We start from the raw sequence: 67,323 nt of genomic DNA, 5'->3' as shown, positions 1-67,323 counted from the left end.
CTGGACCACAAGTCCCTTGAGCCAACAGCTTGTGCCTACCTGGCCAAAGGGCCCATGAGATGGGGCAGTTTGTGGACCTGAAGAAGAGGTGCTGGTCCCAACCTGCTGCTACTCTGCAGGCAAAGTCATCATCATGGAGACCTTTGATAGATATCCATGTGTGTGCTGACTGCCTTGGTTCCTCATGGGCATCATGACCCATTTTTGGGACCCCAGCCTCTACACCCTTCCTCTTTTCTCACTCATGCTCCCCCATCCACAGTGGTCTCTTTTTGTCTCACCACTTCCCAGTGTGGAGGCTGCAGCAGTGTGGCCAGGGCTGTGCAAGCACCCTGCCCCACTGGGGGAAGGACAGACAATGACAAGCAGGCTGAACGTTCTTCACCCGCTGGACTGCAGCAGCGTGTCAGCTCCTGAAGAGATGTGAGGGTGAAACAGTGTTAAGTGACAATGTAGTGAGCTTGGAGGAGCACCTAGAGGCCTTACCACAGCAGGGCACAACAGAAAGTTTTCTCGCCTGTAGTCGATAGAAAAGGGGTGTTGCTCCCACACCTGGCTCTTGCCCAGCTGCTGGATGATATGTTACTGGAAAAGTAGAGGGCAGCTGCTTCTTTGTCCCTCCCACCCCCACCTGCTGCCTTACTCTTCTGTGTGGCTTAATATAAATTATAAAATATTAAATCAGAAAAATACCTTTGACCTTTCTGGATGATAAGAAAAGGCATTGTTCTGCCTTCTAAAATGCCGTTATTTTCACTGGAAATGCTAATGGGATTATGTAAAGGTTATTTCAGCCTCCTCTCAAGTCTGGAGATGTGGCAAAATAATCATGGTGTCCCTTGTTTATGCTTTTTTAATGTCTGCTCTTATCTCAAGGTATCTGAGGCCTCTGCATTTTCTCAGGTCCTCACTTGTGGAATCCTTGGGCTGCTTCTGGGGGGAAACTTCCCGGGGAATATAAATGTGTCTGTGCTGTCATATTTGAAGTCTGGAAGTGAACCAATGTGGTGAAGAGATCTGGGACTCTGGCAAGGGTTGGATGTGTATGTCTTGATACTTGTAGGGTTGCACCCTTGTTCATTCTGCAGTATGAGCACTGGGGAGCTCACAGGGATTCAACATGTTCCTGTGGTGGGTCTGCACAGCAGTGCCTGCACTGGTGTGCTCCAGTGCACCTCTGAGGTTCTGTCTTCTGGTTTCCTTTCTTCAAGGCACCTGTGTGTGAGCCAGTGCAGGATGCATGCATGAACGCGTGCTGCTCTCATGATGAGCAGGTGATGTGGTGCGGTCCCTGTTTGCAGCCTCTGGTCTAGACAGACCTTCACTGCACGTGCAGAAGTGAGGGGCTAAGGAAGAAGCATAGTTCATGAGCCAGAGAAAACTACAGAAATAATCATGATGGTCCACATGCTCTGTCCTCTGGGAAGGTGATTCCAAAAACATGTTTTCCTCTAATTTTTGGTTGTTATTGGGTTTTTGCCCAGGCCTTTCATTTTTACTAAGTCGTTCCCTTGTGTCCCAAAACAGACTCAGTGTTTTGCAGAGGGTTTGTAATGGCCTGATAACCTTTTTGCTTTCCAGAAAAAAAGCAGAGCAACAGGATAGAATTCTATCTTCTAACATCAGAAACACCAGTAAAGAACTGGTTCTCAGTGGGGGACCCCTCCACGTCCCCACCTCCCCGTGGACTGATAAATACAAGTTTTTCAATTGTGAGCATTGGGGTCACAGATATCCTATGCATCAGAATCACAGAGTCACAGGATGGTTTGGGTTGGGAGGGACCTTAAAGCTCATCCAGCTCCAACCCCTGCCACGGGCAGAGACACCTTCCACTAGAGCAGCTTGCTCCAAGCCCCATCCAGCCTGGCCTTGAACACTGCCAGGGATGGGGCAGCCATAGCTTCTTTGGGAAACCGCTTCCCATGTCTCACCACTCACACTGTAAAAAGTTTCTTCTTTATATCCAATCTCAATCTCCCCTACTTCAGTTTAAAACCATTGCCCCTTGTCTAGTCACTACAAGTCCAGGTAAAAAAGTCTTTCTCCATCTTCCTTATAAGCTCCATTTATATATTGGAAAGACATATTAGAAGTGGTCTGAACAAGTGAGGAGTCTTGCTTTGACCAGGAGGTTGGCCTACAGACCTCTGGAGGGGGCCCTTTCACCCTAAGTCCTTCTAGGAGTCTATGACAATTGCTGTGAAATTCTGCTTAGTTTCAGTCTTCTGCCTTTTCATGCTCTCCTAAAGTCTGTTTTTCATGAGGAAAAGATAAAATCAGAAATGTGGCCAACACAAGGACACTCCTTCCTGCTGAAGCTTCAGGTTGTCTTTAGTCATTCACCCAGTTGGTGGCACAGGAGGTGGGTGTGTGCAGATACCCTGGGGCTGCACGAAGAGTAGGATGGGTATTCACGTTTTTTCTTAAAAAAGTCTTTTATGAACCTGGGAGAGGGAAATGGTATCTGGGAATGATTATTTTAAGCACAGCTTGATTGTGTGAACAGATTGAGTAATTTGAGAGGAACAAGAGGTAGTTCCTGGAGGGCCGAGGGGCAAATTCGCTAGTGCAGCAGGTATTACATCTTTCACAGCTAATAGAGAGAGAAAAAGAGAAGGCAGTTGTCACTGCCTGTTGAATGCAAAAACTTTTAGCAAAGAGGATGGGCAGAGAAAGGTGGTGCATCCCTGGTTTAGTGGACATGTGAATTACAAATCCTGTTACTGAAAGCTGTAATTCTCTTTTCCAAAGTTACTTTGTAGGTCTCCCTGGAGGATCATGCCTAAGAGGTCAGAGACAGTGCAGAGCAGCTGCTTTAGGACGACAATATCTTAACACTGATGGGGGCTTTCTCATGCACATTGGCTACGTAAATTCATACAGTAGCTTTGGTTTTCACATCTAGTTTCAGTGAGACCATTTGAATCCTCCCAGACAGAAGGATTTCATAGTGTAAGATGCACACAATGTAGTTTGATCACAGTGACAGGATGTGTCTGCAGGACAGGATTCTTGTGTGGTGCTCTAGCTTGGCATGCTTCCTGCAAGTTTGTTTTGATGATCATTTCGGTAGCATTTGAAGGGTGAAGAGGAAAAAGACTTCAGGGGATGGTTGCTTTTCCTATGTAAATGGCATTTGTGTAAAGTTTTTCTGGTGAGCTCCCAGACAAAGGTGGTATGGAATGAGCAGTGGAAGTTCAACAGGGAGCTTGTCTTTCCCCCCTTGCAACGGTATCTGCTGGTCTAATGAGATTTATGCTCTCTATCTACAGCCCTTGCCAAATTATATCATAGAATCATACAATGGTTAGAGTTGGAAGGGCAAGGACACCTTCCACAATGGCCTTGTACACTGCCAGGGATGGGGCAGCCACAGCTTCTCTGGGCACCCTGTGCCAGCGCCTCAGCACCCTCCCAGGGAAGAGCTTCTGCCTAAGAGCTCAGCTCAGTCTCCCCTCTGGCAGGTTCAAGCCATTCCCCTTGGCCTGTCCTTACAGGCCCTTGTCCCAGGTTTCCTGCAGCCCCTTCAGGCACTGGAGCTGCTCTAAGGTCTCCCCTTCAGGAGCCTTCTCTTCTCCAGGCTGACCCACCCCAGCTCTCTCAGCCTGGCTCCAAAGCAGAGCTGCTCCAGCCCTCAGAATCATCTTTGTGGCCTCCTCTGGACTCAGTGAAGCAGGTCCATATCCCTTTTGTGTTGAGGGCTCCAGAGCCCCTGTGTCTATCAGGCTTTGAAGTTCCTCAGGTGATGGATGCTTATCACTCAGTGAGACAAAAGCAAGAGCCTATTTAATGCTCTTCCCTTTGACATCAGCTCAACTCCCCCAGCAGGAAATTGAGAAACATGTCACAAACCCCCAACACATCAGCAAACTCCAGCAATTTCCTTCAGGCAATTCAAGTGGCTGGATCAAAGGAGTATCTCTGACACACGAGGTCCCTGCACGGTTGTCAGAAGTGCATCAGCTCTTCCTGAAGTACTTGTGTGATGCACATCCATCTCTGCTGGCCCTGACTCTGCAGGGCTGGCTCCAAAGTCAGGGTCTCAGCCTGTCTGTAGGGCAGTTCATCACTCCCTGCTTCTGCTAACTGTCCTGCGAAGGCTGGTGGCCACTGAAGAGAAATGCAGAAGCCTTGGTCTGAAAAAAGCCCACCATCCACTCCAGACTCACAGCACCATGCTTTGAGTGCAGATGTGTTTCAGGCTTGATGTGCAGGTGCTGATCCTGAACATGGGATCTACAAGATAAACCCCTCTCTTGGAAAAGTACCTTAAAGATGGGGGTTTGTAGGTGATGGCAATAGCAGTGGCATTTGAGAGCAGCATGCTGATGCTCTGAAAAGATTCTGTCCAGCTTGGGCAGCATTGCCCTAGGGAAAAGGAATACAGGGATAGAACAGAGGTTCACCAGAAACCTCTTCAGCCCAGTACATTACCTCTAGCAATGTGACATGGCAAGATGCTCTAGGAGAAGATGAGAAACCTGCTGCCTCCCACACAGGCCAATTCCTTTACTGCTCACTTCCTTCCTACCCTAAAGCTGTAGGTTATAATTTTACCCTGTCTACTCCATCATAATTTTATTCTTTGTCTTCATCAATGCTTTAACAAGCCCTACTCAGCCCTTTCATAGCAGGAGGTTTTTTAATCCCCAATGCAATAAGGCTGCTTATTCATTCCTGGCTCCCCTCCACTATTTTCTCTCACAGGAAATGCTTTTGCTTCCCTGTAGGTTGCAGTAAGAGCACTCAGCACATCTCTGCTGCACCGGGATGAGTCAATATGAGTTCAACCTTTGGAAAATTGTTTCTTGAAGGCCAGAGACATTTGTTTGTCCTTTACTTAAATGTCTTTCACTGACACATCAGAGCAACCACAAACCATCGTTTAGGATCCTGAGTGACAGCACAGCATAACTGAGGGCCCAGTGAACATCTAGCAGGATAAAAATACCCATGAAAATACTCTAATGGCCACAGTTAACAGGGTCAAAGGGGGCCTCCTATGAAAAACTTCATTTTCAGATGACTTTTGACTGCTAGTACAGTGCTTTTTTAACATCACAGTCCCTAGTGGCTTTAAGGCATAAAAAGATTTTTCTCCAAAACAAATCTTACAATTGTTTTTTTGTTTGGAGGTTTTCTTTTCTGAAAAGCCTGTTTGTCACAGTACCTTATAGTTTCCTCTCTTTCTTCACCTTTCTCCCAATGCTTATTTTGAACAAAAAAGTACTCAGCATCCTGCACCTCTTATGAGATGCTGTGCCTGATACATGGTGTTATTTTTTCCTTTCTTCACACCCCAGTCATCCTTATGGAAAAGTAGTCATCTGAGATAGCTTCTGCTGTTAAACAAACCTTAAAAAGCACCTTTTGGTGCCAGGACCCTGCCATATTTTGTTGACTTGTAGCCCAAATTTGCCAACAAGGTGTAGGCCTAAGAAACCTCTGCTGTGCATCCCCTTCCCAAGGAGACAGGACTTGGGAAGGAGACAGTTCCAAGGCCTGCTGGCAGCACTGCAGTTCCATGTCACTGTACTGGCTGCAATTCCTCGATTACAGCTTGACTCTGTGTTCAGGAGCTTGCTCTTTGTGCTCTTTGTTCCAGGGACATAGAAGTGTGAAGGCAACTTATCAAAGGCAGAGCAGAGACCAGTTCTGCCTGCTCAGTCTTATAATGCAGTGAAAGCCTCTGGGACACACATGACACACCACCAGTTGTCCCAGCTGAAGCCAGGTTTTAATTTAAGGACAAAGCAAGGTGAGAGAGGAAGGAGAGATATGGTGTGTAAATTCCCAAGGTACCTCTCCCTCCAGGGTAAAAACCCTGAAAGTCTGGAGGAGGAGGAAGAGAAAGTAATTGGCAAAGATCAATTTTTATGAAATAAAGAGATTTTGCATCTAAAACTGCTCCTCAGAAAGCACTAAGAGGTCTTGCTGAAGGCTGTGACCTCTCCAGGGAAGTAATTACTGCTGCTTTAATACCAGCCTTCACCTCCAACCTCTTACAGCAAGGTCTACAGAGGGGCACTGAACTATGTCCTATGTAGTACCAGTATTGGCTGCCCCAAGCTGAAATGGCTCTGCCCATGGCCCCTCCTGTGGGGCAGATGATGCAGAAACTAAATGTGTTACAGGAGCTAAAGGCAATGTAGAAATGAGAGACAATGCAGGAGCCAGAAGAGATTCAGGAGGGAGAAGGATGCAGGAGGCACAGGAGATGCAGGAGAGGTGATATAGGAGGCAGAGGTAATGCAGAAGGCAGAGGTAAAGCAACAGGCAAAAGAAATGCAAGAGAGGCTACGCAGGAGGCAGGAGCAATGCAGGAGGCAGGGCAATGCAGGAGGCAGAGCGATGCTGGAAGCAGAAGTGATGCAGGAGGCAGAGGCATACATGTGACAGGCAGCAGAAGCAGAGGAGTGAGGAAGAAAGCCAGGTATGTGGCAGCTGCAGTGATTTGTCTGCAATTATCCCACTGCTACATGAACATGGAGTAAGTGAGCAGGTGTGGGGGGCTCTTCCCTCATGTATGAAATAATGGACACAGAGATGAAGGCAAGACATTTACATTACTAAAATACAAACCAGAATGAAAATTCAGCAGTTTTGCTGAGACACAGATCTTTCCTTTGATTGAGAGCTTGGTGGAAGGACTAACCAGGGAGCGAGGGACAGCAGAGCACACCTCCAGACATGCTGGGGCACCACATAAGCGAAAATCAGCTCCTAATACAAGTGCATGAGCCAAACTGCATTCTGTGTTGCTGGGGGCTTGAACAGCCCTCCTGATGTTGTGAAAGGGTGACGTGGATGTGGCCCACTTCCCAGAAAGCAGAGTCAAGCTCCAAGCTGTGGCCTCGCAGTCCATCATGTTCTGGGTTTTCATGGGAGAAGCATGAAGTGCACTGAATGAGTTTCACGGCAACTTAGTATTTCCTGATATGGTGGAGACTACCCTGGCAAAGGGAACAGACTGGTTTAGTATGTGCTCTTAAATAACAGTGTGATAACAAATACTTGGAAACTAATGATGTGATGAAAAAAGGAGGCACAAAAGTACAAAATTAATCAGTTCTAAGTAATGTTAAGTTTGATGGCTTTGTAATGGAAAATAACTGCGGTGCTTGAAGGTAGTTGACATAGTTCCAGGCCCTCAGGACCTCAGTACAAAAGGTGTGAGAAAAGCAGAATAGAAGGACAGGACCTGGGAGTATCTGGGACTAGCAGATGTCCAGGGTAGGCACAGATAAACTAACTGATAAGTAAAAGGACAGGATGATTGCTACGCTTGAGGTGTTAATAAACCCATTAAGGTGGTGTAAGCATCTACTAGGGAGTATCCCGGACTAGCAGATGTCCAGGATGAGAGCAGTTAAACTAACCGATAAGTAGAGGCCAGGATGATTGCTATGTCTGTAATGTTAATTAAGCTTGTTGGGAAAAGTAAACGACCCTTAAAGACCACCACATTTTGTATGCATGCCGGAAACTTTTTGGAAAATGACGTAATATGCTCGGTGACCATATAAGGATGACCCGTATAGCAATTCGGGGACACACGTTAGGAGGAGCTATCCCCCGTGTCTCCCGGCGCCGCAATAAAGAATACTTGCTTGTCAACTTGAAACTCTGTTGGCGAGTTTGTTTCTGGAGTTTTCTCCAAATCAGCGATGAACAGAATTCGTACATAAACTTTTCCAGGTTCACCTCTGTTTTCCTACTATTGTGCTGAAAGAGAAAATAGTAACATACAATTCTGAAAACAAAAATGCACTGAGTTTTTACGTTTCAAATGAATTAAAATGTTTTGTTGATATTTTTCGGGGAAAAAGAAAAAGAAGAAACTATGACAGGGTGGAGATCAAGCATGAAGGGCTTTTGCCTCCTCATCTCTGGGATTCCTTGGAACCCACAATGTTTGGAAAGCAAGAAGAAAAATCTTTTGGTTGGTAGCTGTCCTCTTGTCCCTAGCTATGCAGAAAACCCTCTGCTCCAGATTGGGTAGAGTTTAAAATCTGGCCATGCTCCTCAATGCAAGCTGTGGGATAAAGCCTCAACATGTGCCACTCTGCCTCGGGCTGGAACCGTCGTCAATGCAGCCCAACTGCAGATTAAATTGTTCAGATGCCTCACAGGCCCTGGAGACCTTTCATTGTGCCCAGGGGAGGATCAGCAAGTCTCCTGTTTGCACCTGGGAACAGGTCTGAGATCACTGCAACATCAGGAATCACAAAGATGGGTGCTCACCTATGTATGGGCTATGGCACAGTCAGTGGGGCTGTGCACCAGAAGCCCTCATGTCTGAGCTATTTTATTCTTACTGATATGATGTTCTGTACATGATTTCAGTTTTAGCATTTTAAATATGAAAACTCTCTAGCCAGTGAATGGTGCCAGAAGTGTCAGATTCGCCTTAGGATTATCAGTGTATTTTCACAGAAAGCAAAAAGTCCTACGCTTCATTTTGGGGCTACATTGCACTTAATCCTTGTTTGACACCTGGAAACATATTCATACATTCTAAATCCTAAATGTCTCTCCTAGCTGTATGAGATCATTTGCATGCAGTGCAATTTTGTCTACTCATCTGTTCTTTCCTACCCTACCTTCAAACATGGTCATATTGACTGCTTGTTCCTCCTGTTGGAAGAAATAATAGTTAATTATAACCAAAGGCTATTGTAACATACAGAGTCAAGCTCTGCTTCCCCAACAGATCCATCTCAAGAGGGTAAGCATGGAGCTAAAGGGCAGACTGTTAGGGTTTCTGGGGAAGAAATCCTAACGGAAAACCCTTTTCATCTGTTTGATGTAAAGATTTTACTGTTAATGGAGAAACTGATTGAAGAAAAGGCTTTATGCAGAAAGCCCAGTCTTGGGACCGAGCCTGCTCATGCTTGACTGCCCTGTTATTGTTCAGTGTGTTGGCTAAACTGGGGGATTACGCAATGGCCGCAACATCCTGTGTACCCCTCAGCTATGCCTGCAACATGGACTGACCTTGCACTGGCATCTACATTACTATCTCTCTTTTCACAAACATGCAAAGGAATGTCTCAGCGATCTTGATGAGGCTTTCAAGATACAACTGCACTGAAATTGCTTGGAGGGTGCTACAGGCAGTTTAGGACAGAGAACTCTTACACAGTTATTCTTCTTGCAGCTTTCTCAAGCTTTGATTAAACTTTCTAGCAAAGTTCAGAAGAGTTTCCTGGAGTAACCTGGGCTGTGGCTTGGTGCCACTGGTCTTTCTGCTCCAGCAGCTTTCCATCTGGCTGCTTCCCACGTGGTAGCCAACCACCCCACACAACTGTTTATGGGGCTAAGTGCAAGCTAATGTGTGAACTCATAAGTTTAATTTCTTCCCCAAAGAGGTATATAAAGCCTGGATCAGTTCTCTCTGATTCTCAGAGCAGTCCCACTACCATTACACGGGGCAACTGGAGGCACAAAAGCAAGATCAGCTCAAGCTAGTCTTGTCACCCTGGGAAACATGGGGAAACCACAGTGTCCCCGTCCCCCCGCCAGTGAATCCAGCACTCACGTGCAGAGCACTGCCAGTGGTTGCATCAGCGCTACTCAGGCGAAGCAATGCGAAGCCCAGGGCTTTGCGCTGTCTCTACTGTCAGCACAGAGGATTTTGCAAAGGTTCCTTGCTTGCCCAGACCTTGGAGCATGTCCATACCACACCAGAGCCTGCAGTTTTCGTGGGTGAAGAACACTGGCTGTCTGGAAGTTTCTCTCCTGGCTTTCTAGTCCAGTTGTAAAACAGGTTCGCTATTGCACTAGCAGAATGCGATATGGGAAATACACATCCTTGCCATATCAGCAGGCTTTGATTGCAACCTCGCCATCAGAAATCAGTCCATCTCAGCATGTCTCCAACTCCATTAAATTCGAATCAGAAGCATGGTAGGGCATGAAGCGGTTCTTCTCTAACAGAATTTTGCCAAATTGGGTTCTTACTTCTATTCTCACCCTTGCTGGAATACTCGCTTTCTTCTCTTTGATTTGATGCAGGAATTTAAGGTCAGGTGTCCATCACTGCAAGCAAGTACCACAGCCACTGACTACAAACTGCCTTGAGCATGGATGTGGAGTAAAGGCAAGCCTTTTCCATGTTCATGGTGGATCAGTCGTTGTACAGAGGACTCTTTGTTGAAGAGATGTGTTGGCTCATCAGCATATGTGTCCAGAAGCAAAAAAGGAGGGGGGAAAATCTGTTCAAAGGCATGCCCTGAGCGTCAGGGACACCAGAAAGCCAGAGTGAAAGGAGTAAATGGTTTTAAATGTATACAGATGACATCTGTGTAATTAATTACCCTGATTTAAGTTATACTGATCTTTTCGTGTGTAGATAATGGATAATGCCAAAGGCTATGCTGTTATCTTAGAGGAATGTTTGTGTCTGGAGATTCATTCTCACTCTGCCAGTAATAAACTTTCCCCGGAGTTTCTGAAACATTAATTATAGTTTTCTAACACTCAAGTTTTGCAACCAGCTCACAGTAATTCTCTGTAACACCGAGCTCTGACAGAAACAAATTAATCACTGATTTGAAAGCTGACAGTTGCCTAGGCATGAATGCTCAGGACTTTATTATGTTTGTTATGTATAAATAAAAATAGGCCTCACTGTAGCTGCCAGCCTGCCTGCCTACATCCACTCTCCAACATAGCTAGCACCTGGGAAGAGGCAGTTTTCCCCCAGCTAAGAAGCGAGTACCAACAACCCCAAGCAGGAGGAGAAATGAAAAGTGAAGATCTTGGATGCAGCTGGACATCACTTGAGAGTATTTCATCCAGGGGCTTCCCTCACTGAGGTGTCACCAGGACACAGAGGTTCTACTGCTCCAGCCTTGACACGTCCCAAGCGCTTTGTACCATGTCTCCTTCAGATCCACAGCTTTTGTCTCTTCCACATCAAATCCTTTAGCTCAGATGATGAAACAAGCCTAAAGGGACAAATTTAAATCTCAGAAAAAAGGAGGACTATTTTTTTATTTCCAGATTTGTCAAGTTACCACATTGGACTAAAAATGTGCACGTGCAGGTAGCTCATACAGAAGAATATAGATTCTCCTTAGTCCTTTTTGTGTATCTGCTGTCTTGAGGAGGGGAATGTAGCTTCCTACATGGCCACTTTAGGGCTGCCTCTCCTCCTTGGCCATCTTGGATGGAGCTAAATTCCCATTGGCATTATTATTTCTTCATTAGCACAATCTTTCAAATTCCAGTGGCTTTCCTGCAAGCCACAACTTGTTCAGGACTGCAGCAGTTCTTTACAAATTGTGCAAGAAATGTCAGCTCTCTTAATAGATACAACTTACAGATCCCCAAACAGCTTTTCATAGAGGGGTGCTGAAAATACAAGTAGCAGTTATAATACTGGAAGTGTTTTCTCTTCTTTACTTCCTTTGCCTTTCTGTTGGTCTTGAGGCAGTCACCTCCAAAAGGAGAAAGGTGATGACACTGATGCTGAACTGAAGCTATGAGTGTCAATAAAAAAACCTAAGAAATGTTTTTCCCATGGGACTGATGACAAGGAAAAAAAGAATTATTTAACTCGATGAGAAACATTGAGTTTTGAACAATGCTGCATGTCCAGTGCCAGGTGTAGATAGTAAAAATGTCATGTTACAGGAAAAACAAACTCAGGAAATACTCATCTTTTCTTACAATGGGTGACATAGTCACACCTGAACACAAAATACTTCACATCATCACATGGTGACTGAGGTGGGAAGACACCTCCAGAGGTCAATTGATCCAACCTGAAGCAAGGCCACCAGGTTGCCCAGGAAATCTAGACGGCTTTTGAAAACCTCTGAGGATGGAGACTTGCAGCCTCCCTGGGCAATTTATGCCAGGGCTTGGTTACCCTCACAGTGAAAGAATGTTCCTGGTATTCAGAGGGAACCTGCTGTGTTTCGGTTTGCGCCCATTGTTTCTGGTCCTGGGTCTGGTCACCACTAAAGACAGCCTTCGGCTGTGTAGTCTTCCTTCAGCTATCTACGCACATTGGTAAGATTCCTGCCCACCTCGGCCTTCTCTTCCCAGGATGAGCTGTCCCAGTGCTCACAGCCTTGCCTCATCATGAGGTTCCTTCTTCACCTTAGGCACCCTTTGTTGGACTCTCTAGTCTCTCTCACAGAGGTGAGCCCAGCACAGGACATTATGCTCCAGGGGTGGCCTTGCCACTGCTTCCAGAGCCACCACTAATTGCGGAAGATGTGAAGCACAGACTGCTACAATTCTTTTTTATTCTTTTTTTTGTTTTTTTTTAACTGTGGGAAAGCATTTGACACAGTCTCCCACAGCATCCTCACAGCTCAATTGAGGAAGTATGGACTGGATGATCAGGTAGTGAGGTGGACTGCGAACTGGCTGAAGGAGAGAAGCCAGAGAGTTGTAGTCTATGGGGCTGAGTCTAGTTGGAGGCCTGTAACTAGTGGAGTGCCTCAAGGGTCAGTACTGGGACCGGTATTATTTAATATATTCATCAATGATTTAGATGAGGGAATCGAGTGTACTATCAGCAAGTTTGCTGATGACACTAAGCTGGGAGGAGTGGCTGACACGCCAGAAGGCTGTGCTGCCATCCAGCGAGACCTGGACAGGCTGGAGAGTTGGGCAGGGAATAACTGGATGAAATATAACAAGGGGAAGTGTAGAGTCCTGCATCTGGGCAGGAACAACCCCAGGTTCCAGTATAGGTTGGGAAATGACCTGTTAGAGAGCAGTGTAGGGGAGAGGGACCTGGGGGTCCCTAGTGGACGACAGGATGACCATGAGCCAACACTGTGCCCTTGTGGCTAAGAAGGCCAATGGCATCCTGGGGTGTATTAGAAGGGGGGTGGTTAGTAGGTCGAGAAAGGTCCTCCTTCCCCTCTACTCTGCCCTGGTGAGACCCCATCTGGAATATTGTGTCCAGTTCTGGGCCCCTCAGTTCAAGAAGGACAGGGAGCTGCTGGAGAGAGTCCAGCGAAGGGCAACAAAGATGATTAAGGGAGTGGAGCATCTCCCTTATGAGGAAAGACTGAGGGAGCTGGGTCTCTATAGTTTGGAGGAGACTGAGGGGTGACCTTATAAGTGTCTATAAATATATAAAGGGGGAGTGTCACGAGGATGGAGCCAGGCTCTACTCAGTGGCAAACAATGATAGGACAAGGGGTAATGGGTACAAACTGGAACACAAGAGGTTCCACTTAAACTTGAGAAGAAACTTCTTCTCAGTGAGGGTGATGGAACACTGGAACAGGCTGCCCAGGGAGGTTGTGGAGTCTCCTTCTCTGGAGACATTCAAACCTGCCTGGACACATTCCTGTGTAACATTATCTAGGTGTTCCTGCTCCAGCAGGGGGATTGGACTAGATGATCTTTCGAGGTCCCTTCCAATCTCTGGCATACTGTGATACTGTGATACTGTGATACTGTGACTTGCTAATGTGTGCTTGGGAATTTCATCCTCTGGAGGAAGATGCTGAGCAATTAGCATCGATGGTCAATACTAACAGCCTACACCAGGTTGTAAGGCAGGGGGCAAAACTCCAACCCTGTTGCACATCTGCGAACATGAAGTGATTAATCCAGGAGACCTTGTAACAGTCTTCCAATACCTAGATGGGGCTCCAAGAAACCTGGAGAGAGGCTTTGGACAAGGGCCTGTAGGGACAGGCCAAGGGGAATGGCTTTAACCTGCCAGAGGGGAGACTGAGCTGAGCTCTGAGGCAGAAGCTCTTCCCTGTGAGGGTGCTGAGGGGCTTGGAGCAAGCTGCTCTAGTGGAAGGGGTCCCTGCCTGTGTCAGGGGTTGAACTGGATGAGCTTTAAGGTCCCTTCCAATCCAAACCAGTGTGGGATTCTATGATGCTATGAATGCCACGTCATTTTGCCTAACTGTAAGCAAAATCACATCGGTGTTGATGCAGGGTACAGTGAGGAAGGAGATAAAAGACGAGGGGAGGTGACTGCAGTGGACGCCCTTCTACAAGATCGGTTTCGGTGAGAAAACGTTGAAGCGCGAACCCTCGGAGGCGTGAGGGGCCCCCGGGGCGCCCCCGGCCAGGCCTTCCTGAGAGAAGCGGGGCACCGGGACAGCGTCTGCTGGCGAGGCTGCCCCGCGCTCCCCCCCCGGCTGACAGAGGCCGCGGTCGGGCCCTGAAGGGCGGGGAGGCCGAGCCGGCGGCGCCGCGGGCCCGGCGCGGGGGGCGGTCCGCCGTGCCCCGGCCCGGCCCGGCCCCGCCCTGCTCCCGGCCCCGCCCGCTGCGCTCGCCGCCATGTTGCGGCCGTTGGTGCCGGGTGCGGGGTGAGGCCTGTGCGGGGCTCTGGCGGGGCCCTCAGAGGAGCCGTCAGCGTGGGTGAGTGCCGCCCGCTCGGGCTTGGCCGCGCCGGGGCCCGCCCCTCCCGCTCGCCCTCCGCCTTCCCTGCGCCCTCCCGCCGGCCGAGCGGGTGCTGCCGCCCCGCGGGCAGGGCGGGCGGCCCCGCCGCCGGCGGACCGAGCCCTGCGCTCCCGCCTGCCCGCCGCACTGGCTCTTCCGGTCCGCGGAGCGCCCGCCGCCTTCTCCTCACCTCCCGACCGTCAGCTCCTCCGGCAGCTCCGGTCACGGCTCCGAGTGCTGGCCCGGACCCCACGGCGGTGCGGTGCGGCGCGGCGCTGCGCGGCCCGGTCCGGCGGTGCTGGGACAAACTAACTTCGGCGGGGTTCGCCCACGTGCGGCCGGGGCCGCGGGGCCGCGCCGGGTGTCAGCGCCGGGGGGAGCGGGCGGCGGCCGGGGAGGCCCCAGGCCTTTGTCTTGGGTGGGTCGCGCGTGGAGACGGCGGCAGCGCTGCCACGGGCGGTGACCCCGAGCCCCCGGCCCCGCTCGTACCAGTGATTCCGAACCGCGCTCCTGCAACTTCAGTGGGTGTTGCAGCACCGGGGCCCGTTTGGAGCCTCCGGTTTAATTTCTTACCAGCTGCCGTTCCCCGTTCCTGTACTTTCCCCATGGCCCTGACAGCCCCTGGGTGGGCTCTGCCTTGGTCTGCTTTGGCTGCTGCCAGTTGGCATGTACTGCTTGCGCTTCCTTGGGCCCTGCTCCTGCTATCCGTGCCTTCCCAGATGACAAGCCCTCTTCACATCCCTTCTGCATCCCTCCAGGAGGTGCCATCCCTCCAGGAGGAAGCCCTCTTCTGGGCTGGTGAGAGGAGCCCTTGGCCGATGTTTTCCCATGTACCTCACTGCTATTTTACAGATTTACCAGTATTTACTGCTAACGTTATTTTCCTGTATTATTTAACCTTGGTGTAATTGCATTTTCATGCTTTCCTTTTAGGTGGCAATCTTGAACCTCCTTCTTGAGCAGCATGGTACACGCTGGTTTGAAAGCTCCAGAGGAGCTACTGCAGAGCTCTGAGAAGCCCCAGGAATAGCACCGCTAGCGAAAGGTTTGTATGGTGCATGTATGGAGTGCTTGTCCTGTGGTGCCTCTGCCTGGCTGCAATGTCTTGAAGCTTAGCCACAGCCCTGAGGTTGTACAGACAGCCTCGAGCAAGTTCACAGGGGTGTTTTTGATGGCTTGGAGGCTTCTAGGTTCCATGCTCCTTGGAGAAATGTGCTATAGCGAGGTTGGCTTTGCACATTGAAATACATGTGTTCTACTCTGTAACTCCTTCTTTGCTTGTTTTATTCACCTCTTCTGTTGCTTTGGAAATCTCAACCTCCATGTTTTCACAGGCAAGCAGAGAAAGAAAATTGGATTTCAAGCTTGGGTTTGAAGGCAAGTCCTTTGCACAAGAAAGATGGAGGTTTCGTCTTTCCTCACAAAATAGTTTGCAGGAAGCTTTGACATGATTTCCTTTAATATGCTTCTGTTTGTTATCTGAGAACAGAAATAAATGGTGTTTAGTCAAAATTTTAAATTTGTTTCACTTAAAAGTCACTTTTGTCAGCAAGGTACCTACTTGGTCTTCTCTAGAATCTGAGTCGAGTTTTGCTTTGAGAATTTTAGCTTCATGTATGACATGTTTAAGATGCAGTTTTGAGGAGAAATGCTTGAGTAGAGACTTGCGCTCTCATAATAGCAGAGTGTAAGCTAGTCTTTCATAGGACTCAAAGATGTACACGAAAGCTTCTGAAAATGCACCATTTCTTCCAAGAAAAGCATATTTTGTAATGTTGCAGATACCTCAGGTTTATTTTGTCTGGTATTTTAAAGTAGTGCTGTGTCCAAAGATGTGGATAGGTGGAAAAATCAAGAGTGATTGGCAAGCTCCTTTTTCTCTATATAAAACTTGAGCATTACAGGTTATGCTCAAGATGAAATATCTTCCTTGTGGAAGGGTTTATGTGCCAGAAATTTTGGGAGCTCAGTGGTGCCTTGTTCTCTCCCAGCTGGCACAAGTTTTCTCACCAAAGGAAGGAGAAGTTTTAGGTCAACATTCTTTGCCAACTGCAGTAATCTGGTGTTTCAGAAGTCTTTATCAAGTGCTAGTGATGTGAAGCATATGGATAATCATCTGAGCTTCCAGGGGTGTAGTGCACAGCCGAGCTACCTTGCTTAGGGATGCGATTGTAACGTACTGCACAGCTGTCTGTGGACATTCATATTTGTGGTTTAATTTAAGAATGAGAACAAGTTTAAGCTAAACCACAGTGAGCCACTCTTAAGCCAAGTAAGTCTCCACAGAATGTTTTGCAGTAGATTAACCAAAGCAACACCTATGGGGATTGTCTGGAGGCACAGCTAAAATAAAGCTCAAAGACAGTTATGTCCTCTTGTTCAAAGCTGAAGTGATTTTTCCTGGTCCAGCTCTGTAAAGTGTTCCCCATACCTGCAGTTTTAATGTGACACTTCACAAACATTTAAACCCAGTTGTAAATAATGAAAGCAGCCTTAAATCAGTGGCCTCTATCAGACAGCTCCTTCGTCTCCCTCCGCTTTCTCCCAGGGTCCTTCTTTCTATCTGTGCCTCTCCTCCCAGCTCTGCCCCCTTCTGGGCGCTGTCTCCCTCACTTGCCCCTGGCATTGGCAGCTCTGATGCAGCCCAGGTCAAGTGAGCGTGGCGGGACTTACCTTGCCTGTGGGTGCTCTTTGCCAAGGAACTGGTGCTCTGCTGGCTCAGTTGACACTCTTTGTTGGGTTTGGGGTTTTTTTTTTTAGCTCCCCTGCATACAGTATGCATCAGTTCACATAAATTTGGGGTTTAAGTAGAACATGTATTAAATATTTGGGAAGTCTATATATTGCCCTAACTTGAAAATATTTTGATTAAGCAGGGGAAAACCACTATCCCTGACAATAGCAAACACAAATGTTCAAGTAATTCTGTGCTGTCAGTTTTCATTATGCATCTCATCAGAGCTTCATTATTGCTGTCATAGGTCTCTGTGGTGAGCATCTAAGTCCCCACTATCCCTCTGGAGGGCTTATAAAGAGAGAGCTGGCTGGGAGCACCATTTCTTATGATTTGAATGTGATCCTTTATTCTGTCTTTGGGCAGTTTTGCCTCACATCCTTCTTTAATTAAGGATTGCCTGTGTTTCAGATAAATCCCGCTTCGTTTACCATGCTTTAAGCTGCTGTATTGAAATATTTACTGAAGACTTCTATTGTACAAATTGCTCTGGGTGGGAGTCATCTCACTTTTCTGGCCTGTTTCTCTTGGGCCACCTGTTTACTGCTGCCTTTGTTCAGCAGGACTGAATTCTTCAGAGAATCTGTTGAGAAATCCACAGTGATTGTTGTGTATTGGCTCTAAAAAAACCCGGACAAACAAAAAAGAAACCCGGCACTGATGTTCTTCTGGATCTTTTCTGCAGAGGCTCATGACAGTGGCCGTTTTGGAGTAGAGTTTCATCTGACAGGTTGCAAAGATGTCCCCTGCATGAGCTTGGTGTCATTTAAAAGGTCATGTTTGAACAAGCTCTGTTCTCGGGGACTCAGCATGTTGCTTGAAGCACCAGGAGCAGCTTTGCTCACAGTCCAGAGGGGCCAGGTTGTGGTGCAGGACAGGATTGAACAGCCCTGCCAGCTTGAGCAGGATGAGATCTGAACTTTTGCATATCTTCCATGTGCAGCAAGGGCAGGAGAGGTTCCTTCCCTGTAATGCCCTACAAATGGCACTTCTGTTTTGAAAGCTGTGTTGAAAAAGCTGGGCTAATATTTTTGTGTATAAACAGCTAATCTTGGAATAGTTAAAATGGAAACTGAAGTGTCTGCTGCAGATGTTTCTAGCCTTTGTACCTGCTGTGTTAGCGTTTTGGGCTGTTATGGGTTTTGTCACATAAGATATTTATGCAAATTAGTCTTACAAAGTCTGTCCTTGGGAAAGATGTACCTCACTAAGAATTTTTTTGTATTTTAATTATAGCTTTCATAATGGGGGACATGAAAACCCCAGACTTTGATGACCTCTTGGCTGCTTTTGACATCCCTGATCCGACAAGCCTTGATGCCAAGGAGACCATCCCACCAGCTGGGGAGGAGAATGAGAATCACCTGAAGTCATCAGGAATCTGCATCGATGAGAACGTGTCCTTATCCCACTCTTTGCCTCCCTCTGATACTCCTGTTGTGAGTGTGATAGTGAAGAACACGAGTCGGCAGGAGTCCTTTGAAGCAGAAAAGGAGGGGAATCACCTTGGTACTGGTCTGCTACACAATGGGTTTCGTGGGTCTGATCTGCCATCGGAGGCTCATGCTTTAGTCCATAATTATGGCAAGTTTGAGTCAACTTTTATTAATGGCGACAGCTCAAGAAGTTACTCTGATAAACTGGAGCAGTCCAAGTCAGAGCCTTTGCCAACATTTAGTCAGTTTAGCCCAATTTCCAGCCCTGAACCAGAGGATGCATTCAAAGAGAACAGCATTGGTGATAAACCCAAACATGCCCAAACACCATATTTTCCACCACCTTCAATGTATATACCAACAGGAGCTTCCGTACTAGATCATCTTAGAAAGGTACCAGAGCCTGAATTAAGCATGTTTGATCAATACTGTAAAAAGGAACAGAAGATGGAAATCCACTGCCAGCCGGCAAATAGGCCGGAAATGAGCAGGAGAGAACAAGACAAAGCAGCAGAGAGGTTTTTGGAGTCAAGCAAGGAGTTAGTAGATACCAATAGCTTTCTTGGAGAAGGCTTGGTGTTTGGAGACCTCCCTCACAATAATTTAGGAGAAAAGGGGTCTGTGCCCGAGGTGAGCATGTCTTCATCAATACCACCTCGCCAGAGGTTAAAGCCAGCTCATTCGAAGTTGTCATCCTGCGTGGCAGCGTTAGTAGCTCTTCAGGCCAAAAAGGTTGCATGTATTCCAAAAGGTGAGCAATCAAATCTTACCAAGGAACCTGGTCCTTTTAAAGACGGGATGAAGGGAAGTCCAAAAATGCCCAAGTCACCAAAGAGTCCCCGAAGCCCTTTAGAGGTGGTAAGAAAGGCCAGCAAGCAGCCTGAGAGTCCTCAAAGCGTGTGCAGTGACAGCAGTGGGAAAGGCTCTCCTTCCTTGGCAGCTGGCTCTCCACCAGCTATTCCCAAGGTTAGAATAAAGACTATCAAGACATCTTCTGGTGAAATTAAAAGAACTGTAACTAGAATTTTGCCAGAAAACGATGAGTTGGGCAAATCTTCAGAAGAGTCGCCTGTGGAAACCTCATCTGCTGAAGAGTTTATCAAATCTTTTCCATCCCCTGACACTAGTGTAGTTATGGAAAGCGAGGCCAGCAAGAATTCAACCAAAAATGGGGCTACTGTGGCTGTCCAGCTGTCAAGCATAACAAGTCCTTACGCAGATAGCATGAAAACAGATATTGCTGCAAACAGCACGTGTACTGTGTCTTTATCTCCACTGCCAAACTGTGGCAGTGGTGCCATAAAAGTAGGTGTTAAGAGGCAGCAACAGGGTATCGTGATGCAGCCATCCAGTGTCGCCACCTCTAGCCTTCTTCCCAAAGCCGTGCACTTGGCAAATCTCAACTTGGTCCCACATAGTGTTGCTGCTTCTGTTACGGCAAAGTCATCTGCACAGAGGCGAAGTCAGCCTCAGGTGACACAGATGTCTGTGCCCCTGGTGCATCAAGTCAAGAAAGCTGCTCCCGTCGTCGTGGAAGCTTTTAATAAAGTACTACACAGTGCCAATCCGGTGCCGATATATACTCCAAACCTTAGTCCTCCGCCTGACACCAGTATTAATTTACCTGCCTCTGGGTACTGTTGCCTGGAATGTGGGGACTCATTTGCCTTAGAGAAAAGCCTGACTCAACACTATAGTAGACGAAGTGTTCATATCGAAGTCATGTGCACTCAGTGTTCAACTATGCTACTTTTTTTTAATAAGTGTAGCTTGCTTAAACATGCCAGAGATCATAAGAGCAAAGGATTTATCATGCAGTGTTCTCAGCTGCTAATGAAACCGATTTCCTTAGACCAAATGTTTTCACCTTCTCCTGTGAGCTCTTCAGCCTCTCTGGCTCCTCAGACTTTGCACTCGCCCTCTCCTTCGCGTAAGCCCAGTGCTGCCTCAGGAGGTGGGGTAGGAATTTCTGCTAACACTCAGCCAGCCTTGCCTCTCTATACGGACCCATTGAGACTAATCCGTCACGGACTTAAGTGTTTAGAGTGTAACAAGCAGGCACAGGATTATGTTGCTTTAGCAGCTCATTACCAGAGAACCTCAGAAGATAATGAGAGACTGGTAAGTCATCATTTTAATGTTATTAGTTAAATCTCTGAGTTTAAAGAGATCGTCCTCTCTGCGAGAAATAGGCATCATAGTGGCTTTGTCTAAAAAAGTGCTTGTGGAGAGGATTTGGGATACACACAAGCCCAGGCATGTGCGCATGAAGAGCGTTCAGTGTTGCTTGCTTGTCCTCTTTTTACCCTTTATGTAGTGTGGAGGCAGTGGAGATCCTTGAGCATCAAAGGAAGGTGTTGATCGAGATCAAAGATCACTTGGATGAGGTGTGCAAGAGTGCTGTAGGGGAGGACCAGCAGAGAGTTACCTGAAACAGGTTTTTGTGCTCCAAGCGTGGCTGGAGGAGTTCTGACAAAATTTAATTTTACCTTTTTTAGAACTTGTGCCAGAATCTGTGTAACGCTTTGAACACTGGGAGCTGTTTCCCTTGTTAGTGTGGTAGAGTGTATATTGGGACAGAACTGGTTGAGAGGCAAGAGGGTGCAGTGTGTAGGGTAGATGGTTGGTTTTGGTTATTTTTGCAACTTTGAGTGAGAGAGGGACGAGTCATGTTTCTAAAGGAGGGCTCAAGAGCCTTGTGATGTTTTCCTGCCTTTCTCCAGTGCTGCCCTGCTTGGGTGTCCATCACCTTTGTGGACCTCCCTCATGGGTGCAAATGCAGGGTCTGAATCCTCTTTGAAACTCTTCAGTTTCTACTGATGAAGAGGAGGAGATGCTTTTTGTTCTGTACCAAGACCATACACATTGTTTACATTTTCTGCTTTGGAAGATGGGGTCAATCCTGTGTAAATATAAGCCAACCTCAAGTTGACCAGGAGGAGGAATCGTTTCTCCTTATCTCTTCAGATGAGGTGAAAGCTTTCCATGTTGCTGTGTCTGCCAGCAGAGCTGGCAGGCTCCCAGTGCAGTCTCCTCCACAGGCTTCACAGACAAGAACTCTGTGTCAACATGAGACATTTGAGGAGATGACCACCCATCCCTGCCATGACCATTGTAGGACTTGCATACTCCAGTGCATCCCTTTGCTTGTTAAATGGCTTGCAGGAGTGTTGAGGTTGCTGTGGTCACATTGAGATTTTCTGTTATCTTCTTCTTAAATTCAGCACCATCAAAAAAAAAATATGGCTGGATGGTTTTTATGTTGTAAAAGATAGTGAGGCCAGAAGGCACCGGTGTGGCCAGAGTCACACTCTGTGCCCAAGGCAGAGCAGCAACTGCTGTGCTCTGCCAACACCCAAACTTACTCTTCAACTTTAATGCAGTTTTAGGAAATGTCAGCAGTCTGGAATCTTCACCTTCAGGGGATGGGATATAATGAATGCTCCAAAGTGAGCTAAAATGTTAATCGGTCACATTAAAAATGTATTTCCTATTTTTGTTGTGGGATTATCAATTCAAGAGCATTTTAAAGAGAGGAGGAATGTCTGCTAGTAAGTATTTTTAGCTTGTAATCAAATAATTTATTCTGTAACTTAATAAAAGAGTTTAAGCCTCACTTCAAGTTAGCTCTGCTAGTTGGGAGATTGTTTTTGTAGTATTTTTCTGCATAGAAGCATTGACAAACTGGGAAAAGAGGCAATGTTAGATGTTGTAAAACCATCTCCTTCTCCCTGTTTGATATTTCCATGCTTATATTCAGTGGGATGCATGCATTGCACTGGGGGTCCTTCTCCACTGTATCTGCTGTCCTCCAGGCTCCCGGTGGTCTCCATGCTGTTCCCAGAACATCTGTTTCAGCAAAGCTGTTTCATTTCTAAAGGAAATATGAGTTTGTACCCATATGCCTGTAATTGCATGCCTCCAGATTTAGCAGTAGCTAATGGAAACCATCCCTCTGCCTTCTAGCAGTACCCAGGGTATTTGGTGTCACTGGACTAAGAGGTAAAAGGATGGGTAAAATTCAGTGGTCTGCAGTAGATGGGTGCCATGCTCAGCTTCTCTGAGCGGCTCAAGGGAGAGGGTGTGGATTGCCAAATGTCTTACTTGGGTAGCACACTGCATAACAAGACATGGGAAGCCAAAGGTGTTGCAGATCAGGGGTGTTAATGAACTTCAGTCTGATATTAGACATGGTTTTAGAAGGAGATAGACATATGGGCTGTTGGAGTATGCATCACAAACTCCTGAAACAGGAAAACATGAACTGGCTGAACCCATTCCAAGTAGGTGCTGTGGACATCTGTAACTCTGCATTAATGAAGCTGATTTTTTGCATTGCTGTGTTTAATTTGGTCAGAAAAAGGAGGAATATTGGTAGGAGCTGGAGGTTATCAGTGAGTGTTCACAGAACACTTTTTTTGTGGTGGAAGTGGTTGAAAACTCTGGTTTCCATCTCTAGAGTGGCAGTGAAACTGTGTTGCTGAGGAAGGCATTACTGTAACATCTGTATTCAACATAACTCATCCTTTGTGCCCCCTGTAGTGGATCAAACCATTATGTCTGCATGGCAGAAGGTCTTGATTGGTACTTCTAATTAAAAAATTGGTACTTCTAATTAAAAAGTAAGGTACAGCAGTGATTGTTGTATACCCAGGTGTGATCTGGAGCACACTGCTGTTGCAGGACAATCTGCAATGGTGTTAACAGTTGTGGTCAAGCTCAGATGTGAACTGCATCCCTAGATCTCAGGAGACTGTTTAGTATTTATCATGATTTTGCACATTTGAGCAAAAACTAGTTGTGTGTTTCTTCCTTCGCACCTGATGCTTTTCTCACTATATTCAAACACTGGTTTAGAAGCAGCTATGGGATTTGAGGGAGAGATTGCAATAATTTCTTAAAGCTAACAAAAAAACTGCACTGTAATTTTTTTTTTTTTTAATTTTAATTTCTTACTCAATCCCAGAATTTAGACACAAGCACTTTGCAATGCCTTCTTCTCCTTGAGAAAGTATGGAGTATCTTTATATTTTCTATACAAAGGTATGGCTTGATTAATGCCTTTTAAAGAGCTTCAAGAGGTAGCAGGGCAGGTCCCCACTGTATTATGGCCTAAAGCTTATCTGTGACTATTCAGATGCCTGGTACCAGACTATACTAAAAAAGAGGAGTCTTGGGAAGGCTAGGTGGATGCATAAGGGAAGGAGCATCTTTGGCTGAAGATGAAGGGTGAAATTGATTTATCTGCAGCACCTGGATTTGATTTAGAAGATGGAGGCCCCTGACCTATGGAAAATAAACTAGGTGGATTTTTTTATTGATGTTCTTAGAAGCTTTTCTGTTAAATGATCCCAAATCTAGATTATTAACCATGACGGGCATATCTAACATGACCGTAACTTGAGAAACTGAGCAGACTTTGAAGTGATCAGTTACAGTGCTTTTTAGCTCAAAAACCTTTATGAATGGGTATGTCACCTTGTTAACAAGGAAGGGTTGATCCAGTCAGCTTGATGAAGAAAAGCAATAGCAGCAAAAAGACTTATTTTTCAGTATGATGTCTTCAGTTATCCAGAAGCTGAAGGACAAGCAAGCTGCGGTCAGAGGCATCAGTGATTAGACTGGAGAGGGGGAGCAGCCTAAGCTGGCTCTGCTCCATGAGAAGCTTTATCCTGTGTTGATAATTAAGGCTTCTCACTTCAGCTGGCATTTCTTACCATGACTTTGTGAATTACTTTGACATCTTTACACTTTCCTGTAGCTGTTTTAAAGGTGATTGTTGGGTTTTGTGTCTGTTTGTTCCAGTTGATGGCTTGGGAAATACTTGGTATTACATTTTTGAAGGGCCTTGAGTAAAGCCCATATTAATAGGATAGATAAGGGGTAAATGACTTTTCCAGGTGTGTGCAAAATGAGAATGACGTGGCTGGTTATTTTGGAGGAAAGCACAGATATGTATGTGGTTTGGACAGCAGGGAAAGGAGGAGATTTGGAACAAGTGAATAGGAAGAGAGGGGGATGATGCTGTGGTTAAGAAGGTGGAGTAGAAAGACGTTCAGAAAAACGATTGAGAGCTTGGCCTTAATACTGCATTTTAGACTTGTGGTGGCTACATGATTGAAATTGTTCGAAGTACAGCAGGGGAATTCTACCTGGCTAATTATTATATTGAATATGTATAAGATTAAGGCAGTTCTTCTCAGCTGAATACCATAGTGGGATCTCTGTGGCTTAAACTGAGTATACAGGCTTTGAGAACTGTGAGTTAATCCACTTCAGAAATACAAAGAACTGGATTTAGTGGATGTATGTTTTGAGTGGATTGTCTCAAGGGCTCACAGTTACTTTGCCTTTTTTTGGAGACTGGTGAGGCCAATTTTGCAGTTTTTTGCAAGCTTGTGAATTGAGTTGCTCGATAGGTTTACTGTTTTTCAATCATAGAACAGCAAGAAGAAAGCAGTACGTGAATTCGAGTATCTGGTAGGTTGGATTTTGTTCAAACTGGAAGCTATGCTTTATGCAGACATTGTGCTTTCCCAGATGTTCAAAAGGTGGTAGCAGATGTTTGGTGTAATTTAAGGACTGTTTGGTCTGACTACAGCAGTATTAGATTCTAGAGCAAGATTATTTGGGGGGGGGGGGGGGGGAAGGATTATTAAATAGGTGTAGTTAATGCCAAATCAATCTGATACACATATTCTAATTTATTTTTGGAGTAGAGAAGTGAGTAGATACTAATCTTCTTGATGTTCAGTGAGCTAGTTGTTAGAGTGCCGTATGGGGAACAGCCATACTGAAGAAGTTGAATCATGAGGAGCCAGGAGGTGGCTGATCTCTTCTCCAAGGGATGAGTGATAGGACCAGAGGAAACGGCCTCAAGCTGCACCAGGCCAGGTTTAGATGGAGCTGAGGAGAATTTTGGTGCTTTTGTTGGGTCTGAAATAACTCTGACCTGGATGATACTGATGCAGGGGATTTATGTCAACCTGCAGTACTAGTCCAGGCTGCATTAATACTCCCTGTCACCACTAGAAATAATCTAGCTGAAGAAAAGTGTATTGTTTTGTTTGTTAGGGATAATCAGGAATAAGTGAGGGAAGAATGACCGGAGAGCTGGAAACAGGATCTCTGGAGAGGAAATTGAATCATAGAATCATAGAATCGTTAGGGTTGGAAAGGACCTTAAGATCGTCTAGTTCCAACCCCCTTGCCGTGGGCAGGGACACCTTACGCTAAATTATATCACCCAAGGCCTTGTCCAACCTGGCCTTGAACACTGCCAGGGATGGAGCATTCACAACCTCCCTGGGCAACCTATTCCAGTGCCTCACCACCCTAACAGGAAAGAATTTCCTTCTTATATCCAATCTAAACTTCCCCTATTTAAGTTTTAACCCATTACCCCTTGTCCTGTTACTGCAGTCTCTAATGAAGAGTCCCTCTCCAGCATCCCTATAGGCCCCCTTCAGATACTGGAAGGCTGCTATGAGGTCTCCACGCAGCCTTCTTTTCTCCAGGCTGAACAGCCCCAACTTTCTCAGCCTGTCTTCATACGGGAGGTGCTCCAGTCCACTGATCACCCTCGTGGCCCTTCTCTGGACTTGTTCCAACAGTTCCATATCCTTTTTATGTTGAGGACACCAGAACTGCACACAATACTCCAGGTGAGGTCTCACAAGAGCAGAGTAGAGGGGCAGGATCACCTCCTTCGACCTGCTGGTCACGCTCCTTTTGATGCAGCCCAGGATACAGTTGCTTTCTGGGCTGCAAGCACACACACTGAAGCTGGCTCATGTTCATTTTCTCATCAACCAACACCCCCAAGTCCTTCTCCGCAGGGCTGCTCTGAATCTCTTCTCTGCCGAACCTGTAGCTGTGCCTGGGATTGCTCCAACCCAGGTGTAGGACCCTGCACTTGGCATGGTTAAACCTCATGAGGTTGGCATCAGCCCACCTCACAAGCGTGTCGAGGTCCCTCTGGATGGCATTCCTTCCCTCCAGGGTATCAACCGAACCACACAGCTCGGTGTCATCGGCAAACTTGCTGAGGGCGCACTCAATCCCACTGTCCATGGCAGCGACAAAGATGTTAAACAAGACCGGTCCCAACACCGATCCCTGAGGGACACCACTCGTTACTGGTCTCCAGCCGGACATTGAGCCATTGACCACAACTCTTTGCATGCCGCCATCCAGCCAGTTCTTTATCCACCGAGTGGTCCACCTATCAAATTGATGTCTCCCCAATTTAGAGACAAGGGTGTCGTGGGACAGTGTCAAATGCTTTGCACAAGTCCAGGTAGATGACATCAACTGCTCTACCCCTGTCCATCAGTTCTTTTAGCCCCATTATAGAAGGCCACCAAATTGGTCAGGCAGGATTTCCCCTTAGTGAGGCCATGCTGGCTGTCACCAAGCACCTTGTTGATTTTCATGTGCCTTAGCATGCCTTCCAGGAGAATCTGCTCCAAGATTTTGCCAGGCACAGAGGTGAGACTGACTGCTCTGTAATTCCCCGGGTCATCCATTTTCCCCTTCTTGAAAATGGGGGTTATATTTCCCTTTTTCCAGTCATCAGGAACTTCACCTGACTGCCATGATTTCTCAAATGTGATGGCCAGCGGCTTCGCAACTTCATTCACCAGCTCCTTCAGGACCCGTGGATGGATTTCATCAGGTCCCATGGACTTGTGCATGTTCAGATTCTTAAGATGGTCTCGAACCAGATCCTCTCCTACAGTGGGCCCAAGGTCTTCATTCTCACAGTCCCTGCGTCTGCCTTCCAAGACTTGGGTGGTGCAGTCAGAGCCTTTGGCAGTGAAGAGGGAGGCAAAGAAGTCATTCAGAACCTCAGCCTTCTCCAAATCCAGGGTAGCCAGTTCTCCTGAGAGCTTCCTGAGGGGGCCTACATTCTTCCTTGTCTGGTTTTTATTTTCTATGTACCTGTAGAATCCCTTCCTGTTATCTTTAATACCTCTAGCTAAGTTTAATTCTAACTGAGCCTTAGCTTTCCTAACCTTGTCCCTAGCTTCTCGGACAACATCCCTGTACTCTTCCCAGGCCACCTGTCCTTGCTTCCACTTGCTTCCTCAGGAGCTCCTTATCCATCCAATGAGGTCTCCTGGCCCTCCTGCTGCACTTCCTTCTAGTTGGGATGCAACACTCCTGAGCTTGCAGCAGGTGATACTTGAATATCAACCAACAGTCTTGGGCCCCTCTGCCCTCTAGGGCTATATCCCATGGAACCTTCTGAAGCAGGTTCCTGAAGAGGCCAAAGTCTGCTCTTTTGAAGTCCAGGGCAGTGAGCTTGCTGCACGCTCTTCTCACTGTCCTGAGGATCACAAATTCGAGCGTCTCCTGATTGCTGCATCCAAGGCTGCCCTGGAGCATCACGTTTCCAACGAGCCCTTCCCTGTTGGTGAGCATGAGGTCAAGCATGGCACCTCTTCTTCTTGGCTCCTCTATTACTTGCAGAAGGAAGTTGTCTTCCATACAATCGAGGAACCTCCTGGATTGCTTGTGCTGGGCCGTACCGTCCTTCCAACAGATGTCAGGGTGGTTGACGTCACTCATGAGAACAAGGGCCTGTGAGCGTGAGGCTTTTCCTATCTGTCTATAGAGTGCTTCATCCGTAGGTTCTCCTTGATCAGGCGGTCTGTAACAGATCCCCACAGTAATGTCTCCCATAGCTATATTCCCTTTAACCCTGACCCACAAACTCTCTGTGGACTGCTCACCTGTCCCCAGACAGAGTTCCATACTCTCCAGCCTATCCCTAACATAAAGGGCAACTCCTCCTCCCCGCCTGCCAGGCCTGTCCTTCCTAAAGAGCCTGTAACCTTCCAATCCAACACTCCAGTCGTAGGAGCCATCCCACCATGTTTCTGTGATGCCTATTATATCATACCCCGGTAGATGTGCACACATCTCTAATTCCCCTTGTTTGTTCCCCATGCTCGGGGCGTTTGTATAGAGGCATCTGAGCCGAGCTCCAAATGAAGCCGGCTCATTGGCTGGAATATCTCTACATTGCTCCAAGCATTTATTATAGGTTCTGGGAACTGACTGGGTGTGTTGGAATGGAATGATGCCCCCTCCCCCAGCACATCTAGTTTAAAGCATCCTTGACCAGTCTGGCAAGCCTCCTACCAAAACTGCGCTCAGGGCAGCTCCACCAGCCCCCAGTAGACCTGGCCTACAAGCTTGGGTCCCATGTTCAAGACACCCAAACCCGACTACGACACCACCCTTTTAACCCGTTATTAACCTGGCCAATCCTCCTAGCTTTTTTTATGTCCTCCCCTGTACCCTGGAGAATTGATGAAAAGACCACCTGAGCTCCAGAGCCCCTAACCACCTCCCCCAGGGCTCTGTAGTCCTTGTTTATGTTCCCCAGGCTACTACTATCTATATCCCTAGCACCCACATGTATCACCAGGAGTGGGTAATAGTCCATGGGACTTACTAGAGCAGGCAGCCTCTCTGCCAACATCCCTGATCTGTGCCCCTGATAGGCAACACACCTCCCTTGAGACAGGGTCTGGACGGCAGACGAGTGCTTCTGTCCCTTTCAGTGTAGAATCCCCTACTACTACGACCCGCCACTTTTTCCTAGCAGCGCCAGTAGAGATCTTTAGCAGTGCATCAGCCGGCTGTTTCTGGCTCGAGTGCGCTTCCTCATTAGCCCCCTGCAGGACAGCAAAGCGGTTCTGCGTGGAGACAGGGGATTTAGGGGGAAGCCCCTTGCTTTTGGTTGTCCTTTTCCTTCTTTTTTTTTTGTTGTTGTTGTTTTTTTTTTGTCACTAATTCCCAGCTTCCCGGGTTAACGGCCTCTTTCTTTCCTTCATGTGGTAGAGGTGAAGCTCGAGGCCCCTGCACCGTTTGGGCCGGGAGCAAGCATTCCTGCTTCCTCTCAGCTTCCCTGACACCTCGCAGCCTATTAACAGCATCCCGCAGCTCAGCCCCTGCTGCAGGAGCACCTCCACCAGGGAGCACCGAGTGCAGCCCTGCCCACTGTGCACCCTCCCCTCAGGAGACCAGTGCAGGCACTCTCTACACTCAGAGCTCTGCACTGCAGCCTCCCCTCTCATCGGCTCTGTCCGGGTGCCTACGCTGGCCACGCCGGGGCAGCCAGAGCAGAGGTCCTAGATCGGGCTCTGGTCATACGACGAGTGCTCACCATCCCGCTCGCCTGCCCGCGCGGACTGCTGCGCAAACTGCCTCGACCCGCTCTGTTTGCCCGCTCTGTTCGCCGCGCTCCTGGTCTCCCTCGACCTGCTCTGTTCGCCGCGCTCCCTGGGGCAGGTTTTTAACCAGTCAGGGCTGGTGCCGCTGCTTCAGGCTCCCCCCCAGTGTGAGTCAGCTGCTCGCTCTCGTCAGCTGAGCTGCCGGCTCCCGGGCAGGTCCTGTCGAGGACTTGAGGCTCCCTCGGTGGCTCTTGTCGCTCTGAGGTGAGGCTCCTGGACGCTGATCTCCCCCTCGCTCCGGTGTTGAAGGCGTCCTCTCTCGAGCTGCTCACCTCAGCAATTGAATTGAATTGAAAAAACCTTTGAGTTTAGCTTGGCAAAGGCCTGGTAAGTTAGGGTGAGTTGCCTTCAGTACCGAAGTGGACACAGTCTTAAGGTGAGGGTTGTGTCGCTTTTCCTCCACCAGAAACTGTAAGTAAGAACTTCCTGCACTTGCAGGGATCTCCCTGGGTAGTTCCTTAGCATCCAGCAGGTTTTTGTAGCTTTCTCAGGGCTGGACTCAAATTACAGATGAACAAAACCACTGTAGCTCCTGGTGCCTTCATCTTAGATGTGGTTTTCCTGATGGAGTGAGAGTGGATACAGAGGACGCTGTATCTAGTGTGATGTTTATATAAAAGAGCTGTTTTAAACTTGGGGCAAGAATGATATAAGAACAGACTGAAATAGATTTACGCTGAAAATCAGAGGATGGTCGACAGTCATCAGAGGAGTGAATTCTGGAAGAGGTTTGCAGCAGAAGTAACGAACAAAAGCCACAAACTGGTATTGAGACAGAGCTTGCTTGTTTTTTTGGCAAGGACAAACCAGTGCACAATAACGTACAAGAATTCAAAGTACTTTCTGACCCTCTTGGGCATAATTGTCCATCTACTGGTAACCAGAGATGTTTCATACTTTTTTGTGTGTCTTTTTTGACTTCACCACCCAAAATCCACCAAACTAGGTAGGAACTTGAATAAAATACAAAACGCAAACCCCTGAAGGACCTCTGAATTTTCTTGCACTTTTGTGCTTTTGTTCTCCCTGCCTCCCTTTCTTCTTCTGTCACCCTTTATTTGTCTAATAAGAACAATTCGATGAGTCGTGACATATCCTGTTTATGTACTACCTACACTGGAGTTATTTAAAAGCAATTTTATTGCTGCCTTTTGTTTTTATTCTTCCTTCTCCCTCTTAAATCAATGTTTTATAATTTGTTGGCTAAAACTTGCCAGAAGCTAGTAGGACCACATGCTGCACTGGTAATTTCCCAGCAGCAAAGCAGAAGGAGAAAGACAGCAGCCATACCCTTCTCCACCTGTAACCCTCCCCTCCCCTGTTCATGTTTTAATTTAGAAAACTACAGAATTGAAAATCAGCCAAAGTTCCTTTGGCCCCATCAAGCACTGCTTTCTCCCTCTTCCAAAGCAAGGGTGTTCAATGCAGTCATTGGGTACAAGCGAGGACAGATTTTGTTTTATATGGAAATTTTCCCTCTGGATTTTGCAGAAGGAAAGGAATGGAGGGTGTTGTGATGAAAACACATTGAGGGAATGGAGCTCCAGACAGGGATCCCTGGGAGGACAGACAAAGAGATGAGTGGCAGGACAGGAGCCGGAGCTTGCACTGAGGCCAAAACAGAGCATCAGGATGAGGTGGAGGAGCGGACAGGGAGGAAGAAAACTTGTGTGCGGCTCAATGGTCTGCTTAAATCAGCGTGTGATCACTTTTACACAAGGCGACAGTCCCACCCTCTTCTTCCCCACCCAGGCTTGCTGGCCTGGCCCTGGTGGTCCTACAGCCTTTGGAGGAGTGAGACCAGCTTGGGGGAAGAAAATGAGCATAGGTGCAAACTGGGATCCAAGGCATGGCCAAGAGCAAGGAGGAGAGGAGAACTGGAGACAAAAACATAGTCTGTCTCGGGTAGGATGGAAGCTGATGTTGGAAGCTGGTGTCTTCTGGCACTGAGACAAAAGCTCCTGCTCCCTTATTCTTCTTCCATGTGAGCATCAATGATGCTGCCAAAAGCAACCTGGAGAATATCAAAGCTGATCATAGAGCTTTGGGAGAGATGGGCAGGGGATGAGAGCCCAGGTGCAGGTCTGCTCAATGCTGTGAGAGGGAAAAGGGTGCAAAGAGGAGATGGTCCTCTAAAGTCTCTAATGCGAATGCACACAGCGTGGGCAATAAATGTGAGGAACTCAAGATCTGTTTGCAGTTGCAGGGTTTTGATGTTGACAGCACAGACGTGGTGGGACAGCTTAGATGACTGAAGTGTTGTGATGGAGGCATCCAGGCTGTTCAGGATATAGGCCAGGAAGATGGGGAGGGGGAGTTGTCCTTCATGCAAGGCAGCATCTGGAGTATGTGGAGCTCTTGGCTGGGAATGGGTGAGGAATTTACGGGTTGGGATTAGAGCAGACCAGTATGGGTGACATTGTAGTGGCTCTCTGCTATAGATATATGCATATATATATATATATATATATACATACATATATATGTCACCTGACAGGTAAAAAAGTGGACATCTGGAAGCAGTCTCATGTTCACAGACCCTGGTCCTAATGGGGATCGTCAGCCACCCTGATCTGTGCTAGTGGGACAGCCCAGCAGGGCGTAAACAGTTTGGGAGGTTCCTGGACAGCATCGATAACAAATTCCTGAGCCATGTGATAGCGAAGCCGAGGAGGAGAGGTTCTTTGCTGGACCTCCTGCTCACCAGTGAAAAGGACCTACTGGGGATGTGAAGGTCAAAACCAGCCTTGGCTGCAGTGACCATGAGATGCTGGAGTTCAGGGTTCTGAGGACAAAAATCAAGGTCACAACAGTGGACTACAGATGATCAAACTTTGGCCTCTTTAGGCATCTGCTTGAAACAGTCCTATGTGATAAGGTCCTGGAGGGAATAGAAGTCCAGGAAAGGAGGTTGATATTAAAGGGCCACCTCTTTCAGGCTCTAGAGCAATCCATCCCAGCAAACAGCAAGTCATGCAAAAACGCCGTGATGTCTGCATGGATGAACAAGGAGCTTTTAGCAAAACATGCCCAGCCTGACCTCAAGCAGTGATTGGCATCTTGCAGCCAACTTCCCCCCAGTTTCTATACTAGGCATGATGTTCCATGGTATGGAATATGCCTTTGGCTTAGTTAGGGTCAGGTGTCCTGTCTCTGCTTCCTCACAGCTTCTTGTGCCCCTCCTCACTGGCAGAGCATGGGACACTGAAAGGTCCTTGACTTGGGTAAGCACTGCTCAGCAACAGCTAAACCATCATTGTGTTACCAGCATTGTTCTCAGACTGAAGCCAAACCACAGCACAGCACCAGCTACTGGGAAGAGAATTAACTCTATCCCAGCCCAAACCAGGACTCCATACAAGAGGCAGAGCAGTTCACTGTTGGGTGTGGTGGGTCAATGTTGGGTGGGTGCATGCTCAGTCACCCCCTTCTCAGTAGGCCTAGGGGAGAAAATGTGACCAAAGCCTTGTAGGTTGAGTAAAGGACAGGGGGATTGTTTATCAATCATCATCACAGTCAGAACAGGCTCGTGTTGGGGAAGTGAATTTATTTCCAATGAACTGTGGCAGGGTAGGATAGTGAGAAATAGAAAGCAAGCTATAAACACCTTCCCTGCCCGTGAGGAGTGAAGCAAGAATCAGGAGTGAAGCTGAGCTCCCTTCTTGCTGGGGCACTGCGTCCCCTGAGTGACGCAGGAAAATGGGGGTTGTGGTCAGTTTATAACACTTTATCTCTGCTACTCCATCCTCCTCACATTCTTCCCCTGTTCTAGTGTGGAGTCCCTCACACAGAGACAGTCCTTCACAGACTTCTCCAGTGCATGTCCTTCCCACAGGCTGGAGTTCATCACGAACTGCTCCAGTGTGGTTCCCTTCCATGGGTGCATCCCTCAGGAGCAGGCTGCTCCAGCATGGGTCCTTCCCATGAGGTCACAAGTCCTGTCAGCAAACCTACTCCAGTGTGGGCTCCTCTCTCCATGGGGCCACAAGTCCTGCCAAGACAAGAGCCTGCTCCAGTGCAGGCTTCCCATGGGGTCACAGCCTCCTTCAGGGCACTTCCACTGTGGTCCTTCATGGGTTACAGGGGGACAGCCTGCATCACCATGGTATTCATGATGGTCTGCAGGAGAATCTATCATCTAGTGCCTGGAGCACTTCCTCCTTCTTCACCCACCATGGTGTCTGCTGGCTGCTGGGCTGTGTGACATCTTCTCACTCGTCTCTCCCAGGAGTTGCACAGCATTTTTTACCCTTTCTTAAATGCTTTACCTCAGAGGCGCTGCCCTCATCGGTGGTGGGCCCAGCTTTGGCCAGTGACATGTCCTTCTTGGAGCTGGCACTGTCCAACATGGGGGCAGCTTCTAGTGTCTTCTGACCATGGACTGAGAAAATTCTGAATTAAGCTTATTTGATGTGAAATTGCCTAAGATCTGTGATGCTGGTGGCTTTTTTCCATTGCAGTTCTACTTTGTTTCCTAAAACTGTCAAGTTTCTAAGTCTACACTGACAGTTTAACCAGGGATTTTTTTACATACACAAAAAACATACTTTGTGTTTATTGAACAACCTTATTTTCCAGCAAATAAGGTTTTAATTGAATGCCTTATTTTACTAAGGCTTAAGCACCCTGTGTCCTGGGATGATTTAAATATGTGTTTGTAGGAGTCGGTCTTGGTGAAGGTCTGAGGAGGACACAAGTTTTGGGAGTGTGTTGGGCAGTGAGTGAGGTGCAGGAATACAAATAAGGGTGAACAAGGTTGACAAGAGGAGATGGGATGCACTGGTGAGGCAGAGAATGAACAGGTGAAAGGGGGAGTAAGCTGGAGGTAGCAAACGAGAGGACGGATGGCAGAAGTTTTGGATTGATTATCCTGTGGTCATGTCCTTCAGGCTGAAGGCCAGGCAGACTCCCTCAGTGGCACTAGCTCCACAGGCTGACGTCAATCTTAAAACAGGCAACTATAACCAAGGAAATAAACTATCTTTGCTGTGCTTGGGTATGACAGCATAAGAGTGTATAGGAGTTAAGGACAGGACTTGGCATGTATATTCTGTCACTGGAACTTGAACCCACTGGTTTTAGCTTGTCAGTTGGGTTCTGGATTTTTCTTCCTCAAATTAAGAATGTCGTGTTTCTGTTGCAGTTTTTTTTCAGCTGTTAATTCAACATGCTAATGCGGTGATGCCTGTTCATTTAAAGAGAACCTGGGGTGGGGTATGGTTTAGTCATTACAATGACAGCAAGAGAAATTCTCTGCTCACCACTTCTCACATTGGTAAAATTTTATGTAGCAGCATTGTAACCTGGATGTTTGAACTAAATCAAGTCAAAAACAATCTTCCAAGCATCTGGATCTTGGCTGTAGCGTGGCCCAGCAACAGTCATACTGGTGGAAGGTAGCAAAGGAGAGCACAGAGTTGTAGAGATGAAGGTGTTGAGACTAGCTGTGCTGCCAGAGCCAGCACATCACGCTGCTGCATGCTGGAGATTCTGGAGCATCTACAGTGAAGGATGCAGGTTCCTGGCATTTATTCCAGTGAGGCAGCAGGTGAAGGCTAATACGAAGTTAAAGGTTAACTTTAAGTAGTATTTCACTGCTGTTTTTTTAACAGCAGCAGCATCCTGCTAATCTCCAACTCCCTGCAACCTCTTGGTTGCAGAAGTATCAGCTGCTCCTGCAGCTCTGCCTACAGTAGAAAAATCAAAGCTCACAAAAAGCTGGATTTGGGAGGAGCTGGCACTGTGGGGCAGTGCTAGCAGGGGATTTTTGGTTTGAACATGTAAAGGGCAAGCATTCTTTAAAACATTTACATTCCAAAAATATAATTTCTGTTCCCCTCTGACTGTTTCACTTTGAGTCCTTAGCAATTTTTTTTTTCCTTTTAATTCAGAGATGGTTAGGCTTACGAACCTTTTTTGTCTTTCATAGCCTTGATCCCATGTCTTAGGGTTGGTGCAGCCCTGTGTTTTTAGCTGAAGCTGCACTGCATGATGATCATATCAAGGAGGATCTCTGTAGTCTGGAATAATCTCTTTAATAGGCATGACATTCGTTATCATTTGACTCTGTAACAGCAAAACCACTCCAAACCCAAAGTAAAGTTTCTGTGCTTGTGCTGAAGCCATTCCCTTTCCTCTTGTGCATTGCGTGTAAGTGAAAGCAAAGAGTTTCATGCCCTGAGTTAAGTTTTCAGTGGTGTGTTGATAGGGATCATGCTCTCGCTGCTCACAGGCTTTACCTGAGTGAGAAAAGTGGCCTCAGGAATTCTGTGGTGATCCCTGCATGTGAGAAGATGGGAGTTGCTCTGTCTCTCTGATCTAGTGGCGGTTAAAAGAAAACATGATCATGAATGGATCAAATTTGATGCCAAGTTGTGTGGTCAGTCCTGTCAATAAAACAGAAAGGTTAGTGGTGCCACCTCTACACAGCCACTTTGCAGAGCAAAACTTTGTTAACTATAAATGTCTTGATTTACAAACACGTCTGTGGCCACAGGGTTGGGTTTAACAGATGAACCTTTTTGGAGCCGTGGGGTTTTTCAACCTTCATTCTACTTCAGTGAGTATTTTAATTTTTTCCCCCTTCTGAAGAAGCTTGCAAGTAAAGATGGGACTAAAATCAAGTATTCTGCCTCAGCTGAACATCTGAGCATTCCTCTGTGTGTGGATGTGCCTTCTGGAAGAAAAGGCCAAATGAGATGTGGCGGGCAAACCGGAATTAAAGAAGACTTATAATAAATAACTCTTGATTAAAGTGTAGATTATGGGAGTATATGAAAAACACAGACATTACACAACTCAAAATCATATCCTGGTAACATGCTTTAGAAATAACTGGCTAATGGATGTCTCAAATTGCTGCCAGACTTCTTTGAGAAGTCATGGAAAACTAGGAGAGAGATAAAAATGTGACATCTGGAACCAAGTTACAGTTTCTCATAAAAAGCAGAAGAATTGCAAAAGAAAAAGCTCCTCCAGCTCCAAGATGAAGCCTTCAGTGATGGAGCCCACAGGCAGCTGCACATTTGCCCTGACAAATGCAGCAGCTCCTGGGGTGGAGAGGACGACTGGACCCCCCGTCATACCCGTGGGCAGGATTTCTGGCCTCGCATCTTCTGCAGATGTTAAGAAAATTATGAAAATTATGCACGAGCATAAAAATGTTGGTTATAATTTGTAACCACTACTGCACCTTCTCCAGCTCTTCTGTCTTCCTTGGTTGATTCAGTAAAAAAATTCAACCTGCCATTTCTTTACGCAGTCACTCAGTCCTCTATGGTCTTTTTGCAGTTCTTTGTGGTCAGCCCTTATCTGTAACCTCCTGAGTTATCATCATCAGTCTTTGCCATTTCACTTCTCATTTCCCTTTCCCAGATACTTTGAGACTCTTTCAAAGAGCCCAAATTCCAGCAGAACTTACTGGGGACCCTCCTCCATCAAAGAACTGGTTGGTTATTCCTTTCTTCTTGCCACTTCTTTATTTAAGCACAAGGCTTCCTCATACTGTGGCAGCTTAGTTTCCTTAAAATCCTTTCAGGAAGGGTGTTGCAAAACGATTTTGGAAATCCAGGTAACCTGACCCACCTGCAGGTCAGATCTTCCTTACCCACATGGTTGTTGACTCCTCTGGAGAGCTTGGATAGGTTTGTGAAGCAGGAGAGGAGAAGCTTGCATTGACTTTTCTGAAGTACAGAAGTAGTGCTTGTTAAAGATGACAGTTTTCCTTATTCTTACTAATGTGTCCTGTGACTCATCGCTCTTCATTTTGTCTGTTTACTCCCCAGCTTCTTGACATTTCCACAGGAAGATCTGAACTCGGAGGCTTGGGCTAGTTTTAGTTCCCCCTGCAGAGCGTGGGGTCAGCATAGGAATCCTTCCAGCTTCTTCCCCAGCATCTGCACATGCAAAAAAATCATTTCTTTATCCTCACAGTTTTGCTTTTTATTCCCATGTCATGTGTATGCACTCTCTGGCAGGCTTCCTGCTCTAATGGAGCCTTAAGAAGATAACCACTAGTTTTGAAGGCTCTTGCTAGCTGTCCCCCAAACTTTTCTGCCCTACGCTGACATGGGTTTGGTACCTGACAAGCCTTTCATGTAACAAGGGAGGAGTAGGGGGCTCCCTTTTGCTGGACCCGACCAGCAAAAGGCAGCTGAAGCTGCCTCCTTTGCTTCTGCACTTGCTGTGCAGGTGGCTGATGGCATGGACCGGTCTGTGCTGTGCCCCATGGGCCATGTATTCCTGCATCCTCCATTGTGGTTTTATTTGTTTTGTTATAAATGCCATTTGGAAGTAAATTCTAGTGGGTCTTTTCCACATCAGCCCTGGCTGCTGTGTTTAATTGTCCTGGGTCTACTGAGTGGTGCTGCTGAAATGCCGTGTTTCTAAGCATAGACACCAAACACAACTAAATGATCAGCTTTGTGCTCCATCAGCAGAGCTGGCATATTAAACCTTTAATTAAAAGTAGTTTATAGAAGAATTTTACCCATGACAGAGTGGTATTTGGAGTCTGTTGTCCGCTTGTACCTTTGTGTGTGGCAGGGTCAGCTGGTGTCTTAAGTTACCCTTTCACTTCGGTTGGGTGGGTGCAAAGTAATAGCAGGAGCACAAGCACAATGTAAAGGATATAGGATTCATCTTTTCCACCCCAGCAGCCCATAAGCCAAAGGGACCAAGCACTGTGAGATGATTTCGTTTCCCCAACTGAAGCTTGCTTTATGCTGACTCACACATGGCATTAGTTACTCTTCAGATGTAACGGTCTCACAGGGACACCTCAGAAAGTGAGGGAGTTGTTCACAATGTCAGGACCACCAGGTCTGCTGCATCCAGACACAAATCAGAGAGCAGTGCTGAAGCTCAGGTCTGTGAGCTTGCTGCTGCTCTGCACATCCCCAGGCAGCAGTGCCCAGGCCTGGAGCCCATTAAATATGGGGCGATTTTGGCATATTTCAGATCCAGCACAAGCATGCACGACAGTGAAAATTCAGGTCTTTACTGTGTGTTGTGTGCCAGGGTGCCTTTGGGGCCATGCTGGGGAGGAAGAGATGAGCCTCAGACTGTCTCTTTGCAGGCTTAAAATCAAAACTAAATTGGCTTTGACAAGGCAGGATCTGGAGAGGAAATGTATCTCACTAAGCTACAAGGGCAAAGGTGCTTTCAACTTGTGCTTGTGCTGAGTCTGCCTTGAATGCTAGGCAGGATCAAAGCAAGAGGAGTGCTGTTTTGATAAGGCCAAGAAGTTAAATTTCCCATTACAAATCAAAACTCGATTAGAAAAACCAATGCCATAAACCACAATAGAACTGCCCTGGATATTATTTTCTTCTTGTAGCTCTTATTTGGAGATTTGAGAGAGCTCTGGAAAATTTAAGGTCCCGTTCAGCAACTCCGAGATATATCCTGGGGGCTTTTCTATTTCCCATGTTCCCATTTCTGCTTATATTTCACAGCTCACACCATGGCTCAGTAGTGCCGGTTTTCTCTGCTGAAATTAAGGGGCTTCTCCAAGCATTTGGGGAAGGGCTGAAATACTCTTTAGTTTGTTTGAATTGCATTTGGGTGCAGGCATGGGGGTCCTATAATGTGGTTTCTTCTACCCATTTCTCTCTTTCTTGAGGGAGACGTTTTCTCTAAACTTCAGTTGCAGCATGTCTGGGATCACGTGTCTGAGGCTTCTGACATGTTTGGCAATTTCTGCAGTTTCCTCCTTCAAGAGCCTGTTTTTTAAGCCCTCCCCTCCCTCCCTCATTAACCTTTTTCAGGTTTGTCATAGCTTTTATTATAAATGATGCTTTCTGTTACCTGCAGTGTTTTTGACAGGTCACTGGTAGATGTTGTGTAGTGGAGCATCACAGAGATGCTGCATAGAACAGCAATGATACAGAAAATGGAGTTGGCTCTTAATCTTTTTTGTCAGATTTAGTTGCTTCTCTCCCAGGTTTCTGAGCCCTGGTTGCTGGCAGTGAAGCCTGCAGGACTTGGTTTGGTCCAGCTGTGTAGGCACATGCTACATTGAAAGTTTTGCTTGACCATGTAGGCACACACTCTGGTACAACTTGTCACCATATCTGAGCTAATGAGCCCTGTAACCTTCTTTAATGATAGCGGAAGAAATGATGTAGTTAAATTACCTGATGTGATAATCCATAATTAGCTGCTTGCTGTAGTTCATTCTTAAGCAGGAGTTAGGAGCAGAGGAATTGTGTGGGTTTTAATGACGGAATAGAGTTTGAGCTCCTAGAAGGCTCAAGGCTGGAGGTCTGGTGTCTGTTCCAGCTTTACTCCTGCTCCAGCTTTACTCCTGCTTAGGTATCAAGTAATACGCACCCTAGAGAGGACAAGTAGCTGCTCCTGGGCTTTGAATGAATACAGAGGAGTTGAGGCATGTGTGAAAGGGTGCAGAGGTTTGACAGCTGTTGAAACTGGAGTGATATGTCCACATAAAACACTTTACACATGAAGTAAATGATGCCTCTTCTGCAAAGTGGTATTGATAGTAAGTGTGGCTCTTGGAAGGGTAGGGGAAAAGGTGGATTTCATTAGGAGTGCAGAAATGGGGAGGGTAAGAGTCTTTGCATCATTTCTAGTTGTCATGTTTCTATAAAGATGTCATAGCACATGTAGTTTGTGGTCTTTGAAAGTTCAGATTTCAGTGGTCCAGAGAAATCTTTCAAGAGACACAAATGTGGTTTTGGTGGTAAAGGCTGCTGCATGTCAGGGCTGCATTGTGTTCAGCAGTGAGGATTTGGAGATGGGGTATAATGGAGTTTTCATGCTATTTTGGCGTGACCTTGGTGCAGGGTGGGGACTTGTTGAGAAATGTGCTTTTCTTCTCAAATGCGTTAATGCAGAAATGAAAGCAGTGACCAAGCAGAATATCAGTGGAGCTAAGAGTGAAAGATTTTGTTTTCCTTTTTTAAGAGAAAAAAAGGAAATAATCCGCAGAGAACATGGCTTAAGAATGGATACTGCCATTGGGAATGGCTACTGTGGAAGTTGTTAGGGTTGTTGTGGAAAAAGGTGCTGAGGAGGCTAGCCAAAGAGCTTCGCAGAGTTTATGTTTCTACTAGAGGAATGTGCTGGAGCTTCCTCTAAACCTGAAAGTTTTCTAGGGCGACTTGGGGGGACAAAGAAACAAATAGAGGATAACTAACTAATGTAACCTTCTTCTCATCAGACGTGTCAAGTGTGCCAGATGATGCTGCCCAACCAGTGCAGTTACTGCGCTCACCAGAGGATCCACGCTCACAAGTCTCCGTACTGCTGCCCAGAGTGCGGCGCCGTCTGCCGCTCCGCCTACTTCCAGACTCACGTCAAGGAGAACTGCCTGCATTACTCCCGCAAAGTGGGATTCAGGTTTGTGCAGGTCCAGAGGGTCTGTGCTGAGATGACAAGAGGGAATGAGAAACTGGGATTTAGATCTTTGGAAATGTGTTTTCCTTGCAGCAGAAACAAAAGAGGATGTAGCCAGGAGCTGGTGTGGTTTGCTGCATGATAAAACCTATTTCAAAATGGGAATTACTAAATGGATTTAAGAGAGGTTTCTGAGAGCAGAAATTATTTGGAGGCATCTTTAAGCTGAAGGAACTTTGTGTTGAATTGAAGTTGCAGACAAGTGTCTCAGGATTGATATTTCCAGCAAAAAGATTGCAGATCTTAATCCTCTAAGTCTCTTTAAGGTTTGAACTTATATTTATGTAAGTTATAATGGTCTGAGGGATGTGTGCCTGCACGAGAAGGGCATAGATTATTTTCTTATATGTGCCTACAATTCTCCAAACACTTCTCATGAACTGAGACAAATGGAGGAAGGCTCTGGATGTGGTTGTGTGTATGCCTGCATGTGTTGTCTCTTCTCCAACCAAATCGATTGCTTTAATAAAAGACATTTTAATAAAAGACTTTTCCCTACAAGGCTTTCCTCCTTGGCATGTTTAGATCACCTCAGCTGCAGCACAGCTCTTAAGACAGAGATGATTTACTTGGGAGATGAGACTAGCAACCTTTTAAGTTCTGTTTTTTCTCTTATTGCCATTGAATACTTTGAGATTTAAAATGAATAGGGCAATTTTTGCTCATGGAGCTGTTCTTTTAAGATGGCTGCAAATTCAGGAAGCCTGTGTGGTTTGTTCTGAAATCACACTTAGTTTTTCAAGGGCTTTTTCTTTCAACTGTGAAGACAAGACACATAACAAACTGATTCTGAATTTAATTATATACAGAGAAGTGTCTTTTTATGTGGGATCTGATTGGAGGGGGCAGAGCCCACAACAAAGGATTAATTCCGTAGCAAATTAAATGGCTGTGATACTCGGGCTGTTTGAAGATGAGTTAATCTGAGAGAGGGAGGAAAGCTGAAAAATAATGTTTTCCCTGAAATGGAAAAATTGGAATGGAGATGTCAGAAAACTAACCATGGCTTTGGTGCAGTTCTTTGGACTTCACTGGCACCTAAGAATCCCAAATGCAGGCACAACTTCAGCATGCTGAGCTGCTTGTGCAGCATCCTCATCCCTCTTGATGCCTGGATCAATAACATGTCACAGTTACGTAGGCCCAAGCTGCACTATATAGGAAACTCAGTCTTTTAGCAGTGATCCAGTGCAAGTCCTTTTGCCTCTAAGTGACGGGCTTGCAGTGTAGAGCAAAGCTTGATCCTGACTCTTAAGTGTATGACCTGGCATTTTTTAAAAACATTATTCATTCCAGATGTATTACAGTAATATCTTTATGATGCTGTCAGCAGCGAATGCCTTCTTTCTATGTCAAGGACATTAAAGAAAATTTAAACGAAGACAGAGCTCAAGAATGATGCTTGCAGGGTTTTTAGCTTTACTCAGCTTCTCTAGAAGCTAAATTTCTTTAACTTCTCTAGTTTGCATCTGCTCAAGCTCATCTGTGAAAACTGGGTTTACCAGACAGGTAAACTTCTGGCTGTGCCATCCTTGTTATCCTGCTCGTCTCTGCTATTTTGGAAAAGGAAGAAATAAACTCTGGTTGCAGAACCATATGTTGATAGTCCTTGGCATCTGCCCTGTGGTCATGTAGCCACTTCATTTCTTTCACTTTTGTTACTTGAAGGGCTGAAAAACTGAGAGGTTCTTTTAAATCCTTCCCAGGATCAGCTCTATTTTGCTGCTTCTCACTATATCCTTGTTTTCATTGATTTTCTGATGCATAAGTTTGGGGTTTGTTTGGTTTTTGTTTGTTTGTTTGTTTGTTTGTTTGTTTGTGTGTTCAGTCCTTATTCTGTCTCCTTTCCTCCTAATACCCCAATGTGTTCAGTGAAGTTTGGAGTAAGACTGTTTTATTTGGGTTTTAATCATGGCAAGTGATTGCATTGAAAATGAGAAAGGCCTTCTGCAGTTAAAAATTAAAATCCCCAAGTCTGTCCTAAATGCTTCTTCCACTTGGAGCCAAGTGTCACCTCCCCACCTTTTCCAAGCACCTGCTGGCCATCTCCACTGATCTGGGGCTCGTTTTCCTGCTTGGTGCCATCTGGAGAGTTGAGAGGCTGGAAGGTGACAGCACAGGAAATGTTCAGAGGGTTAAGACAACATCTTGTAGCTTTATCTTCTCTTGCAGGCTGCTTTCCAAGACTTTTACACCACCCCTCCTTGTCCTGGGGCTATCCAAGAGTCTTCGCTGGCGTATTATTCTCCCTCCCCTCCTTCCTGGGGAGATGATAGCAGAATTTGCAATTTGTAGAAATTACATGGCAAGCCTCTGACATCCTCCATCCACTTTGTTCTGCTAATTGCTTTATCAAACTTCGTCCTGCTGGCACTGGAATTCTTGATTACAAAGTGCCTGTTGTTTAAACTTCCATTTACTGTAAAATTAAATCAACTTGTAATCATTTGACCTTGAGCTGGTACTTATTTCATCCCTAATTCTAATTGAAGTACTTACCAAAACTAAGCAGAATGCAAAACCATCTATTGTTAGTTCAGGGAACGCTTGTGGAAGAAACCTGTTGGATATTCCTGGATGTACCAGCCAGACCTTACTGTCAGGATTAGCACTTGTTCTTCCATTTATACTTGGGGAATTTATTCTTCCATAATAACATGGTTCCTGAGGTTACTATCCTAGAAAGTCTCTCTCTGTGTCACATGAGGATCAGGCTTGAAGGCAGAGCTACCTGGGCAGGATGTTTTCATGCTTCCCCAAAGATGACACCAGCTGTTGTCATCGCTTCTCTCTCTAAACTTAAGAACACTACATCTGTGTGTAGATTTTTGGGAGAGAGGGTTCGGCTCCTTCGGGCTGGCTTCTGCCTAATGATCTTTTGAAGTATAACTTCAAAGCATGGGCTTGATTCCTAAACACTGTTGGGAGGCTCGTTTGGAGGGAAGGATAATCTAGTGGCTTGTTTGGTTTTGATACAGGCTTGGAGCCCTTCCAGTTGCTCAGTAGCTGGGGTCCATCTGCGATGGCAGCATCTGTGCTGTGGTACTGCCGAGCACACAAACAGCAGACCTCAGAACACGGCAAAAAAGATATTTCTGAGGCGACTTAGCTCCAGGTTTACTGGAGGAAGTTATCCCTTGGGTGCCTCTCACATCCTACAAGCACAAGCATTAGCCCCATGGATTGCCCAGCTGAGCTCCACTGTAATGGTCTTTATGTGCAGTGCTGGCTCAAGCGGAGGTCTGCCACTAGTCATTTTGAGTGACTATTCTTAGGAGAGGCTGTTCTAGTCCCTGATTAACATAGGTGCTCCTGTGGGCATGGTGAACTCCATGGCTGGTGTGGCCAAGGCAGGTGAGGACACTCTGCATCTTCATGAGCCCTTGCAGTGCTGTGTGGCTGCTCTCAAAGTACAGCAGGTGGGTGGGTTCTTGAGAGGAATATTAGTTAAATACAGTAAGGCTGCTGGTGGTTTCCATCCTGGGGGAGTACCAGGCAAGGTCTGTCATAGAGGAGAGGCAGGCTGGGACCAGTGGTGTGACCCTGGTGCTCTGCCTGGCCATGTTTTTAGCTGCCAAGAAGAATCCTTTGGCTCCACGTGCAACCTCTGCTCTTCCCGGAGCATCCACCCAGCTCCTAGGCAAGCACTTCCTAGGCAACACCTTTGTGTTAATGATTTTAATGAGTTTAATCAGTTCCTTCCATGTTTCTGTTGCCATTTTCAGTATCTTTGCTGTTGTCATTATTTTCTGGTGCTTAGTGGGGAATGAGAACCAATTGTACAGGGTTACTGAGGATTTTGTAGCTCAATATCCTTTTTGTTTTGTACTGGAGACTGACTGGTATTTATGCTGAGATCTTATCAGATACTTTTACTTTAGTTCTTCACTTTCATCTGTGGCAGAGTTGTCTTTCACAGATACAGGGCTGGCGTTTTGCTGAACCACATTTTCCTTTATTCTTTCTGGGTTGTTTTAGTTTCTGAAGGCTAATTTTATAGATCTTGTCACTAGCATCTGATAGTGACATCTGCCCAGCCTGTGAATTCCTGTGTTGTGGCTTAACCCCAGCCAGCAGCTCAGCCCTATGCAGCCTCTCACTCACCCCTGCCCAGTGAGATGGGGAAAAGAATCAGAAGGGTAAAAGTGAGGAAACTTATGGGTTGAAGTAAAGACAGGTTATTAGGTAAATAAAAGCTAACACAGAAGCAAAGCAAACCCAGGAACTTATTCTCTGCTTCCCATTGCAGGCAGGTGTTCAGCCATCTCCTGGAAATTTGGGCTTCGTCACACATAACACACATCCCTGAATTATCAACACTGTTTTCAGCACAAATCCAAAATATAGCCCCATGCTAGCTAGTACAAAGAAAATCACTCTATCCCAGACAAAACCAGCACACCTGTATTCTATTCCTCCGTGACTCTTCCATGTTGCTATTGAAGGTACTAAACAAGGACCCACTATAGCCTGGTGCTTGCCTCTACCTGTGCCACTTTGTGTGTATCTTGGAAGCAGCACTGTGGCTGTAACTTGGCTCTTTCTTTGTGTGTCCCCCAGGTGCATTCATTGTGGAGTTGTCTTCATGACCCTCGCCATGCTCAAAGTGCACATCCACGAGAAACACTGCGAAGTCTTCCACAAGTGTTCTTTTTGCCCGATGGCCTTCAAGTCGGCCGACAGCACCACGACTCACATGACCAGCCAGCACCCAGCAGAGCCTCACAAGACTACTCAGTAAATATTTCAGATTTATCATTTCCTCTTCTCCCTTGCTGGGTAGCTCCAGGATTCCTCCTTTACCTCCCTTTTTTTTTTTTCTGTTTCTGGTTTCTGTCTTCATATGAGAAGAACTGCTGCTTTGTCTGCTGGTGTGGGTCTGTTCCTAACCACAGTGTGCTCTTCTTCATACAAACGTGGTCCCCTGGGTAGGAGAAGAGGAACTTGGGCAAGAAAGAGCTGAATATCGTAGAATTACAGAATCATAGAATGTTTGTGTTGGAAGGGACCTTAAGATCATCCAGTTCCAACCCCCTTGCCATGGGCAGGGACACCTTCCACTAGACTATGTCACCCAAGGCTCTGCCCAGCCAGACTTTGAACACTGCCAGGCATGGGGCATTTACCACTTTTCTGGACAGCCTGTTCCACTGCCTCACCGTTCTCACAGGGAAGAACTTCTTCCTGAACTTGTAAACTGAACTTCCCCTGTTTCAGTTTGAACCCATCACCCCTTGTCCTATAGCTACAGTCCCTGATGAAGAGTCCCTCTCCAGCATCCTTGTAGTCCCCTTTAGATACTGGAAAGTGCTCTGAGGTAACCACACAGCTTCTCTTCTCCAGGCTGAACAGCCCCGATGTTCTCGGTCTGTCTCCATCGAGAAGGTGCTCCAGCCCCTGATCATCCTTGTGGCCTCCTCTGGACTTGCTCCAACAGCTCCATGTCCTCCTTATGTTGAGGACACCAGCACTGCATACAGTGCTGCAAGTGAGGTCTCATGATAGCAGAGTAGAGGGGCAGGACCACCTCCTTTGACCTGCCTGGGACACAGTTGATTTCTGGGCTCAAGTGCACACTGAAGCCAGCTCACATTCAGTTTCTAATCGACCAACACCCCCAAGCCCTTCTCTTCAGGGTTGCTCTGAATCTCTTCTCTGCCCAACCTGTAACTGTGCCTGGGATTGCCCCATTGCGCTTGGCTTGACTGAACTTCATGAAGTTGGCATTGGCCACCTCTCCAGGTCCCTCTGGATCCCATCCCTTCCCTCCAGCATATTCACTGAACCTCACAGCTTGGTGTCATCACAGACTTGCTGAGTGTGCATCAATCCCACTGTCCATGTCGCCAGCAAAGATGTTGAACATGATTGGTCCCAACACCGACCCTGAGGGAACCACTCACTACCCATCTCCAGTTGGGCCTTGAGCTGTTAACTGCGACTCTGTGTATGGCCATTCAGCCAATTCCTTATGCACCGTGTGGTCTATCCATCAAATTTATGTCTCTCCAGTTTAGAGACAAAGATATCTGTAAAAGGCACTTAACTGTCACCTCATTGTGCAGCAGGACCCACAATGGCATTTCTTGTTAGAGGGCTCCAGAGTAACTGCTGCATCTGGCACTCGAAAGAAAGAGGAGTGTTACACCATGCATCATTGACCCAAAAATCACTAGAGAGAAACCTCCTGTGTTTTCCACTCTGTAGCTCTCCCCTCCAAGGGTTGAGCTAGTTCCAAGATTGTATGCTTTAAGGGAGGAACTATGGAAAGGTGGGATTAAAAGTAATGTGTAGCTAGCTGGTATACTTTGAATTTGCTCCCATCTGTCTGCACTTACACGCACACACAGAGTTATGCATATGCATAGAAGTAAACCTATTTTTAGAAAGCTGTGGTATGTGCCTGAGGCATTTTGTTGTTCTTCCTAGTTGAGTTAATGGTTAGGTTGTCCACGTGGGTGTGTGTTGACAACCCATTGAGAGCACAGCCCTTCTCAGAAACCCATCCCTTTCTGAAGTTGCTGAGATAACTTTCTGCACTGTCTTCTTAAAATAACTAACAAAGAGAGACTGAGTTTACATTTTAATTGTTCCAGGGTGATCTACAAATGCTCTTGTGAGACGGTCTTTAACAAGAAGAAGCTGCTACAAGAGCACTTCCAGCAGAACACCAACAAGTTGTTAGTGGGAGTGTTCAAGTGCCCACAGTGTCAGCTGGTTTATATGCAGAAACAGCAGTTAATGCAGCACGTTAAGGTAGGTAATGCCCACCATTTGCTGATAGCAGATCCTCTTATTTGGCTCCACAGAGAGTTTATATATCCACTACTTGAGGAAATAGGTTAAGGAAGTGGAAGGTTCTTGAGGAATGTATTAGTGGAAAAATAGACTACAGTGATTTACAGTAGCATCTGGAAACATCAGTGGAGCATTTTGTGTTAGTTGGTAGTAATGCAGGCAGTTGCTTTCATCTATATGTAATTTAACCTTATGACAAAGGCTCATTTTCTGTGAATGCATTCATTCGATTTTTAACTGTTCTGTATTAAACCCAAGAAAGTGATTAAGCCAGAGTGGAAGCTTTATCACTGTTTGGGAGACAGGGAGAAGTATTGTCTGTCGACAGTGTTACTCAATTTATAGAATGAGAGCTGAATCTCCCTCTTCTGGGTGCTCACTAGAGAGTTTTGACCGCTTGCAGCTGCCTCAGGGAGGCTGCATGGCATTTAACATCCCGCTTCTCTGGCTGCTCCACTCACCTGAGAACTGCACCAGATTGCAAAAGGGGAGCGCGACAGAGGCAGAAGTGATTGCCTTGGAGGTGTACCAGCTCTGGGGAGGTGGGATCCCCACTTTGTCTGTGTTGGCACCAGTCAGGCTGCTCCAAGAAGATGGTCTGAAATGGATAGTTGTGTGCACCCCCAAAACCCAGGTGGAAGTGAGATGTTCTGGAGAGTGCTTTGGACCTGCTCTCCCTCAGTAATGGCTCATTTTGCAGTAAGCACAGCAATTGCCTCACTGTCATTCATCACTCTTTTACACATACGAAAAATCAGTTATTGTCCATTTAGTGGTGTTTCTAGCAGGATGCGTGGGAGGACTTGCAGATCTGCTTATCCCATGAATGTGCTATGCCACATTTTTCTGTTGTCTTGGTGAATGTGTTTCTATGGACAGTGTCTAACAACGCCGGTGTGGAAATCCTCTCAGATTTCTTGGTGTCATTCTGAAGCAAGAGCTCGCAAAGTCTTATTGCCCTTTGATTAGAAAAAAAAACCAAAAGTGACATTTTTTTTAATGAGTAACTTGACTTTGTTTATACTTGCATTTGAAAAGCCAGAAGATTTATTAGTTGCTGCTAAAAGCAAAAAACATTCAAAACTACTTCTTTGCTCTCTCCTCCATGCCTTTAACTTGCAAATCTGGAACTGCTTTGCATGCAGTAATGAATTAAATTTTGAAGCCCTCCTATGAAGCTGATGATACCTAATCTTCTTGTATTATAGCGAGGAAAATAGAGTTGAGATTAAGGCTGGGACCTTCAAAGAGGCATTCAACCCCAGTGCTAAAACGCAACTTGCTGTGGCTCATTTGCAAATCCCCCCAGGGACCTGTCTGCAGCAGTTTGTGCACCAGCAGCCTGACATCTCCATACAAAACTTTTGTCTTTTAACTGAGAGGCTGTATTTGGCCATCAACATGTTTGAGATGGTCATTGCAGACAGCTTTTTGGCTGTGTCAGGACAGTAACTGCACTAACCCATCTCTTCATCTCCTCTCCTATCAGATCCTGCTCCTTTATGCAATAGAGAGTTTATAGTCTAATGCGTGCCTACATGCAGAATAAAGAAGCCGTGTGCCTCCTCATCCCTCCTGGCTTTCCACTGTTAGCACGTAAGAGTAGGCGTTAGAAGGTCTGGTTCCTGTTATTGATTCTGCAGAGAAGACAGTTCATTTTTCTGTGCTCCTTTCCACCACCTCCCCGTGGTGTAATAACAGGAGAAATGGAGTAATGGGCACTCATGTACTCTGCTCTGAAATCACTCTTGAGATTTCCAGATGGGGGGAAAGGTGAACTGTTCCTGTTACCCCGGCAGTGCTGTGGAGCTGCTGTCATTGCCCTGCCATTGCATGACACAGCTTCTGTGAACATCAGCTGGATCAGGTGCAAAGCACATGGGCTTCTCAGATGAGACACTGTGTTTTGATGTTTGTTTGGTGTCTAACCCCCAGAAAGACTTCCAAAGGCCTGGGGCCTTCCTGTGTTGAAACTTTACCCGTTACTAATTACACTGCACAATTAAACCTCTAAATTATTCTTTTGTGTGAATGAACTGTTCTTGTTCCTAGGGGAGTGTCTTGAGGTTTCTTTGGTATGTTGCTATTTTACTTGCTTTTGCTTTCCCACAGCTCTTTGCTTCTGGATTATTTTCCTTATGTTCAGTTTTTTTTGTTGAAGTAACTTCTGGGGGGTTCCTGGCCTGTTGAACAACCAAAGAGCCTGGAGACATGTGCCTTGTAAGGCTGGTTTCTGGCTTTATGCTTGCTTTTATTTGTCAGGAACCACGATTTGAACCGTGAAAATGTAAATAGCAATAGATGGTGTGGAATTGAAGAAGGTGGGGTTAGAGAAACTGAGAGGTTGTCTCTTCCTGTCCCTTGAGCAAAGATGAAGCAGCTTCGGAGCCCCAAGATAAAAGCAGATGTTTCATTCAGAGCTTACCAAAGCTCAGTGGTTTTAGAGCTTAGGCTCTTGCAATAATGACAATTAACTTTTCTCTTCCGTTACATCTTCCCTGTTTAACCAGAGTTCCTAGAGCTCATCCAGAATATTAAACAGGCAGCACCAAGGAGTTGCTGTTGTCATGCAGGGAACATAAATAGAAGCTTCATGTTTCTCTGGAAAATCTCTTGCTGGAGAAAGCACTGTAGCCAGGTTCAAGGGGAAATGGGAAGATGGGTGGGAGCAAGGCACCAGGATATTGTTTTGGGGGACGGGTGGGGTTAAATTATTAATCTAAATAGTAAATGTTATTTATTTATAAATAAAGATGTATAATATGAATTGCATATAAATGTTACACATGATTCCATTATTATTGCATCTAGGGTGTTCATGGAGTCCCCCAAAACCCTGAGGAGCTCTCAAACTTCCGACAGAAATCTGAGAAGGCATCAAGGAACCAGGTTCATGCCCCAGCAAAGGAGCTGTCAGTGGCCAATGGGACTTCCCACTCCCCTCTGATGAGGAGGGGCATGAGGGTGGAAGGATACAATCCCAAATCCAAGTCCAGGCTGAGAAGAACTGGTTGGACTTGCAAGGAATGCTCACAGTGGATCCCCGATCGGGAAACCTATGTGTCCCACATGAAGAGAAGTCATGGAAGGGTAAGGACTCAGATGAAACACTTCAACTAGGGAACAAGATATTTTGAGCAAAGGAGTCTGGTAATTGTTACTATTTGGGGCAAAAAGAAACTGTGAAGTCTCTTTGCAACTCACTGAGGAGTAAGCTCAGGGTCAGAACAAAAAAAAACTATGTAGCCTGTTGTAAGTACATTTTCTGTCCTTGATGGTATACTCTACAACCTACATACCTCATCCTCTTTGCTGCTCCCCTTCCACTGCATTTCATGTCAGGCTTCCTCTTCATCTCATCTGGGTAAGTGGATAGAACGTCATATCTTCTCCATCTTCTCCATCGTTCTTCGTCGTATCTGCTGGTTCAACAGCCTGATCTAAACTGTCTATACTCAAAGTTACAGAAGGACACACAGTTTCCCCACGTGCTGTATTGTTTGGTAGGCATCACTACACCTAACTGGGGAAGAGTTACAGACTCATACAGTGTGCAGAGCCCTTTGTTACAAGAACTGTAAATCTCAATTTGTTGGTTTCATCCAGCTCAGGCCTTGTGTTGCCTTGACCTACATCTGTCAAGCTAATCTTCCTGGCAGAACATAGGTCAAGATGTTGTGTGCAGCCAGATTTCTTAGTACTGTGGCATCAGGACTTCTTGTTCTGTACACTGACTCACCCTTCTTGAGGCTGTCGAAATGTGGATCATGGACCTTGATTCCTTTTAGCTTTACTTGGGGAGTGGTAGATTGTTCCACTTGATAAGTATCAAGACTATGGGGACAGTGTGAGAATGCTGTATTTTCCTATTTGAATTCACTAGAAGTAGGAAATTTGCCAAATATGGAAGTTGAATACATATATGTATTTATTAAGTTTAAGTAGACATTAAATGGTATGCATGCAGATTATATGAAGGACTGGAGGGAAAGGAGGAGGCTAGTAATGGGGCAGAGTGATGTAGGGGGATGAGGGTAGCATACACAGTTAACAAGTGGGATTATATGATGCTATTTAACATCTTGCCCTTCTATTGTGCTGAATTACGAGGAGAGAGAAGGGTAAGTGAACTTGTACTTCACATTGGGGTTCTGCGTTCATCTGGGGCAGAAAGGTGTTTCCACTGAATTAATTCTGCAGAGGGTCCTGCAGTGAAATGAGGCCCAGGAGAAGCAGCTAATGCAATTCCTATTAAAAATAATAAATAAAAATCAAGCACGTGCTTTAACTAGTCCTGGTTTTCGTAAGATCAGTGCTAGCATTAGCCAGTGGTTGGGCTGAATATAAGTGGGACTCCAAAATCTCAGTGATGTTTATCAGCGGAAGAGGGATTTTTTTTGCACCCAAGAGGTAAGGTCAAGCTGAAGATCATGGAAATGTTAGAATCCAGCCAGTGCCTCCCTCTCCCTGTTATTAAAATATATTTCTGTTCTTCTGCTAGTCTGTGAAGAGATATCCCTGTCGACAGTGTGAACGCTCATTTAACGCCTCCAACAGTCTGCGTAGACACATCCGCAATAATCACGACACAGCAAAGAAAGTTTATACTTGCTGGTATGTATTGAATACCCCTTTTGACGTTTGTTTTCAAAACCAGGCTAAGCCTTCAGGTTTGGAAGCCCTTTGTAATAGATTGTGTCTGCTCCTCTCTGCTCCAGGCTATAAGTTACTGAGGGAGAGTGAGAAGAAGAGTATGTTAAACATGAGAGACTTGGCTAAAATAAGTCCTTGCTTTTGACTGCAAAATGCCCTTTGGAAACTTAGGATAAGGTTTGATTTGAGATCTACAAGTGCAAAATTCTAATTATATTGGACACCCTTGTGGAACAGCCAGTGTAATATTGGGCCACTCTTTTGCTACTTTGTGGTTGATGTGGTCGTTCATCACTCTTGTGCCTTTCCCATGAGAAAGTGGTACAAAAGGTATGTAAAGTCTTAATGAACATGGGCATGGGTGCTAGATCTTGCCACCACTGTATACAGGCAGAACTGACTGCACAAGCTGCAGGGCAATGGAGAATTAAGCCTGCTGGATTTGCTTGAGAAGATACACCTCAAAGTTGGATAATGGATTTGGAGACTTGAGAACGAGCTATGTGAATCAGCAGTGAATGAAAATCATTGCTGGGGAACATTTTTTAGCTGCGGATACAGTCTCAGTTCAGAACAAAGCCCAGTGCTTACAAAACTGCCTCTAAAACAGCTGCGTTCTCATCTGCTGTTGCAGAATAAGTCATATCTGAGTGACTGTGCAGACTTGCTTCCTGTCTCATTCTGACACATTCTTCTGTAAAAAAGGAATTAAACCCGCACATTTGTGTTGAAGGGAAGTTTGCAGAAATGGAGGTTGGGGGATTTTCTTTAACTAAGATTTTGGCTTAATGCAAATGTTTTTGCATGTCACTTTGCTGCACTTAAGTTACTAAAAGCCTGTCTTGAAGAGTACATCCTCAGGTATTTTATTTCTTTGGACTGCCTAGTGAGCCACAGTAGCTTCCAGTAAATGGATAAAGTATTGGCATCACCACTGGGGCCTGATAAGAATATATTCCTGATGCATTTTTCAGACAGGACTTCTAAACTTTCTTTTAACTGTGCTTTGACTTGGAACCTCTGGAGAAGGTGAAATGTTGGCTCCCAGTATGTTTGATGATGTGGCTGATGATCTTTGGAGTTATGTGCACCTGATTTGCATCTGTGTATTCTCTCTGGATCAGTTGTTTTCAAAGTGCAGTGTATCAGAACAAAAATGAACTTAAGGCCTAGCTGGGAAGAAGGATTTGTTTAATAGCCTCGGATGTGCCTGCCTGCTGTCCGTATTAGCTTGTACAGGCCCTGGAGTCCAGCTTCTCTATTATGTTTCAGAGCAACACACAGCTGTGGATGCACAGATTCACAGCAGAGAAGGCACAGCTAGAAACTCAAGTGAATTGTTGTTGTGTTTAATTATCAAGCTTGTAGTTGCTCCTTCTCAGAATCTGGTGATGAAGTCTTAACTGGAGAGTGGTTGTGCTCCTTAATCATTGTAGCAGGAGACTTAGTGAATTCACAGCACTCTTCAAATGAAACATCTTCCTTGAAATACTTGTCCTGGCATCTCCAACAGCTTCTCTTTGTCTCGATCTCAGGTGTTCTGTTCAGTCTCGCCTTTGTTCCCTCTTAGTTTGTCCAAAGTGCTGTTCTAAAAATCTCCTCTGTGACTGCAAATCCTCCCATTTCTTTGAATTCCTTCTCAGCTCCCTTGTGCTCTCTGTAAGGCATCACATCTTTGCTGCTCCTTTTCTTTTGCCTTGGTTGCTGGTGTCTGTTTTCGTTTTTTTCCACCAGGCAGTTTGTATCAGTCTCACCTGTTACTCCCTTCAGGACTTTTGATGCTTTAACTTCTTGGCACCCTTTTCTGCTCTTGTGGATTTCCATGAGTAAACGAGTAGAATTTGTCATTGATCCAGCAATTGAGTATTTTGGTGACTTCAGCGTGCTGTCTGGTAGGTCACCTCCCTCTGGCTTCTAAAATTTCATGCTGTGATTTCCCCTTCTCCCCCTGCCCTACTTAGGGCTCTGCCTTCTGTTAAATTTGTAGGGAGACACCAGTGATGGAGGACTTGCTTGAACACCCTCCTGCCAAGCTTGTCACTGGAGTAATTCAGGTTAGGAAAGTATCTTTCTCTGCTCACATAAAAGGAATTCTAAATTAGGACAAATTGCAGAACATTCTGATGTGTATTTTTTTTCATAATTCACTTGGTTATTGTTACGAGAACTTGCTCTCATTTTCCAAGGCTTAAGTACAGACTGTCTGGAACGCTTGATTTTCAACATGTTTATTTTTGATAAATATCACTTAATAACCTCTCATCTTCCCTCCATGAGGAAGAAAAAAATCCATCATTATTAAATATTGATCTATCATCTAAGCAGTTCCTGTTAAAAAAAAAAAGAAGTATTCAGGGAGCATGTCTGCATTTTCACATCATTACTGACTGTCATTTAATTACTGGAAGCTCAGGAGGAATCTTCTTCTCTCCTTTTAAAATATATCTTTGTTGCCCAGAGACACTCATCTCCTTGCTGATGCTTTTCATCCTTTGCTGCCTGCATTTCAGCTGCAATTTGTGTATTTCAGAGAAGTTCAGTGTAATTTGCCTCGTTGCTCAAGTCAGTGTGTAGCTGATGAACCTTCCCTGTGTCACACTGCAGGCAGCAGAAGAGTACAGTCAGTCTTGGGTTTCACAGAGACCTCTGTGTACTTCACTGTGCTGCAGGGGGTGGGTTACTGTGTCTGCAAGACATGGCACTTATTTCTAGTAGACCTTGGTCATCCGGGAGTCAAGGTGGCACATCCACATCTCCTTTTGAAACGGATGCTCTTGAAATGGCAGCTCTTAAGTCCTACCAAGTTTTAACATGAATAGTTACATACATGATGCATTCCTGAGTGCTCCTGCCTAGTTTATTATTAAAGTTGGAAGTTCAGCAGCTATGTAAGAATTTTCAGTGTGCCATGATACAGATAGTCTTGTGGATGGGATGCTGCCGTGGGCTCGGGAGCACTGGCTGCGGAACTTGGTTCTGCTGTCAGCCTCCTTGGTGCTACACAAGTCATGAGGTCCCTCTGTGCCTGTGTCTCTCATTTCAGAGTTGTTTCCCCCCCCTGCATTTTCCATCTTGATTATTTATCTTCTGTAGCATGTATCACAGTGAGCCTGATCTCCACTAGTTCCTGTATTTAGTACTGGACTGTACATAAGATGTGCCCTACTTTCATTCCCATTCATGCTTACTGTGGTAAATCCTAAACTGTTCTAGATTTCTCTCAGGGGTAATGTTTTATTATTAAACCAGCGATTTGCTGCATATTTTGGTAAACTAATTGTACATTACTGTCCAGCATCTCCACTCCAGTGACACCTATTGGTTTGGCACGTAACAAAGAACTGTTTGAATGGAAACAAAGAGCTGGGCATTTCCTCTAATAAATTTTCTTCCTTTTTGTATTTCCAAGGTACTGCACAGATGAAAATCAGACATTTCCTCAGCCGTTCATGCTGGAGAATCACATCAGCCTCATGCATGGCATCAAAAACCCAGACTTATCCCAGATGGCCAAAGCAAAAGCTCCAGAGAGAGACACAGCAGAAGTAATTGATACGTTTTCATTGAAAAATAAATGTACCTGGCGAGTAGCTATTCCCTTGAGGTGTTATATCAAGCCCTCTCATCCACATGGCAGATTTTCTTGTCCTCAACTCCTCCAGTTTGCTTCTCTCTGGCAGTGTCAGGATCAGCTGCACTTCAGCTGAAACTGCACAACATGTCTTGCATTTTTCAAGATATTCGTGAACATGTGGCCTTATGTTTTACTGGCCATTTTGCAGTCTGCTTTGTAACCAGATCTAATTTAGATTGTTATTACCCTTGTTTGCCCCTGCCGCTCTAGTCATGAGTCTGCTACGTTTTTCCTCTTTCTCCTTTTTTTTCTGATAGTTACACAAGGTTTTTTTTGTCTTTAAAATACTTACTACGTAGATCCACTCCCAACGTGAACTGCCTTCCTCCTGAGTAGGACTGTATAATTTGTTTTCAGCAAGTGTAACTGGTCAACTGATTTGATTTCGGGTCTTTTGGAGTGGAGGGTTGGCTGATGGGGCTTCTTTGCTCTGTTTACTTTAAAAATAGATGTACCTTTTCCATATCACTGTAATTTATCATTCACCTGATTTCTTGAGGGATCACAGCCAAGACTGACTCTCCTCTTTATTTATGCTGTAAGGAAACGTGGGATAGCCCAGGAATTCACTTCCGTGAGCTGGTGGCTGCTTCCCCAAACAGAGCCACATGGCTAACCAGGGACAGCCAGAGGCTTCCCATGGCTCCAGCAGGTCTGCAAATGCAAGCCTATAAGCTGTATTCTAAACAAAGACTGCTCAGTGCTGCTGGATAAGGAGATAAGAAAATCATGTGAAGGGATGTATGCAAGTGTGCCATCCTCATGGGAAGAGAAGCACACTGTGGGATGAGGGGATGAGTTCATTAGAAATGCCATGAAGAAAAAGCCTGAGTGGAGGGGAGAATGCTCGCAGTTAAATCTGAGAAGCATTGTCTGGGCCAATGACCATCCCCGTGTCCCTCAGCTGCCCCTGCTTGGTGGGCTCCTCCTTCCCACACCAAGTTTTCATATTCTTTTACCCCATCATGTTCCTGCCCAGGCACCCCTTACCAGGTCTCCTGTTGCAGGACAGCAGTTGAGATCATGCATGTTGGGGTGAGGGGTTTGGGTGCCTTGAGGAAAGGCCATATGACACGAGTCCTGTGGCACAGCTTTGTCTAGTTTGTTTCAAAATACCGATGTGGATTCACCCACAGGTGTCTTCAGATACGCATGTGGAATTGAGTACTTGCTCTTCCCGGGGCTCAAGCAAGGAAGTAACTTTTTAATCTCTTGTATTTTTTTTAAGGCCAGATCTCCAAAGAGGATGGCAATGGACGAGCTGGGTCAGGCAGAGACCACTGCGGGTTCGGGCGCGCAGCCAGCCAAAAAACTGAGAGCGCACTGGAAATGCGCCAAGTGCGGATTCACAACAGATGTCAGCACTGAGTTTCAGGAACACATACCTCGGCACAAGACAGACAGCTCCACCTACCAGTGCTTGTTCTGTGGCTTGTGCTACACCTCTCACATCTCTCTGAACAGACACCTCTTCATTGTTCATAAAGTAAAAGATGAGGAGGAGGAGGAAGAGGAGGAAGAAGAGGAGGAGGAGGAGGAAGATGCAAGGCAGAAGGTAGAAAGGGAGATAGGTGAGAATGGACACGAGGGCTATAATGGTGAGATGAACACTACAACAGAAGAAGAAAATCTGAAATGTAAGGAGTGCGAAAGTGACTCAGCTCTTTGTGAACACAGTCAGACGTGTGGCGTGGAGGGTCCTAATAGCACCTCGCAGAACAATCATTCAAAGTCTCTTCAGACTTAAAAACAAAAAAAAAAACCCTTTTGGTTTGTCGGGTTTTTTTTGTTGGGGGGTTTTTACTCAAAATACAGGGTGGGGATGGGGCAAATCTTTGAAATATTCTGTTGATTTCTTGGGATGGACATAGCTTTCCGTTAACCTCTATTTGTAAGGGAAATCTAAAAAAGAAAAAACCCAACCCTGCTATTGCATCCTAAGCACTAACTCTCTGCCAGACCAGAGAGGTGAAAAGGGAAAGCAGGGCAAGAATCCTTGCTGGAGTTTGTCCCAACTCCTGAGGATCAAGGAGCACTTTCTGCAGCTGCAGTTTCCTTAAGATGAGCTCTCCTCCAAGTGTGCACTGCCTCAGCCTCTGCCCGGAGCCCGAGCCTTCCCTATTGCTTTCTTTCTCCTATTTATGGCTTGTTTTTTCTCTTCCCATCCTGCCTTTGTTTTACTCTTTTTAACTCATAACGCCGTCTCAGCAAAACACGCTTGTCAGGACCATGCTGGCTGATCCGGGATCTTCTGTGTTACACGGGACGGATTCAAGCTGTATGTTGTGCTGTTTTACCTTTAATTGCCAGAATAACAACCTTATTTTCCAAAATGCAGTTTAATGAAATGTCTCAGACCTGAATCATCCTGAAAGAGAATTCTGTAGCCCACGTCCTCAGATGAGCACAGCTCAAAGCCACGTGTCCTGTTAAGGAAGGCCTGGTCCCCTTGGGGATGCCTTGGCCATGTGTCAGTGGAGTTGTGCTGCTGGAAGTTGTCCCCAGGGCGGGAGCAGCAAGGCCTGGTGCCTGGCAGCTTGTCCCAGAGGGGAGCTTGGGCAGCGCAGGGTGGCAGGTTGGCACCATCTCAGGAAGGGGAGAACACACCCCCGTCCCATCCCTGTCCGTGGCATCAGCTGGAGTGAAACCACCCCAGCACTGCTGACAGCATCACCTGGTGCCAGTGTTCCCTGCAGCTTGGGCTGAGCTGTGGCAGCAGATGGGGGTCACAGCCCACAGGGGGGCTGCCGGTGCTCCATCCATAGCTCTTCTCCTGACACGGCTCAGCATTACTGCCACTTGGTAGACGTTTCCTTCCGCATAGTCATATTGACTCCCCCTTCCTCAGCTGTTCCCCCATCACACGCGCTTTGTGCAGCAGAAGTATCTCCTATGCCATTATTTTTTTAATTACATTGAGCCAGAACCCTGCTCATTATTGTTTACTATGACGATGTTTAAATAATTTAAGAACTATTTATCTTATTGCATTCGGATCGCTCACCCGCTCGTCTCGACGTGTTTTGATACGAACAGTTTGGACTCTTTGTAATTTTTGATACAGTGTACGTTAGCCTAGGGGATGTTTTACCAGGTAGCCTACGTAGAACTAAGGATAGCAGGGGGCACCCCCAAGCCACCACGTATCTGTTTAACCCGCAGCGGCGCCCGTGCCTTGCTATGATGTTTACTTCGAAATATCGCAAATAAAAGCATCCAAGGGTCCCTGCCTGGCGTCGTTCTTCCCCATCCGGGGCGGGCCCGGAAGCGGCGGCGCGGCGGGCGGAAGCGAGCGCGGAAGCGAGCGCGGAAGCGGGGCGCGCGGGCCGGTGCGGCCGCGCTCGGGGCCGGCGATGCTGTCGCTGGACTTTCTGGACGATGTCCGGCGCATGAACAAGCGGCAGGTCCGGGCCGGGAAGGGGCGGGGCGCCGGGCGGGGCGGGGGGTGCGCTGGGTCTGCCCTGCCCGGGCGCGGGGCCTGACCGACCCCCCCCCGATCTCCAGCTCTACTACCAGGTGTTGAATTTCGGCATGATCGTGTCGTCCGCCCTCATGATCTGGAAGGGGCTGATGGTGGTGACGGGCAGCGAGAGCCCCATCGTGGTGGTGCTGAGGTAAACGGGGGGGGGGGGTGGGTTCGCCAGTATCGCTCCGGAGAGGGGGCCGAGGGCCGGAGAGCCGCGGGCCGGCGGCGCTGAACCCGACCGAGGGCGTTTTCCTGAGGGATGGGGCAGCGGGAGGCTCCCGGCCCGGCCCGGCCCTGGCTCGCACAGAGCTCGCCCTGCCGGGTAGCGCAGAGCTGCAGGCGAGGGGAGAGGAAGCCGGTAAGCATGGGCGGCAGCCTGCAGTGAAACCAGCATCTTTTCCTTCTGCGTCTGTCACTGCTGGGTTGTACCCTAGAGGGGTGGCCCTGAGGATGGGTGAAGGGGAGGAAGGACTTCAAAGAAATACAGCAAGAGCGAAACTCTGGATCATATCAAACCTCTTGGAGAAATGCTCGGTGGTGCAGGTGAAAGAGCCATGAAAAAGACCTTGAAGCAGAGAAGCTTGGGGTGCGTGCGTGTGTGTGTGTGTTATCCCTGTATAAACACAGTGTTTGTGGCACAGCCCATCCTGTCATCAAGGGTAACTGCACTTCCCATAGCAGAAGGTGTAGCAGAACACCGCAGCGCAGTGGTATCTCCATGGTGCTGGCCAGTCTTGCCGCATGGATAGGTGAAGTACCAAATGAGTCTTGGTGAGTGAAAAGGGAGTTGATTTGAGACACCAGGGGATAAAGTTTTGCAGTTAAAAGGATTTGCTGTTTCCCTGAAATGCCTGGGGAGTGTTATTACATGTTACAGTTCATCCTTAAAAATACTCATCTTTCACAGTGGCTTGGTTTTCCCCTGGCTTTCTAGTAAGCTATAGCATGGCCAGAGAAAGGGGAGCCTTAGCTGTACTCTTTTATGTAAGGGTTATTGCTCTGTGACTGGATATGTTTTAGGTATTGCACGTTGCCCTCACAGAAGTGCGGTGCAGTTGGTACCACCGGTGTTACTCCCACCCTCCTACCGCCTGGGACAGATTCCTTGGGCAGCTGTCGGCCGCTGGTGTGGATACTGCCCAGGGCCTGTTCTGTAGCTGCGGTGCCTTCTCTGTGTGTTTCTGTGTTGGTGTTAATCACCTATAAGTACAGGGGACATACTTCATGCTGTTCCTCCAATGAGTAAGACAGGGGCTGTTAGGTCACGTCACTTCTTCAGCAATGTGATCTTCTGAGTAGCAGCTTCCGTGCTGCCTCAAGATAAGCCATGAATATACATGGTACTTAAAGTTCATCGTTTTGTTTTGGACTGCATTATTTATTTGGAATGAAGAAGGTTAAGTATTTTGTAACAATTGCCATTTAGAAGACAGGACTAAAATAAATGAATAGCAGTGCCTGAAATGAGATCGGGAAGCAAAGCCATGAATCATGGTAGCAGATTTTTAGCACACCCGTCTGTCTGTTCCAGATGGGAATACAGAGCCTGTGTGTGTTCAGAGCTTTGTTAGTGAGGAGGATCTACCTGCCTGCAAAAAAAGAAACCAAATGAAATACAAAGATTGGACTTGATGATGTTAAGGGTCTTTTCCAGCCTCGCTGTTTCTATGAAAAGAAGCTTCCCACCACTGTGGAAGTTCTACCAGTGAAGAGCTCAGAAGTCAAGAGCTGCTGCTTGTCATCAGCTTTGCTGTTATGAAGAAAGCAGAAGGGTTTTCCCATTTGGTGTGATATTAACACCGGCTGCTGGCAGTGCTCTTTTCCCAGCAAATCTAAACTGCTGGTACGATGGGGATTTAAAATCTGATTGTGATAGGGGTTCAACAGTGCCTGGTCTCCAGGGTGGTTTTCTAAGGAGCTCATTGTTGAGGTTCTTGTGAGATTTTTCTTAAAGAAATGTAATCTCCAAAACCTGATTCTGAGTGTTAAATATTGTTCAATTGCTCCTTTTCTCTTTTTCAGTGGCAGCATGGAGCCTGCGTTTCACAGAGGAGATCTCCTGTTCCTCACAAATCGAATTGAAGATCCAATCAGAGTGGGAGAAATCGTGGTCTTTAGGATAGAAGGAAGGGAAATTCCTATAGTCCATCGTGTCCTGAAAATTCATGAGAAGTATGTTAAGAATCTGGGGGGTTGTACTGCAGGATGTTAAGCTAAATTATGTTTTTCCTCATCTCCTTGGTTAAATGAACGGGTGTGACATCAGTAACTGGTATCCAGGTGCTGTAGGAAGCAGCACATAAGTTTCAGACAGACAAAATCTGCCCTCCTTGGTTTACTTGTAAAGGTAATCCAGCAGAATGCAGAAGGTCTGTGCGAGTAACCTGGACTCCCCATGTCACTTAATGTCTTCTTGTGCCATCATTTCCATCCCAAGGTACTACGTATTGTCACCTGTAGGCACAGCTGCACTTCTGTGTGTGAAGTTGTTCTTGTCTGTGGAGGGAGAACTGATGGAAGAAGGGTATTTTGTGTGTAGAGTGCATTATTTTAAAGTTTGTCTTTGTGGAAGAAAGCAGAACCCTCCCTGGCTTCTGCTGTCATGCAGAGGGAGGGTGTTTCTTTTCTCCTCTGTAGGAAGTCTGGCAGTCTTACACTCACGGTCTCTATGCATTGGGCTGTCCATATCCTGTTCATTCTCTGAACGTCTGTCAGATTGCATGTCTGAAGGAATGAAGCACAGTCATTCTGGTTTGGTTGCTGAACAGGGCTTGATTTTCAAGCAAGGCTTCCTCAGCAGCCATGAGCCTTTCTGTTTTGCTGGATGCTGTGACTGCTTCTGGCCAGTCTGGGGGGAAATGAGCCTTCCCCATGAGGCATTTGAGCAAAAATTAAATCTTGCACTGAATCCTTGGTTCTTCAAGCCAGCTCGGAGAGGGCAGCAGTTGGATGGGGTTGCAGCATCTGTTTCTGCCTGCTGGAAGATGCATGAACTGGAACTATACCAGTACTCGGAGATCTGTTCCTAGGTTAAGAGAATTACTTGAATCATGTGTAAAGGTGGCATTTGATGACTGCTCCAGTCAAGCGAGGTTGAGGGGATAGAGAAAGGTGCCTTCCCCCAAGCATTCATGGCAGCCATAGCTGTTGAGACACCCAGGTCATTTGTTTGGCCCAACAACAAGGTCAGCCAGGTTCATGCACACAAATAGTCCAGCTGAAATCCTGGCTATGAGAGGGTGACACCTCTCCCAGCAGACAAAGCAGTCTTTGCTGTTCAGATTTACTCTGTACTCAAATCTTTTAACAATGCCAGTTTTCAAAGTACCACTTTGATACCACTAATTCAAAAATAAGGTCAGTATAGTTGATAAATCTGTAATCTAATGTTGCACCTGCACTTTTTGAGATGTCTTGGGAACTCTTAAGTGAAATGGTACTTTCCTCCTCCCCTGTTGCATGCTAAAGTCTCAGCTGGGCTCCAGTGCTGCTTGGGCTGTTTATTGAGGAGGCAACAAAGTTCAAGGTCTTCTTTCTCCACTCTCAGCCACTATCTAGGAAGGGGAAGCAGAAATGTGCATTCTATGTGTCAGTTCATCTTGAGATATTACCCACCCTACACTTTTTGCTTGGCTCTGTCTCAGCACTATAAAGGTATCCAGAGCTTTTCCTATTTTAAGTAACAGGCCTATAGTGCCAGTCCTTGATTCTGTGAAGTAAAACCATTCTCCAATATTTTAGATTTCATTTAAATAAAACAACCAAATAAAAACCTGAACTTTATGTTAGGAAAGATAAACTGAAAAATCCCTACAGTGACCTTAAGTCAGGCAGAAGCCAGCAGGCAGGGCTTGGGTATCAGTTGCTTTTTTAATTATTTAAAGAATACTTTTTCTGGTGCCAGTTTAGAGTTTGGGAGTATCTTCTGAATGGATGGAGTTCCCATTTCTTCCTGTAGTCATGGATTGAATATGAAATGTGAAAAGTGAATATGAATGTGAAAAGTCTCTGCAAAAGCTGACGAGTGTGAAGCTGAGGGAAAACAGAAACCCTGTTCCCTGGGATCTTCTAGCAGTTTGGGCTCCAGTTCACATCAGTATTGTTTCAGGGAGAAAATGTTTTTTCCTTGCTGATCTTTTTTTCTTTGTTCAGACTGAAATTGAATTCATTCTTTATCACTAAACACAGTCTGTAGTCAAAACTTCCTTGGTGGTTTTGGTGCAGGGCAGCCAAAGCAGATTTTAGTCACCTTTCAGACAGAGCAACTGTGCTGTGGGCTTCTTGTGCTCATTCATGGTAGACCATTGAATCTCCTCAGTAAGATGGTGTGCTCCTACACCATCAGTCTGCAGAGATAACTGTTTTCTCTCTATGTTTGGGTATCTTCTTTTTCCAGACTGTATCTGTAAGTTCTAGAGTTTGTTGTCCCTACACAGGGAGACAAATGTGCTTTGAAGAAAGATCTGTTCTTTCCCCACCTTTTTTTCCTTTCAAGCTTCTCCTGTTGAGTAAGTAACACGTGCTGCTATTCAGGCATGATGAAAACAGCACGAGCTCTGAAGACCTTCTGCATGCTTTCCTGTGTTGCATTTAATTTGTCATTTCTGTGAATAAGCTGACAGAGTCAAGCATGGAGAATGCTCCTGCTCAGCATCTGCCTCCAGATGCCACAGGGAGATGACAGTGGTCACTGAACCCCGAGCAGTGGCACAGGCTGCTGCTTGGAAGACAGCAGAGCTGACTCCCCAGCACACTGAATGGAAATGACTGGGAAGGATGCACAATGTGGTGTGTAGAGCTAGAGCATAAGAGCAGCTGTTTCCATGTCAAAGGTTTGTCTGCTCCAGGATTCTGGTTTTGGCAAGTTGACTAATTAATCTCAGGATGAATTAAAGACTAGAGAGAGTATTTAGTGATAATTTCCCTGCTTTAGCACATTATGATTTCAGGCACAGTCACAGTTTGTTATTAATGGCCTCCTTCACTTTTTCACATGGAGTATCTGGTCACTTTTTGAATTAATACAATTTTTTGGCATCCAAAACACCCTTCCGGTGAGATGTTTGCACTGTTGTTGGTTCTGCTTAGCACCTTCTCTGGCTTGTTTGAACTTGTTATCTCTGAGTTTGATTTGATGCCCTCTCAGTCTGGTATTGGAAGAGGCAGTGAAAAGCTGTTTTATTGTTGTTGTCTGTGTCATTTGCATTGGACTACCAACGTATCTCCCATCAGTTCTGTCTTTTCCAGGCTGAAGAGTCCTGGTCTGTTGTTTCTTGTATGGAAGTGGTTCCAGACCTTGTTACCCATTTCTGAGCCTTTGCCAGTTCTTCTCTCCATTTCAAAAAAGGATGTAGGGGGTTCAGAACTGCACAGAGCATTCAAGATGTAGGCACATTGTGAGTTCATGCAGTATCATAATGGTATTGTTTGCTTTGTTTTATCCCCCTTTCCTAATAATTTCTAAGTTTCAGCTTGCTTCTGACCACCACTGTCTAGAACTGTATGATTTAACCCCAGATCTCATTTTGGGTGATAGTACAGAGCCCGGCACCCAACATTTGTATATGAAGCAAGAGAAGCATCAACATGAGAGAGGTCAAAAGCAAAGAGGTGGTAGCTGCACCTTTGCTAGAAATGTCTCATCCTGCTGGTTGCGTTCTTCAGCTCTGCTAGAAAGCTTGTCTGGGGCCAGAATTCATTCTTTCATTGGCAGTGTTCCTCCAAACTGCTTTCCACTGCATTTGACAGAGTTTCCTTTTTCATTTTGCTTCACACGTAGGACATGACTGCTTCTAAAACCTTTGTGTTAGTCTCTATGTGCTCGCTCTAGAACAGCTTTTAATGAGTTATTCTCTGACTTACCTGGCTGCCTTTCCTTTGCTAGGCAAAATGGTGACATCAAATTTCTGACAAAGGGAGACAATAATGCTGTTGATGACAGAGGGCTGTACAAACGAGGGCAGCACTGGTTGGAGAAAAAGGATGTAGTAGGACGAGCAAGAGGGTAAGTGAAGTTGAAAAAGATGCTGCTTTTTACACTGCCCTCCCCTTGTGCCATCTGTTAATCCTCCTCTTCCTCTTGAACTCTCCCTGCTGGGTTTATGTAACCTGCCTGAAAGCATTTCAAAAGGTACTATGGAGAGTTAAAAACCAAAGGTAGTTCAGTTCTTGGCTGGGCTTAAGCGAAGGTATCAAGCCCTGAGCTGCATCCTGAGGTTTTGATCCTGGGTGGACACTGATGCAAAGTCCACGCACGCTCAGGCGTGACTGGAATTCCCATCAATATCAGTCTGCAAGGCAGAGTCTTTACAGGCAGGTGAGAGCTGAACAGGGCAGAGGCTAAAACATGCTCTGGGGCTGATTGTCACTTGGCCCCCACTGCAGTGGCTTCCCTACTTGGGAGGAAGTCCCAGGCCTGTTAAGCAAGTTTACCATAGCCCTCAGCATGCTTAAGTGGCTCTTCATTTGTTAAAGTACCAGGGCAGTGCTTCTCCAACATGCAGCTTTGAATAGGTTTTAATAAAACCTTTATTCTTGTAGATTTGTGCCCTATATTGGAATAGTGACTATCTTAATGAATGATTATCCAAAATTTAAGGTAAGAGCTCTTTTCATTTTCTGCCTGCTTCTCCCACCCCAGCTAAAATTACTTCATGAGAACTTTACAAGCACAGGCAGAACCATTTGCCCTGTGTGTTTGCTGCTGTTACTGCATCTTTAGATGTGAGCATGCGTTCTTGTGTCTCCTTTCTCTTACAGTATGCAGTCCTTTTTTTCCTGGGTCTGTTTGTGCTGGTCCATCGAGAGTAGCCTCTTGAACTGAAGTATGAGGTGAAGGTGCCATAGATTTTTTTTTAGAACTATGAAAGATGAACGTTTGAAGTAGATGGTGGTCTCATGTGCCAGGAGGAAGAAGAAGTCCATCCAAGAATTTCAGAGCTTCTTGGGTTTGTTTTGTTTTTTTACTGCGTAAGGGGAAACGTTTGTCACAGTATTTCCAATGGTTTGTCACATTTTAGCATTTTTAGTGAATTTTTATATTAAAAATTTAAGCCAAACTGGTCAGTGTTTGTACTTTGAAGCTGAGCTTCCTCTCAAAGTGCCTACAGGACTGCTTCCAAGTCTGTGCCTCCACTGGGCAAGCGTGACCTCTCCCTGTGCTGACTGAGCTGTCAAACACTGGCTGTGGAGGTGGTGCTCTTTCCAATTCAGAACTGGAATAAAGATTATGCATATTGCCTGGTATGATCCCTGCCATATTCTTGGTTACCGCTCTGTTGAGTGCAGCCTCCTTGCCCTGGGAGGTACCTGGGCTTTGCCGTTGCAGGATGACTCCTAGAGCCTCGTGAACTAACTTGTCCTGTCTTTACAGAGCAATAGCAGCTCCTCCTCGTTTCCTTATGGAGAGTAAGTGGTCCTGAGCTATAGATCCATTGATATGTTTCTGTAAAACAGAAACACTGAAATAATCTGCTTGAAGGCTGCAAGGTGTTTTGGGCAGAAGATGGCAAAGGATTACTTCATGCATAAGCTGGCACTGTAGCACTAGGTAAGAGAAG

At 46.2% G+C, this 67,323-nt stretch overlaps 2 protein-coding genes across 12 annotated transcripts; both read left to right on the top strand.

The window, feature by feature from the left end:
• The first annotated feature begins 14,262 nt into the window (after positions 1 to 14,262).
• Positions 14,263 to 59,523, top strand: ZNF592 (zinc finger protein 592). Of its 9 annotated transcripts, none has more exons than XM_062625757.1 (10): positions 14,263 to 14,358; positions 15,313 to 15,424; positions 18,350 to 20,670; positions 40,978 to 41,156; positions 45,774 to 45,950; positions 47,810 to 47,969; positions 50,823 to 51,101; positions 52,513 to 52,625; positions 56,074 to 56,209; positions 57,527 to 59,523. In XM_062625757.1, exons 3-10 carry the CDS (start codon positions 18,358 to 18,360, stop codon positions 58,043 to 58,045), a joined length of 3,876 nt encoding a protein of 1,291 aa, XP_062481741.1. In that variant the 5' UTR covers positions 14,263 to 14,358; positions 15,313 to 15,424; positions 18,350 to 18,357; the 3' UTR covers positions 58,046 to 59,523. The 9 variants fall into 9 exon arrangements, with proteins under 9 accessions (XP_062481741.1, XP_062481748.1, XP_062481747.1 ...); XM_062625761.1 differs by lacking the exon at positions 14,263 to 14,358 and adding an exon at positions 14,661 to 14,797; XM_062625759.1 differs by lacking the exon at positions 14,263 to 14,358 and adding an exon at positions 15,103 to 15,177.
• A 50-nt stretch (positions 59,524 to 59,573) lies between these two features.
• Positions 59,574 to 66,822, top strand: SEC11A (SEC11 homolog A, signal peptidase complex subunit). Of its 3 annotated transcripts, XM_062625772.1 has the most exons (6): positions 59,574 to 59,702; positions 59,803 to 59,912; positions 61,787 to 61,936; positions 65,649 to 65,768; positions 66,305 to 66,362; positions 66,524 to 66,822. In XM_062625772.1, the coding sequence occupies exons 1-6, from the start codon at positions 59,652 to 59,654 to the stop codon at positions 66,572 to 66,574; spliced, it is 540 nt and encodes a 179-aa protein (XP_062481756.1). In that variant the 5' UTR covers positions 59,574 to 59,651; the 3' UTR covers positions 66,575 to 66,822. The 3 variants fall into 3 exon arrangements, with proteins under 3 accessions (XP_062481756.1, XP_062481757.1, XP_062481758.1); XM_062625773.1 differs by lacking the exons at positions 66,305 to 66,362; positions 66,524 to 66,822 and adding an exon at positions 65,012 to 65,160; XM_062625774.1 differs by lacking the exons at positions 65,649 to 65,768; positions 66,305 to 66,362; positions 66,524 to 66,822 and adding an exon at positions 65,012 to 65,161.
• The last annotated feature ends 501 nt before the right edge of the window (positions 66,823 to 67,323 follow it).

This window comes from Pezoporus occidentalis, unplaced genomic scaffold (assembly GCF_034315485.1).
Source record: "Pezoporus occidentalis ecotype Australia unplaced genomic scaffold, CSIRO_AGI_Poc_V1 ctg282, whole genome shotgun sequence".
NCBI classification, from domain to species: Eukaryota; Metazoa; Chordata; class Aves; order Psittaciformes; family Psittacidae; genus Pezoporus; species Pezoporus occidentalis.
Note: the sequence above shows the minus strand (reverse complement) of the source record. Positions and strands in the feature narration are given on the sequence as shown.

What these genes read in the sequence shown, in the direction of transcription:
- ZNF592 (XM_062625757.1), top strand. Translation starts at nt 18,358, where the DNA reads ATGGGGGACATGAAAACCCCAGACTTTGATGACCTCTTGGCTGCTTTT. An exon ending in TCCCGCAAAGTGGGATTCAG is followed by an intron (nt 41,157 to 45,773) that starts GTTTGTGCAGGT and finishes TGTGTCCCCCAG; the next exon opens with GTGCATTCATTGTGGAGTTG. An exon ending in AAGAAAGTTTATACTTGCTG is followed by an intron (nt 52,626 to 56,073) that starts GTATGTATTGAA and finishes TGTATTTCCAAG; the next exon opens with GTACTGCACAGATGAAAATC.
- SEC11A (XM_062625772.1), top strand. Translation starts at nt 59,652, where the DNA reads ATGCTGTCGCTGGACTTTCTGGACGATGTCCGGCGCATGAACAAGCGG. An exon ending in CCCATCGTGGTGGTGCTGAG is followed by an intron (nt 59,913 to 61,786) that starts GTAAACGGGGGG and finishes TCTCTTTTTCAG; the next exon opens with TGGCAGCATGGAGCCTGCGT. An exon ending in GTAGTAGGACGAGCAAGAGG is followed by an intron (nt 65,769 to 66,304) that starts GTAAGTGAAGTT and finishes TTATTCTTGTAG; the next exon opens with ATTTGTGCCCTATATTGGAA.